Below are 61,707 nucleotides of genomic sequence, written 5' to 3' on the forward strand. Positions count from 1 at the left end.
TTCGAAGAAATATCCATCTCTAACTGCGCAGAATGTGGTACAACGACAATGAATCAGCAGAACGCGAAAGTAGTGTCAACTGGAGGACACAGTCACGATTTCACAATGCAATCAAGTTCCCCGAGAATATTTATAAATCGAAGACGCAGCTTTATGTGAAATCTTGACGTGCTCCCTCATGCATTTTATAAGATCCAGGCGAGAGTTTCTCAATAAATGAGAGCATTACAGCTCCAAAGAAAGACGAGAAAACGTAAATCCAAAGTAATCGCAATAAAAACACCAGCTTAGTTTTATATAATTGCGATTCTTCGATTTTTCATTAAGGATCATCCTCAGGAAATTATCTTGCGAAAGGTATGCAAATGATATTGTTTCAAAACTCCACCTCATCTATCTGAAGGTTAATTTAGGGTCATATCTTTTAAGATGTTAATCTGGACGAAGGTTTTAAACAGTCCCTAGCGCAAATATCTTTACATGATGTTTGCTAGTGACCTACCTACCTCTGGATGACGCATCATCCACCTAAATGCACAGATCCGGTTATAGTCAAACCAGTCCTGTACACATCCCTTCCTGATTAGAAAATACCATCGCATTGATTTTCTAACCAGAATGAAGCTCGTACCAAATATCGTCCATCCCCACACCGGGTGGAAAAGACCTACAGATTGAATTCTGTCAAGGACGCGAGGAATTTTTATGGACCTTTTTCACAATATAGCTGAGTTAGTCAGTCCCAAAAGACAGTAGCAGGTTTTTTCTCCTAGAAACTCGGGTTTGTCAACCAGCAATCGACAACAAGGCACACGCACATTACAGACATATTATATACGACGCGATACAGCCTAAGTTGCTGATGCACCCAAAGGCCTAATAACAACAGGATACTCAGAAAATATATGGTCCAAAGACATTTTGGATTCTAGCCAATACAAATGAATTTTCAAAACATTCAAAGTTACTTGAGCGTATAAACCTGTCAGTCTAGATTGTCTGTTAGCACTGCTTCAAACTGATATGTGATGTTACTAGAATAACACGAATCTGTTAGAAATTATCACTTAGAAGTGTACAATGTATACACACTAGCCAAAAAAATACGAACCTTTATTCAGTTTCGAATCAACAGCCTTTCTTTCGAATAACAACAAGTTTTCAGCGCGGCGTGGATTCCATAAGGTGTTTTAGTGCGTTTTGGTCTAATTGTAACCATCCTTCCAGCAAAATATCGCGCAGATGCGACAAAGTTTAAGGAAGAGGACTTCGTTGCCGAAAAGCTTTCTCCAGCATGTCCCACCCATTTATTATTGCATCGAGGCAACTGTTAAACGAAATTTCCATATTTTTTCCCATTTAGTAGAATACGGCCTATGCCTGTTACGTGGCAACTTAAGGTTGCAAACAGCATGTGCAACCTTAAGACCATCAATGACCACCAACCTTAAGACCATCAATGACCACCGACCAAAATACCATCAATGACCACCAACCTTAAGACCAAAAGACCATCAATGGTCTCTTGGGTTGCACATGCAAACAGCATGTGCAACCCAAGAGACCATTGATGATTTGGGATGGGATCTTTATTTTTTTTGTCTCTACTTCTTACACAAACAACACGTGTATAGAAAATGGGCAACTTTTTTCTAACAATGAGGAGTTTGAAAAATATTCATCACTATTATAGCAACCATCGTTTTAGGCAGCAACTTTCTGGACATCATCTGTAGTAGAAGTCTTGGGATTATCAGACTTCAACAGAGGTAGAAGTCCGACGATCTCAAGTAGAAGTCTGACAATCCCAAGCAGACTTCTACTTTTTTTCTGAGGTGGGTACCAAACCTTCTACAGCTTTTCAGCACTGGCACTAATCCTTCAAATGCCCAGCTTGGCAAAACTCGAATAACATAAGAGGATTTACTGTAGTTAAATGCTAGCAGGTATCAGACGACTCCAAATATCTGGGGCCAAGTGTTGCTTGCATTTCCATCCGCCCATCTTGGGGCTCCACAATATGAGAGATGCTTGATGGTGTGCATGGTTTAATTTAAAACTGTTTCTTGACTAAATACCTAAGAGTATGAAAAAGGTTGTTTATGCATGGGCAATACGAGATATAATCAAACGATGGATGTATACTACCTGGGTAGCAGAAATGATGGAAGTGCAGTACCCATGCATAAACAACCTTTTTCATACTCTTAGACATTTAGTCAAGAAATAGTTTCTAGATTAAACCATGCACGCCACAAGCATCTTTAAATTGTGGAGTTATACTTCATAACTGGGTTGTCACTATTGCAACATCAGGGTACCTGTCCACCCACCGAGGAGAAGAAAACAAGCTTCGAAACGGTGAGGTCTGGAGAGTTTGATAATCACGGAGTTTCCGAGAATAGGTAACAACAGTCTTCTCTACTTGAGAAGCGTTGCCTATTCGATGAGTTTTTGAGTGGTGTGAGTATGAGAAGTAACTGTCCGTTTCCTCTTTCGACGCCATTTCTTCTTCTTCTTCTTCCTCTCTTACTACTACAATCACTTTTCTACACCTTTTTTGCTTAGTTAAGTCTAATAGGGATAGAATGTGGATAACAGAGTATCTTATCCCATACCATTTTTCAAACGGTGCTGTCTAAGTGGTAGTATCCGCCGAGAATAGGTACCATTAGTCTTCTCCACTGGTGAAGCGTTACTTATTCAAAGCAGTGCAATACCTCGGCATCTCGTTCTGAAGGTACACACAATATGAGATATAATCAAACGATGTATGCATGCTACACGGGTAGTAGAAATGATGGAAGTTGTTTATACCCATGTATAAACAACCTTTTTTTAAATAAATATGTTTTCCACACTAATTTTGTTTCATTCTCAAGGATCATTGTTATGTATAGGTACTGTTTTTTTTAGAACCTATGGTACTTAGTACCATGCACAGGTTTAAGTTTGAAAAGATGAGAGGAAAAACTTGTTGACATTAGACTTGAACTTCTGTATATTGCAATTTTCAGGAAATACGTATGAAGAAAGGTTGTTCCAGAAAACAGTAGTTGAATGAATAAATGAAGAAAAAGAAAAGTTGATTCTGTGGGATTGAACTTGGACAGTAAAAGGATGTTGGTTGGTTGCAGCACGTGTTCGGACTGTTTTGAAAGAGAGAGCGGGAATTAGAGAAGCCAATTCAGAAGAACAGTGCCCATGGAAGTATCTGTAAAAAAAACATGCAACAGAAACAGTACGTCTATGAGACAGCGAGTGGAGACTGTTAGAGAGGAGTCATTAATTAACCTAACTGCCCTCTTCTGAATATAATAGAGAAGCCTGAGAGAGGTTTTGGGGGAACCGTCCCAGATGTGGGGACAATATTCCATGGTAGGGGCGGATTTGCGATTTCTACAGCGTCAACAACTGTTTGGTAGAAAAGTAACGCCGAAAGCGAAAGAGAACACCCATTTTTTTAGATGCATAGGAAGCAATATTTGTAATGTGCTTTATGCCAAGAGAGATTAGAAGTCAGGGTAATCCTCAAGATCTTGCTTAGAAATCGGAGCGTCATCGAAGATAAGCATAGCAGCAGAAGAATCCTTTTTGCGAGATATAAGACAGGACTGGGTTTTAGAAGGATTGAAATTAAGTTATCTTTGCCCCACTGGAGAATTACATGGAGATCAACATTTAAAGTTTTGACAGTGGATCTTGAGAAGTTGAAGCTGTTTAATCAGGGCAAGGTTTCTCAAACTGGAAGGTGGAAAGCAATGTGCTATCATCAGCAAAACTATAGATAGCATTTCGGTCAATGGAAGGTCATTAATATACAACAGAACAGAAAGAACTGAATCTTGGGGAACACCAGCATTAGTGGAGAAGTTAGAAGACAGAGAGCCGTCTACCATCACCCGCTGTGAGAGGTTAGAGAGAAAACTGGATACCCAATTACAAAGAACAGATGGTAAACCACAGGATGGAAGTTTATTTAAAAGACCTTTATGCCAAACACGACCAAAAGCCTTTGAAATGTCAGGAGCAATGGCTTGAGTTTCACCAAACGTTTCCATTGAATTTGTCCATAGATGGACAATATGAGCCAGGGTATTACCAGTGGAACGACACTAACGGAATCCATACTGGCGATCGTTGATCAGATGAAAGATTACAGATAGTTTAAGAGATGGCAGTTAATTGATTTCTTCATTACTTTGGAAAGAGTAGAAGTAATCGCAATGGGACGCTAATTGGATGGAAAGGATTTGTGATCCTTTTTAGGAAGTCGCTGGATATGAGCAAATTTCCAAGCAGAGAGAAAAGCACCTTTGGAATAAGAAAGTGAAACAAGACGACACAAAACAGGGATAAGTTCAAGGGCACAGGTTTTGAGAACAAGTATAGAAATACCATCAGAATTTGGAGCGTTCTTAGCATAAGATTCATCAAAATCCTTCTTTTTAACGGAAACCAAGATTGAATGGAGTGTACTGGGAACGCTCTGAGGTGATTTACCAGATTATCAAAACATGAGTTGGAAGAAAAAGGTTGGAAACCGCTGCTTTAGTCAATGGTCAATTTGCCTGTTTTGCTGGATGAAAAACCTTACTGCTCACAATAAGACCAACTAAAAGTTTCTCATAAAAGTTTCTCGAGTCATTGGCAGGATTTGGATCTGGGCCATTTCTACCGGTGTGGGGGAGGACAATGCTTATTGCTTATCTGCACTGTGATGCCGCGAGGACAGGGCATAGAAGATAAATATTTCCCAATTTTCACTGAACTACATGAATTTGTTTCAAATAAATAATATATTTATTATATTTCTAAGAGTGTACTCTTACAAGATGAATGAATATTTTGAGTGGCCCTAGTTTCACATTTATTTTATTTTAGTCTGGTGAAATAAAGGGGGCAACTTCCACAGTCAAAATGATCAATATCTTCTAGCCGTGGGACGCGATAAAGATTGTATTTTGATTTTTTTGATTAAAGAGTATAGTAATGAAAAGCTTTGATTCCTTGCATATTTTGATTTATGCTAATACTGATACTTAATGTTTTGGTAATTGTGTTGAAAACTAACACTATGGCCAGGTACGTGGGTAGCACAGTTGGTAGAATCGCTGTCCTCCCCACACCGGGTGGAAAAGGGCTCAGTTCAAATCCGTCGATGATGTAAGGATTCAGTGGACACAGCAGCTCAACGTTATTCGCAGGTCTAAAGCAGGTGGACATTGCACCTGCTAAGGTGTTTCACAAATAAGGTTAAATACAGAAGAAATTATAACCAATCCAAGGCCATATGGGTGGTCACATCTGTATAAACAAATATTACGACAGTTAGTTTTCTATACAAATGTAAGCATTCCATTACGTTTCAGGGTTGGGCAAAGCCCTCAGGACACTTGCACTAGTGTGGAAATGATTTATCAAATAAACTTCCCCATCTTTTACACGACAAGGAACTGACTGTGGCAAAATCCCCGGGTGATCAATTCGCAACGCATCCACTGGTGCGATGATCATTAACTACAGCTATTTAGGTTCCTCCTGTTAACTTTTAATGACTCGCCCGCTACCTACTCATATTTTCTAAAAGAGATTTCTAGGAAAAGGTTACTACCAGGACATATAAACTACAGTTCATCTCCTGAAGGAACTAAATTCATATTAAAATAAATAACTATATGTTAAAATTAACTGAGAGGTTTTATACAAGTGGCATACTTTGTGAGTACGATATTAAGAAACCTCAAGTTTAAATATTCAACTTTTAAAGAGTCTTGGAGAATAGAAGTAGACACAGATGCCATATTCAATTTTTTTTTCGCTGAAAGGTTTTTCCGTTCATTTATATTTCTGAATGGACTTTCTCGTTTTCAAATGACACGAGGTTGAAGTCATAACAGCCATAAATGACTTTTCTGACTCAATGATTTCTGATTTAATGATCTTCTCGTGGTAGGAACTGGTAACAATCTTTTTCTCTTTATCCTGTTCTGCCTCTATTTCTTCAAATCCCAAAATAAGCAACATTTTTGTCCTCTGAAGTAAAAAATGAGATGCAATTTCGTAAGATGCACTTACCAGTTTAATAACAGCCAAAGCAAGACGAGTTATTGCTGTAGAAGGTATAACCAAATGGTCGCCTGTTTTCTTTCGCTTTTAGTGGTCTGTGTCTAAGGCTTTGCAGCGTAGGTGTGCACCTTAAGTGAATATACATTTGGGACAATCAGGTACAGTGAACCACGTGGGTGCAGCCAGAAATTTTTTCAGGCTTGGGAAACATTGATCACATTAAGGAGAGAATTTAATTAAAAACGTCAATACGTCCTATATCGTTGTACAGTATTAGATGTTGCCTAAAATCTGTCCCTTCCGATGCCTGTAGTGACTAATATAATAGGTATACAGGGTGTCTCAAAAATACACGGCATAACTTCAGGAATGAGTTCCTCATATGTAGACAATAAAAATATTTTATATCAACATAGTTCCGGAAATGCTTGGTTCCCGAGTTATTAACCGGAATGTCTTATCTCCCGCAGGTGATTTCCTTCATCACAAGGTACTGACAGAATCAGGTGGTTTTCCATTCCGACCATGTACTCAAATCAGGAGCAAGTGGACATGCACTGTATGTACGGTGTGGCAGACAACATTTTTTTTTTTTTTTTTTATGATAACCCCACACACGAGAGGTGATAGAACCTATAGTATTTAGCACCGTGCTTGGGTTGGAGGTTGAGATGACGAAAGAAGATATTTGTTGACAATTGGACTTCAACTTCTGTAGACTGCAATTTTCAGGAAATACGTATGAAGGAAGGTTGTTCCAGAAAACGGAAGTTGAATGAATAAACGAGGAAGATGAAAAGTTGGTTCTGTGAGTTTGAAGTTGGACAGTAAATGAATGTTGGCTGGTCGAAGAACGTGTTCGGACTGTTTTGAAAGAGAGAGGGGGAATTATAGAAACTAATTCGGAAGAACAGTGCCCATGGAAGTATCTGTAGAAAAGGCATGGAGCAGAAACAGAACGTCTATGAGACAGCGAGTGGAGAAACTCTGTTAGAGATGAATCATTAATTAACCTAACTGCCCTCTTCTGAATGGAATCAAGAAGGCAGGCTGAGAGAGGTTTTGGGGGCACCACCCCAGATGTGGGAACAATATTCCATGGCAGGGCGGATTTGCGATTTATACAGAGTGAGCAGCAGTTTGGAAGAAAAGTAATGCCAAGAGCGAAAGAGAAAACCAAGTTTTTAGATGCAGAGGAAGCAATATTCGTAATGTGCTTGTGCCAAGAGAGATTAGAAGTCAGTGTAATCCCCAAAAGAGATATATCATTTTGCCTGGAAATCGGAGTATCACCAAAGATAAGCATAGGAGCAGAAGAATCCTTTTTGCGAGATATAAGACAAGACTGAGTTTTAGAATGGTTGAAATCAACTAAGTTGTCTTTACCCCACTGGAGAATTACCTGGAGATCGGCATTTAAGGAATTGGTAGCAGATTTTCGAGAAGTTGAAGCTGATTGAGCAGGGCAAGGTTTCTCAAAATGGAAAGTTGAATGCAATGTGCTATCAATGGAAGAAGGTCATTAATATACCAGAGGAAAAGAGTGTAGGAAAGAACTGAACCTTGGGGGACACCGCCATTAGTGGAGACGTTAGAAGACAGAGAGCCATCTACCATCACCCTCAGTGAGCGATCAGAGCGAAAACTTGATAACCAATTACAAACACAGTTGGAAAACCATAAGATCGAAGCTTGTTTAGAAGACCTTTATGCCAAACATGCTCGAAAGCCTTTGAGATGTCAAGAGCAACTACTTGTGTTTCACCGAACCTTCCCATTGAATTAGTCCATAAATGGGTAATTTAAGCCAGAATATAAAAAAATAAATTTTCTGTTTATACTCCGGCACCACAACAACCAAGTCAGTAGAGTTTACAATAAATCGTCAATACAAATATTTATCGTATTTAGTGGATTGACACTGACGGAATCCATACTGGCGATCATTGATCAGACGGAAGGTTTCTAGGTAGTTTAAGAGTTGGCGGTTAATTGATTTCTCCATTACTTTAGAAAGAGTAGAAGTAATTGCAATGGAACGATAATTGGATGGGAGAGATTTGTCACCCTTTTTAGGAACTGGCTGGATATGAGAAAATTTCCAAGCAGAAGGAAAAACACCTTTGGAATAAGAAAGTTAAAAAAAGGCGGCAAAGAATAGGAGTAAGTTCAGGAGCACAGGTTTTGAGAACAAGTGGAGAAATACCATCGGGACATGGAGATTTCTTAGCATCAAGATTCGTCAAAATCCTTCTGATATCCGTTTGACGGAAGACCACAGGAGGCATTAAATGGAGTGTGTTGGGAATGGTGGGAGGTGTTTTACTAAGATCATTAATACATGAGTTGGAAGAAAAATGGGATGCTAGCGGGTCAGCTTTATCCTTGGCTGAAGTGACAACAGAACCATCTGGTTTGGACAGAGGTGGGAGCAGAGATGGGCAAAAGTTGCGGCCAATAGCTTTGGCAAGAGACCAAAATGCTCGGCTATCATTAGGGCAAGAAGCAAGTTTTCTACTCTTAGCCTGTTCAAACTCTAGTTTGGACTGATTAATAACTGCTTTACAATTGTTGCGAATTTTGGTGTAGGCAGAAAACGAAACTGGAGAAATAGAAACAAACTAATTACGATATGCAAAATTCTTCTTTTGAACAGCCGTAGCACATTTATTGGAAAACCAAGGTTTAGATAAAGGTCGAGATTTTAAAGTGGAGTGTGGGATAAAGGATTCCATTCCTGCAAGAATAATTTCACTGACACGATCTGAGTAAACGTTAACATCAGAAGTTTTAAAACAGTAATCCGACCAAGGAAAAGAAGAAAAGAAGTCTCGCAGGTCATCCCATTTTGCATTCTTGTAATGCCAAACAAAACGAGGTTAGGAATAGCCGTGAGATAAAGGTTCCATTGGAGAAGAGACAATCACCAAGTTGTGATCTGAAGTGCCTAAAGGACCTCTCACTTCGACCGTGTACTTAGAAGGGTTGTTTGTGAGAAAAAGATCAAGCGTATTGGCTGTATGATTAGGATTGTCCGGTATTCTTGTAGGTAAATGAACAATCCGTGCAAGGTCATTAGTAATTGCAAACGCCTCAGCATCTCGACCAGCTGGTTCTGTGTGACTAGAAAACGGAAGCCAGCTGGAGTTGTGAACGTTAAAATCACTAGGGAAAATTACCACAGTGTTAGGAAAGTTTGACAGGAGAAAGTCAAGTTGCAAAGAGAGGAAGTCAAAGAGCTCCAAGTGATTAGTGGAATTGGGAGAACGGTAGAGACAACAGATGAATTTGACACAATGAGGTAGAGAGATTTTAAGCCAGAGAAGATCAAAGAGAGGAGATTCCAAATTGCCAAGTCTCTGACAGGGAATATCTGAACGGACATATGCACAAGTACCACCTATGAGGCGAAAGGAATCATACAGCAAATAATTTGGACATCTGAGATGAGCAGTAGTTGAATCAACCGATAACTGAGATTCTGTCAGAAAAAGTACACGAGGTTTGGCAGACTGTAAGTGGAAATGGACATCGTTGAGATTGGAATTAAGACCACGTATATTTATGAAATGAATTAGGAAGTGCTTGGGAGGTTTAGATCTTTTCACAGATAAGCTTGCTCTATTACTTTGACAATTCATGGTGTATTCAATAGTAAGAAAAAGTGGGTGGGACATACTGTATGAAGTAATGAAATTTTTGGATATGGCGTACATGTGGTAAGAATATACCCAGATCCTTGACATAACGTGGCCTCGACAATGCTCCCCGCATACACACTACTCGGACTCCCTCCAGTCACTATCTGGCAGAGTAGAGGTAGCAAGATTATACACTAGCTGATCCGGAAGCCTCTTAGAGAGTTACCAATAGGTTCGGTCCGGTGTACTAACTAGCGGCCGGCATGCAAACACCGTTTTAGAGCTGTACCCTTGAAATGTAAGGAATATTGGATCTCGCCACGATGTTCATCATAACCTCAAAATTCATCAATCATACTGCATGATGGAAGAGCTGACCGGAACTTAGCTCTAGAGAGTAAACATGGGTTGCACCACTTCAAGCCTCCAATATACAATGCTCTGGAGGCTCTCTGGCAATGCTCTGGAGGCTCGTTGTTTGTACCACGAAAGGTTCCCAGAACGATGATGTCCAGACAGGAAAACGTTTGAAGGTACCATCGCCGCCTTTGTGAACATGGGACCTTTACTCCTCGTGTTGCAGAAAGAGGACGACCAAGATCTACGACTCCTGAAATAGAGGAGGAGATTTTGGATGTTGTGCATGCTTGTTGTGGGGTCATTCTTCTTGTGGGGCCATTTAAAGTCATTGGTATATTCGACTCCTGTAGCTGATGTGGAAACTCTCTGCAATCGAACAATCGAATTGTGGCAGGTTGTGAGACAATACGAAACATGCCAGGAATTTGGCATCGTCTTCGCGAGTCCATGAGACGTCGATGTGAGGCCTGTATTCAGGCAGAAGGTGGACATTTTGAACAATTACTATAATGGTGATGTGAACAGTTTAGTGCCATAGACAGACCATCAAAACTCGGAAACCAAGCATTTCCGGAACTATGTTTATATAAAATATTTTTATTGTCTACATATGAGGAACTCATTCCTGAAGTTATGCCGTGTATTTTTGAGACACCCTGTATATGTAGATGGTTAAATTTAGAAACCGTTGCAAACAGGTGTTTCTAATATTGTGTGTGGGTCGATACAATATATCCTCAATTAAGTTCAACTTAAAACTACTTTTGTATCATCCAACTACTGGATCTACATGACACTTGATAAAATATAGCGATGCATTATATCTCTGCTTCCACATCGGATTTCAAAGCTCCACTTCTCAAACCAGATTTATAAGCTCATGTCTAGTGTTAACAGGATCTGTTTACGAAATGCGATTGCTTAAGCAATTCTCAGATAATTATCTTAATGGGTTTGACTTTCACTAGTTCATTACCAGAAACGATAACCCGCATTTAAATAACCGACATTGTAAACGAGTCCTTGCATTATAACACCATTACACACTCTGTCGGAAGTGCCCTTGTTCCATTTCGATTCTTGGCTTAGCTTTCATGAGAAGGGTGGCTCTATTTCATTTTCCTATTGCCACATCCTCGCTTAATTCCAAAGGCCCCAATGTTATATGTTTTATATTTAAAACTTTACATTTCGATCGTTTAGAAAGAGTTGAAAGGTATGTAAAATTTCATTAAAATCGGACCAATAGAAATTATTTTATAAAAATTAAAAATAAACATGGTGTAGTCAAAAATGAGATTTTTATGAAATTAAAACAATTATACCACGTCGAAGAGATGGTTGCAAATGCAACCAGTAATGCTAACGAAGTTCCAACAGGTCAGATCAGGATGAAGGTCAGATATTTGGGCATTACTCGACAAGACAAAATCGTATCAACATATTAGGTTTTGGTTGAATTTCATTTCCATGGTTTTATCAAGGAAAAGTAGGATCAACAACAAATTTTCAGCATGTGTATTGTTGGTCCTTGAGGAGATATGTTGAATATTCTTGGGATTCGTTGTACCAAATTTCGAGTCGATGGATTAATCCCTTTCCCTTCCCTTAAAAAAACATATATCACGCGAAGTTTTGGTCAACATTCTTGAGTACGCTTTTTTTAACCCATTTGGTACGTCAATTGAGAATCAAATGCTCCTGAAATGTGCGCGCATTACCTAACTTTTTATTACCTAACTTTTTATCTTGAATGAAATGCGGTTATCTTATTTCCTGAACAGATACACTCGCGCTATCTCAGCTACAATGTGGTCCTAACCTCATCTCCTCTTCAATTAACCCGTTGCTCTCAAAGCAATTAGGAGATTGTTGCATTGTATTGTATTCGATAAGTTTAATGTAATAAAGATTATTATTATCTGTGTAAACAGTTTGCAGTTTGTGTAAATCTTTATTGCACTAAAACAAGTGAAACATTTATCTACCACATCGGTATGTCTGCAGTTTGCATACACAGAAGAATAAAAGAAACTAGCACAGGAGCTTTTATTTAGGACAAAACCACAATAATTATTAAAATACAATGTCAACAGAAACGGATTTGGAGGGGGAAGCATTTGATCGTACAAACAGAATACAGTCCTAGAAACATCCGATATAATAAAAGTGTTCTCCAATGAAAACTACTGAAAAAAAGCTTTAAGTCTTTAGCCTTTTATGATCATCAAGCCATGCACTGCTGCGTACAACTATTTCATTTATCCCTTTTCTTTTGGGAATCATATATGCACTGAATTCTTTGTTCTTGGACCTACAAGATAACACTTTTATTTTGTGATACAGACAGTTCCATACTTGTTATATTTCTGAGTACCCCTTCGCAATATTTATTCATTCCATTACAGCTTTCTTTTCTGCCGCCAAGAGTTCATAAATTCATTGGTCGGCCATCGTCTTCAAGTACACTGGTTTCTGAAACTCAGAAAATGACAATCAGTAGGTTGAAATCATAGAGAACGACATATAGGTTAAAATGAAGTCGTGGGTGGAATGTCAATTACTGGTCGATAGAAGGATATGCACCTCCTGACTACAACACAGGGATGGTTGGTACGTTTTGTAAGGAAATACTTTAAGAAAATAAACTTATCTGAAAAGACTGTTCTCTTTCTGGATAACAATCCTTCGCATCTCAGTTATGAAAAACACAAAGAAGGCGACATAAAGGACATTTACCACCAAGAGAAATTACAATGTTTTCCAACAAATTGGCGACGATTTATTGGAAAACATTATTGAATCCATTGTTGTGTCTTCTTGCTGTAAATGTTTGGAACCTTCAATTTACCCGAAATCTGCTAATAAACTATGTTTTCAATATCTTCTTGTAGTCCAGAACTCATTAGCATTATTAACCTCGGGCTAAAGTTTAAGATTTAATAAAAGTCGAACTTGGAATTTCGTTCTATGGTAGTGGTATATTGTAAAGATGTCTCTGATGTTGATGAATATTAACGATCTATAAAACTTACATTCGTGTATTCTATTTTCATTAACAGAACGCAAAAGACTTTCTCCCATATAGTCTTTGGACATTGTAGAACCCCTTGATTAATAGGCTGGATCAATAACGTTACACTTGGCGATAAAAACATGTCCTTTATGTTCCCCTCTTTAAGTTCCTCACAAATGAAATGTGAAGGAATGTTATCCAGAAAGAGAATACCTTTCAGATAAGTTTATTTTTTTCAAGTGTTTCATTACAGAAGGTACAAATAATGCAGTCTGATCATACTGATTTTTGTGAATAGTAGTAAACTGGTAAAGACGAACAATTTATATTTTGAAAGAACTAGGATCAATTGACTTCCCATCAGCAAAAAGAAGAAATTTGTGAGTTTCAGTTGCATTTATGCAAGATTCAAGCAACTATCGTAACTCTCTCTCTCTCTCTCTCTCTTTGGATTTTTGGTACTCTAGTGTTGAGGGATCCGCTTCTTTTTGCCATTATATTATAATTTAGGTCTGTTTCGTCCATATCGAAGATTCGTTTTCTAATCAATTTTTCTCTGTTGATAAACAACCTTAATTCTTCTGTAAATTTTTGAGTAGCACGCTGATCAGCGAATAACCTCTCCCCGCCAGTGTTCAATACCACATAATGTTTTCTAACTTGAAAGCCATCTGTCACTAGCTGTAAAACTTTCTGCACCAATCTTTTTGACGTGTGGACTTTTCTTTTATGAGTTCGTTGAATGTAGTTCCGTGTTGTCCTTCTTGCATAAACCACAGCCATAATACATTGCCTACTACCTCCAATTTTGGTTTCTTTAAAGTGGAACTAGAAGTGACCAACACTTTGGAAACAGAGCGCAAAACTCATAAATTTTTAAGATTTTTCCAGGTTTATGGTTTTTATAGTTGTTTCGCGCGCATATCTTATTCAACAGCGATTTTTTGAGAGAATCACCTTTATTTAGTCTTTCAGAGGATTCAACTTAGTTTTTATAGAAATAAAAATTCTCTTTCTTTGCTTAATATTTAATTAAATTACGTACCGTAATCACAATAACAAATAATTTTACTGATGCAAACACACAACTGACCTCTCGGGAAGCAAAGAGGGACATACTGAACCAGTGCCCAAGGTGCAAAGAGGGAAGCAAAGAAGGACATACTGAACCAGTGCCCAAGGTGCAAAGAGCGAAGCAAAGAAGGACATACTGAACCAGTTCCCAAGGCACATTTCAGTGATCCGTAGCCATCAAAGAGTAGTAGTGAGAGGCTTGACATAGCCGAGTGGTCAGGAGCGAGGGTGTAGTAGCATTCTTGCTCTTCAATTGACTATGGTTCAAGCTCGCATGAGTGCTAAATACGATTAACGATGGTATTGGTTCATTTTTAATTAAATGATTCATTCGATTACGAAAAAAGAGAAGGGAACTGTTTATTGAGGAACCTGTGCACTTATAATCCCCAATTGTGCTTCTTAATGATCCTCAAATACGACAAGAATGCTTCTTAATGTTTGGAACGAAATCATCTATCACCTTAATGTTCTGCGTATCACTAATGGGACTCACGTGGCAGTTTACAGAATCCTGGTTTACTAACGTATTGACTGAACTCTCAATACGTTAAACACACTGATAGCTCCTAAAATAATGAATTTATTAAGGCTTATAAGGGGGCGAATAATTTATTCGCCCCCTGTACGTTGAGAGTGATGTTGAAAATGATGTGGTATTTTGCATTTCACTTCTTCCCTTTTCACTTCTTTCCATCCTATCCACAACTTTTGTGCAATAATTGTATTTTTTAAAGTACGATACATAACCATTAAAAAAAATATCAAATTGTATTTTTACCTGAGTCCGTCCCACTGACACCTTAACTAGCAACAAAGAGAGAGCCGAGGGAAAGGTTTTTGTAATTACCTCGATATTAATCTTTAATTCTTCTCTGAAACAGTTTTGGAGAAATATTCGTTACGGTATTCTAATATTTAATGAAGGAGTTAACTAAACAGTAGAATCTGAAGAAGTGGAAATTTTATATTAGAATAAATCTATTGCACACTCCAGCGTACGATTATCATTATCCAAATGCCATCGAAAAACCTGCACTACGACTCCCTCCCATCACTAAAGGAAATCGGGTATTGCAGTTAGTTATTAGAGTTAGCGCTCGTGTTTAGGGGAAATCCTGTTTCCCACTGGCAACAAACATTGCGAATATTACACGCAATGCTCTGAGCCTCACATTACGGAGAACAATCAGTCAGGCAAGGTAAGCAGAGGCTCTGCTGAACTATGACATCAACGTGGATATCAACCAATAGATAACGGCTGCAGAAACCACTTTCTTTTTCGCTTTTTAGAAACCCTCCCGTTGTGTACACACACACTAAAAGGGGGGGGAGGAAAGGTAGAAGATTCCTTTTATATTCCTCAGCCATGGAAAATTGCCTTCCAGTGTCCTTCCTGCGCTTACGACACACTATATAACCCTACAGGTTTCAGTTTACCGCCCATTAACGTAGTGGCAGAACAAACAACCGTTCCCTGCTTTTGTGTGTGAAACAGAAGTCCACAAACTAGGCTTTTTTTCCTACAGACTTCCAGTTATAATGTCTACTTTCGTTACAGCCGCGAACGAAGAATTAATTAAACGTTTTTCCACTGCAGACTATATCGTGTTTGTGGCGATGCTATTGGTGTCTGCGGCCATCGGGGTTTTTTATGCATGTAGTGGCAGCAAGCAGAACACCACCGCCGAGTTTCTTATGGGTGGGAGATCGATGAAGGCTTTTCCAGTATCGTTATCAGTCCTGGCAAGTTTTATGTCTGCCATTACTTTGTTAGGCACCCCTCGTGAAATGTACCAATACGGAACCCTCTATTGGATGATCATTATTGGATATTTAATACTCATCCCTGTTACTGCTCACGTCTACCTTCCCGTGTTTTATAATCTTCAAGTGACAAGTGCTTATGAGGTAGGTCCATAATTTCATTGCAAATCGTACATCCAATGTTTAAGGATTAGATATTAAATATATAGCGTTTTATTCAAATTCACATAATAAGTAAAGAAGAGCGAAGACTCGGGTTCACTCCTGGAATCCTTTCGCTATTCTGATCATCCTTTCGACGTGTAAACCAAAAAACGACACAGGAATGATACCAAAGTTGTCCAATTCCAAAAATGAGTTGCATTTCAGATAATAGAATATGTGGGGTGTGACCTCTTATAACACGGTTGTTTCAAACTCCAGCCTTCATAAAAGAGCAAAATGCAATATTTCCTAATCTTTTATTTTATAAATTATCCTGTTTTGCCTTTGAGACTTGCACGATGGTTACAATTTCCTGTCTCCCACAGCTTTTAGAAAAAGCCTAGATTTAATTCGCATCTGAAAGAACTTATGAACTGTTAACACCGTGGAGGGACTAGTCTACCTGCAACGAGGGTTGGATGATTTTACCAAAGAAAATCTAGGGTTTTATCATCCAAAACAGTAACTAAGCCGGCCATGGAATTCTTGAAATTTATAGACAGGATGTAGTAACCCCTGAAGACTTTATCAGCCTCAATGTTTAATGTAAAGCAATCAAACCCAATCCAATCAAGTACCAGAGGAAAAAATTTAAAAAAATAACTTGTTTCAACAGATTTAAGTATAAGCGAGATAACAGACCATTTGGACTCCCGAATTTAGGGACCCCTAATTAATATATATATCGCTCACTGGCTGCAATAGTGGCATAACTCAAAAATGGTAATTCTGAAATAATCGATGAGGAAAATTTTGCTTTTAAAATTAGTTTATTTACAATTGAATAAATGATGTGATTGTTGAAATATATTGTGATTCGTCTCATCATACCCAGTGGTACTCAAAATTAGGCTGGTTTGAACAACGTTCCCATAAGGGAACGTTGTTCAAACCAGCTTAATTTTGAACCAGAATACTCGAAAATGTTCGAACCAGAATACTCGAAAATGTAACCCCCCCCCCTTTTGAGTTTTGCCACTATTGCACCAAAAAACACTCAAAATTTGTGACCTTAGTCTCCTAAAGATGGAAGGTAATCAGGATGAAGAGCAAAAAAAAAACATTAAACAAAAGCTTTATTTATATTCATAAACTCAGTACCATGTATGAACTACATTTTAATCTTTGAGAACATAATTGTGGTAAAGCATAAATGAGAACAAGAAGTTAGTACGTAATTATTGGTGTACAAACAAGCAAAATGGAAGAATTTAAGTAATCTTTAGAAAAATATATTCCTTCCATAAATTAACTTTTAGGCTTTTATAAAAGCCTGCATGACATTTGGGAACCGTGTTATTGTTCAACAAACGATGGAGCTCACTGTGCTTCTTTTTCGAAATCGGAATGGAACTCTTGTAGCATGTTTTCAATTCGAAATCTACAAACGTCTCCAAAGGTTTTCTTGTTTTACTATCTTTAACATTAACTGATTTATAATTATCCTGTTTGTATGATGTTTTATATAATAAAAAGAGTCCAAATGCTGCTTTTCTGCTTTAAAGATAGCACTTCATCAGTATTTTCATTAAATTTTATAGAAGTGCGTCGGGCGAAATCTTTCAGGGTCTAAAAATTGCAATGACTCGTCTCTGTCACCTTGAAAAGGTTTCCTGTATTTCTGGCATTTCTAGCTAAAGTAACATATTGTGATGAGACGAATACAGGTCCAGACTGGGGCGATCTTTTAATATTTTTCTATAATAATGAGTTGCACAGTCACTCTCGTTTTGCATATGACCAACAACAAGAAATTTGCATTGCATTACACTCCAATACTGGCACAACTCAAAAAGGATCACTATTGGACACAAACCGCACTCTATTCAGTCCCAAGGTTGGGGGCACACTGAAGAAATGCTACTTTTGAGGCTTCTCGATGCAGTAAAAACTCAGATGGCATAACGACACTTATAGATCTCACACTGCACTGTTATTGCAGAAATGTCCCATAAATGTCCACTGTCCCAACCTCATCAGTTGTATTAACTCAAAATTTAAGAATTTTGAGTTGTGCCACTATTTCAGCCAGTGAGCGATATAACACACACACACACAATAAAGTTAGGTGTGTTAAAATGAACTTAGAATAATTATGCGACCTTTGCTGAATGCGGACTAACTCGTCCACATTTTGCACCAACTATTTGACACTACGTATTTTGAAGTTAATTAATCCATTAATGTTTATTATTGTGAATATTTATTAATTCCAATTAATCCAATTGTATTTCGTGCAGATATAAAATATAACTCACACTAAGCATTGAACGTAGATTACTTTCAGTTTTTCAAGGCCAAAATTTAGATTTTGGTTTTGAAGGAAAAATGTTTGTATAGCAGCATTCTTGAATCACCCAATGAAATCCCTTGAGTTAATTCCTAAATTCGTGCGATCCATAGTCGCCTCCAAAGAAAAATTATTTAGAGAATTATCTTATCACGAATACCTTTCAGCATCAACATTCTGAAACACGAATTCAATCCTTTTATGTCCTTTTCAGCAAATTGGAATATCCGGTCGCTATTTTGTCTCTATAGATGCCAACAAGAATGCTGTTGTCATCCTTATTCATTTTAATATTTTAATATAATTTTAATATTACGTGGCAAAGAATGATTTTCTGTTGGCATCACCAAGAAAGGCGTGACAATATGACGAAATCAGAAAATTCGGTGACCAATGACAGACAAAAAATTGTTCCTTTCTTTCAAATGACCATCAGACGTGAATTAATGAGGTGAGACGGAGGAAGAGGGCATATCATTCCCTACTGTTGTTCTTCCAGTCCGGCTGCATTCGTCTATTGTCTCGGACAACGTACATCTTACCCTGCCATTCTATTTCCGAACTTACTACGATTTCCAGTACCTTAACGTCATTATTTTCCAGAAGATTTAGAGAAGACCTCATCATGTCTGAAAACGTTGAAGAAATATCCGGAAATTTCACTCAACGTTTCTCGGTTCCCGATTACATCGTGTTTGCCGCGATGCTTGGGGTATCTGCCTCCATCGGAATTTTTTACGCATGCAGCGGAAGCAAGCAAAGTACCACCGATGATATTCTTCTGGGAGGTCGGAATATGAAGACGGTTCCTGTATCGTTGTCTGTCCTCGCAAGCTTCATGTCTGCCATTACACTGCTGGGTACCCCTGCTGAGGTTTATCGATATGGTTGCCAGTACTGGATTATTGTCGTGGGCTACTTCGTCCTCATACCTGTTACGGCGCATTTGTATTTACCGGTGTTTTACAATTTAGAGCTGACCAGTGCGTACGAGGTAGGTTGACGTTACGGGTAATGTAACATTACAGTAGATGCTATTTCGGAAATTTTTGAGCAGCGCTAATTTATTTATATATTTATTTAAATCTTCATTACATTAGATAGTATATAATTATGTGTTCCTGTCTCTTTTCTGCTGGATACTTGTAAATTCAATAAATGGTCCGTATCATATAGAAAATTTAAGCCGGAAAATAACTGATACCTAAATAACTACCCCAGTTCCTGGAAGGTGTACAATAGACTATAAGCGCACACACACCCCTAGCTTCAGGGACAGGACTCGAATCCGGCTTTTTCCATCCAGTGTGAGGACGATGGTGATTATAACCATTGGGCAACCTCTCAGACAGGTTGAGAGATCAATCTCGATTCACCCGAGAGACAGTAGTACAAGACTTCAAAGCCTAACATGTATTTCATACATGTTCCCCTCCAATGCCACCAATTTCTGCAACATCCTTGAAATAGACCCAAGGAAAATATGTTTTGAAAAGAAATACAGAAAACAAATCCAGGCTAAAACCTTCTTCGTGGTTCAATTTTGACGCAGCACGAACGATTCCATGGTTGATTAGCTCTACAAACCAGAAACCCAACGTCATCTGCTGCAAGGGCCAATTCGGAATGCTGTTTTCTTCCTGTGATGTGCCAATGGCCACTTTTTATGGTGGAGTTCAAAGTGGACCTCAGACTCTCTCTCCTACTAATCGCATTGATCAAATTCTGTTCATTTTTATCGAATTAATTTAATCTAATTTTCTAATGTTGTTATACGTTTATTGTTATTTTGTTTACTTTCACAAATATCCTATTTTATTATTGTTATACACTAATCGTTTATCTCTTGAGTCTTGTAATCATTATTGTAATTACTGACTTGTCACTAATGTAAACCCCACTAGCACTTTGCTGTCCAAGGGTGAGATCACGATTTCTAACTGAATAAATAAATAAATGAAAACTTCAGCAGGTTTGTAGCTTCCAAAATACTTATACCAGTGCGTCTGACACCACTTACCATAACGTATAAAGTGACTTATGTCTTTCTTCTTGCCCTTTCTCGTCCTGAATTCACTATACAGCATCCCTTCGTATTATCCACCTCATTTAAATCGTATGGTAATAACACGTGACGCTGTTAGTATTAACTTTAGTGGTGGAACATGATGCAAAAAAGCAATTTTAAAAGTATCAGCGGAAAAAAAATAATAAATTCCCACATCACCTGTCCATCCCACCCCCCAGTAATTTGTTTAGTTCTTCCTTCAATTTATTTAAGCTATACACTTCCAAAACAACAGATGGAACTTTGACCCAACTTTTTACCACCCGCTGGCTGAAGGGAAACCTCCGCACACATGTCCTGCAACCATCCTTCCTCAGTTTGAATTTATGTCCCCTCATGTGAATAGTCTGAGCAAGAGGAAGAATATCATCAGCTTGCTCAATCCATTCAAAGCCTTAAACACCTCAATCTGATCACCTCGCAGGTACCCAGAACTGAAGCCTTTCTTAGTAATAGCACCCCCTTTGTTCCCCTCACCAATCTCTCTGCCCTTCTCTGCATCGTTCCAGCAATTCTACATCCTTCCTAAAATGAGGCCTCCAGACCTGTACGTAGTACTCAAGGTGTAGCCTAAACATTGCCTTATACTACGGGATAACCACTTCCTTGTCCCTCCTAGCAAAGTTCCTGTATATCATAGACAAATTTTCCTAGATCCTGTTACTGAAGGAACTCTCCAATTCATGAAAAGTGTAGACGTACCATCATCAATTACACATACTCTTTCCATGAAACCTAACCCTTAGCAACTATTAAAGACAGGATGGATCGTAGAATATTTGAAATACATGAAAAGCTGTACTCTTGTTGTTGTTGTTGTAGGATTATAGGAGAATCCGCGACTAAGGCCATATTGCTCCGTGTTTAATGTCTGTAAATTGTGTGTTCTGTGATATATTTTCTGTTTGCTGGACGAAAATCCCGAGTTTCCGGAGGAAAAACCATGCTACCGTCGCCTGAGACCGACTAACTCAGCCACGTCGTGAAAACGGCCCATAAAAATTCCTCCTGTCATCGAGAACTCAAACTCAGGCCTTTTCCACTGTGTGCGGGGAGGACGGCAATTCTACCAACTGTGAGAGCAATCTGTAACGTTCCTCACTCAGTGAATCTAACCTATTGCTCAAATTTAGTGGTGTATGCGTCCTGTGGATTCCAAACGTTAAAAACACTATTGTCAGAAAGTTAAGTTTCAAACAAATATCTGAAACATCAAGGAAAAACCTGGTTTAATTTTCTCTATTCTTTTGTGGAGGAGTCAACAGAACAATTACGCCAGATTTAAAAACGTAAACAACAACATAAACGGAAGCAAATCACGAATAACCTTTGGAAACCAAAAACAGATGATTTTTAATCTTTCAAAATTTTCAAAAAAGAAAAAAAAACTTGGGCAAATTGGGGAGGACGACATTCGCCAAGTAAAGTCGTAGATGGAATGCCAACTGCTGCAAAAAGGGGTGTGTATCCTTTTCCTCAAGTGCAAATCAAAACTCACAACGATATTCCAATCTATTGATAAAGCTTTCAATATGTCCAGGTGGCCATGATATTCACTTCTAAGCTCCTGGATGGACTATGGAAGTGGTGGGAAGGAAGAATCAGTTCTACATTTATGAGATGAACAGAGCTGATTCTTCCCTTTAATGATTCTAGTTCCGTTTCAAATTATAAAAATATATACCATGTGGAATTTATATTATCTTTAGATGTACCTGGGTGCGTTGTGGAGTTCTTTAATACAGTATATCGAAGTATCATGCCTGTTATTTTTTTATTCTCTGCCTGCACCTTCTGTTTTATCAGGGTGTTCCTTTGCCTCCTACGAAAACGCACACGTCCCCCCCCCCCGACAAAACAGAAACATCTGGGATATATGGGAGTATATAACTCTTACAACCGTTCAAGTTATTGGGTTACCATTGTGAAATTCCGAAAGATTTTAATTGAAGGCTATGACTGTTTCCTTTTATTTTTTTCAGTTTGATAGACAACGAACCAGACAACTCTCGCCAAAGATCTCTGATACGCAGTGAAAGTCCACGAGAGTTCCTCCCATCTCGACAGGGAGTAGCTTGGCACTTGGTCAACGGCGCGAATCGAATCTAGGCCATTTCAATACGGGAGGAGGGAGCCTGGAATTTGATTTTGAAGAGCTTAAAGCTATCCAACTCACTCTGTGCGAATTTTTCATGATATCCGACTTCTATTGTGCAGAAATACTTAAATACATCTTGCGAATGATAAAACATCCAAGCAGAGTGCCCTGGTAGGGATATCTAATTTCGTGACTTCCTGTTCATACTCTACGTTAGTAATGACTCGCTGTTATATTACCAAACTTATATCAATGAAGTGAGTACGTTACTTAAGCCTGTGATCTAATTTAACGATAAATTAGTGGTAACGTACTGCTAATGGCATAACTAGTTTCCTGTAAGTCATTTGCTGGCCACAACCATTATTTCTTCATTTTGGTACTCTTACTCTGTATTAATTCAGATTTCTACATTTACAATAGCTAATACATAAAATTAATTATATATACACGCAATTACGTAAACATATCGAGAAACTAGAATTTCCTGTCCAAATACTGGGCTGGCAGAATCTCTCATGACCCCATTTGACTCTATTAACATTAGTTGTGTTTTTCATGGGTGGTTTGTCACCTGTAAAATAATAAAATGAGCCACCCGAGAACGAATGCATCCACCTATGTGTGATGTGTCCATAAATTGCGTGTTTTTTATTCGGTTTTCCTGTTTTTCGACAGGAAAAACTATGCAGTCCTCAGCTCAGACCGACTAACTCAGCCATGTTGTGAAAAAAAAGCCTATAAAAATTCCTCACATCATTTACAGGATTCGAATACGAACCATTTCCGCTGGATGTGGGGTAATGGTGTTTATGTGCACTGTGCTACCAATATGGCTTTGGGGGTTATGGCTTTAAGCGCATTATAATAGTAGATGCCAGAGCAGAAAACTCACAGCTCATGGCAGTTGTGTAGCTGGAGACAGGTTGTTGATGTAAATGGCCGATGGTGGGTGAAAACCATCGTGCAGGCTGACGACCACAATCAGTTTATGAAAGTATGGTACCAGGGTGGTGAATCAAGCGGTAAATCGGAAAGCATATTGTATCAGACCCTGTCACGGATGGGGTATACAGCAGCATACGACTCCAACTGCTTCCACTTCCTTCAGCTGTAACAAGGAGTTATGGATATAACGGACACAAACATTGGACATTTTAGGGGAGGTAAACAGCCACCTGCTCCGATGAATTCCAGTTCCAGTTGTTCCAGGCCAACGGAAATGTCAGGAAGAATTTGGCAACAGTATCATGAATCAATGTATCCATCGTACCAGGGTCAACAATGCAAGCTAGTGGTGAACATATGATGGTGAATGTTTTCGTGGCATACATTATTAGGTTCCGTGATGCTAGCAGATCAACTTCTTCTGAATGGCACGTGCCTTCTTGGGTATAATTACTATCCTTTCACATCGGAAAGAAAAGGCTTCGGTTCGAATCCCGTCAATGACGCAAAAAAATTTTATGGTCTTTTTTTTTTCAGAACGTGGTTGAATTATTCGGTATTAGGCGTGGACTGCATGAATTTTTTTCTCCCGAAGACGCGATTTTTTTCGTCAAACAAACATTCGACCTCAATTGCCTCGATGCTTCATGGCCTGAGTTACTTTTCTACTTAAGCCACATGCAATAATGTACATGTCTCAAAAATGCAATAGTTAATTTATAAGATGAAATTATTAGAGGGTGTTAAGAGTCCATTGCTACTCAGGGGATATTCATGTGTTGTTGAGGCGGATCGCAGGGTTCCCCACATCAGCCGCCGTTGTACATCTTGTGCAGAAACTTACGCCAAAACCGGCCATTTTTATGTAGCGTGTTGGATGTGTAGGTGTAGTGATATGGTGTGTTGTTAAGTTTTCGACCGCTACCTGGCTCTTAGCAGATGGGAAGTAGCAAACACCTGGTCACAACGTCCCACCCCCATCACAGTCAAGTGGAGGCGGCTAGGGTCTATCACCCGCTGGACTAGCCCAGGGCAAAATACCCGAGAGAGCCCAAATTAGGATGAAATGAAAAGGTTACAGAAGGAGAAGTTTGGGAGCTGGAGAGGTAGGAAAGAATAGAAGAGGGGAGGATAAAACAGGGGGACCCTCCAATAGTTAGGAGGTAGAAGAAATAAAGCAAGACTAAAGGAAAGAGAGGTGGAGAAGTGGACTGACTTCAACAACAATTAAGCATTCACCATAAAACTGGCGAGATTACCATAGGGCCAGATCCTGCCACCGCAGAGAGACGGACGAAGAGTCGGGTACCCGACTGCTAGTTTGATGTGGCTGCTAAGGATCACGTGGAGGCTGTTCAGAAATCTGGCAGAGGAGCATAATTTATAGTTTTACTTCTGCGCAGATGATGGGCAAACTTTCTTGCTGCAGCAGTCCGTCTATTCATGTTTTGCCCAACGCCACACCACGAAAAGTTGACCCACCCCTATACTCCACACTTGGTTTAGCGCTCCTGTTCACGTTAAAATTCACTAACATCTCTAGAGGTTTTACCATTTCATTTAAAACCATGGAAGTATTGTGGAAAGTGTGCTGCCAAACTGTTTTCTCCAATATTTGCATAAATAATAATAATTTACATAAACGCGCATATGCATTAGAGTTCCCATACTTTTGGTAAGACAGTGCAAGTGCGAAGGTAAAAGCCTGGGTGTTTTATGTAAAATATTTAAGCTACAGTTGGCTAGTTAAGGTAACCTAAACGTGGAAAAATATCTTTAATATTTTAACCAGTAAATTTCGCCAAAAAAAATTAAAAGGGCAGGAAAACTTTCGAATATGAGTGGTTTATCTGCTCATTCTACCATAAAAAGAAGTATCTGTTTATCCATAATTATCTCGCATCTCTGACATGGTTTTGTATCCTCATCAGCGAGCAGATAGAGCGGTTTTTATTAGCAAATTTATTATTTGTTATTTCCATGGCCCCTTTTCATGTTCCTGACTTACTGTTCCACTAATTTCTAGTCGTCCTTCGACAATGGCGCTATTACGAAGCTATTTTGACTTTCATCAGTGTCGGCAACGCAATACATTCAAAGTAGAGGTCTTGATCGATGACGTTAACAAAACGACGATTTCATATCCAGCCAATGAAATATAACAGATATGTTCTTTTGTCACCGTTACTACTAACGACAAACTCTTCAAACGGGTGACAGAGGAACAGCTGTCCTCCACTCTTACCTTCCAGCAAATGCGCAAACACAACCCTGCCTCCATTTACAAGTGTTGAAGTAGTACAGATGCGCGTATTGTCCGAGAGAATTCATCGAATGTGATTTTGTGCTCCAAACTTCCCAAAGAGTGTTAATTGAGATTTTAGAGGAGAAATTTTCCAGTCATGTCTTCAGATGAAGTGACCATCCAAGAACAGTTAGTGTTAAGATTCACCGTTGTCGATTATATAGTATTCGCGGCGACCCTTGCGGTATCGGCAGTTATAGGGATCTACTATGCATGCACTGGGAATAAACAGAGCACCACTTCGGAGTTTTTGATGGGAGGAAGATCGATGAAGACGCTCCCAGTTTCTTTGTCGATCCTAGCCAGCTTTATGTCTGCAGTCACACTATTAGGCACCCCTGCAGAGGTGTACCAGTATGGAACCTTATATTGGATGATTATTATTGGCTACTTGGTACTAATTCCAGTCACTGCCTACGTGTATATGCCAGTTTTCTATCATCTTCAACTCACTAGCGCATATGAGGTAAGTTAGAACCAAATAAGATTAGTTTCTATAGAAAAACAAACCGGAAATCTGTTACCTAACTTGATTCTATTAACTTGTATTTAAAAAACGATAGTTGTGATTTTTAAAATAACTGACTACATACATGCGTTGGAACCAGCTGCCTTTGTTGATCAGTACTCCTGTTTATAAAATAATAATAAATGAAAACGTTTTAGAACACACCTCTTAGAGGATGGAATGTTTATCCAAGATAAGGTCAGAGCACCATAAAACTTTATAGGTTGATGTTAGCCACATTACTGGCAAGTATTAAGTAGCGAAACAGTTGCTTTGAAATGATAAGTCGTTATTAATATTCCATGGTAATGCCATGAATACAATACCACCAATTATCGTATAATATATTCGTGTCTGCAACTCAATCACTGTCGAATTCATTTCCGTTTATGGGATCTCACTGATTTTGATTACTGAACACTAACAGGAGTGCAGGTGAAACTTCTCGAGGCCAGACTCGTTGTTTTTATCAACACGTTTGACAATAAATGCACGATTATAATAGTGCTGTCAACAAATAATGTTGTTCTGATGTTTACCCCGAAAGTTAAATATTTACTATACTTTCAGGATATGTTTCATATCCTGAAAACACAATTATATATAACGTGTCCGCTATTACAAATGGCTGCTTCCGGGATTAGTGAATGTGGAAATGAACTTTTTATTCTCCGAAATAAATTTCCAAATGCTATTTGCATGTTGTGAGGACTAAAATATCCAGAATTACTAACTTGAGGGGAGAGAAAATCCCACTCCCTTCACCTGATATCGGTTACTTACACTTTAGATAATGAATGTGGCAAAGGGAGAGTAGGTAGTCTAACAAAACTGGAGGTCAAAATAATGGAATAATACAAAGGTACCTGTAAAATAAAAAGTAATATGTTAAATGTGCTTAATGCTGCAAATTCGATTAATTTAACGTCTTCTTCAAGAGTCAGCCGTCAAAACCAAGGAAAATACAACAAGAAGTAAGGCCTCTGTTTCTAACATGAAATATACGTAGCATGTGGTACATTATAATAGTAATAGATATTCATAAAGGATTATAGACCTGGGGTACTAATATGTATATAGTAGAAAGATCCCAACGACCATAAAGAAATGTAGTTAAGTAGGTAATGAATGTGGCAAAGGGAGAGTAGGCAGTCTAACAAAACTGGAGGTCGAAATCATGGAAAAAAAACACAAAGGTACCTGTTAAATGAAAATAAAAAGTAATATATTAAATGTATTTAATGCTGCAAATATATTTCATATTAGAAACAGAGGCCTTACTTCGTGCTGTATTTCCCTTGGTTTTGACGGCTGACTCTTGAAGAAGACGTTAAAATCATAGAACTTTCAGCATTAAGTACATTTTAATATATTACTTTTTATTTTACAGGTACCCTTTTGTTTTATCCTCGATTTAGATCTCCAGTTTTGAAGGATTATAGACCTGGGGTACTAATGTATATAGTAGGGAGACTACTATATATAGTAGTACACCAGGTCCATAATCTTTCAGGAATATCTATTCTAAATATATCTATTACTATTATAATATATATGTATATATAAATATATAATCCAATTAATATAAAAATTAAATAGAGATAAAAATATATTAAAAATAAATAAGAAAAATAATAGTAGAAAATAGTAATAGTAGGAAAAAAAATATATATATATGTTATATATACAAGGTGTTTCAAAGGTATGTGCAAAATATTCTGTGACCTATTGTAGTGGGGGAAAGTTATATAAACATGGATCTGATTCGGAACAGTCACGAAGCTGTGTATGGCTGCTTAAATTTAGAAAAGTGGCTGTGAAGTTTTCAATAACAAAAAGTATTAAATTTAAGAATAAAATAGCATTCTTTTTATTATTTTACGTCACTTCCTAAATAATGCTAATGACACTAACTCAGTCACTAACGTTGATTCGGTAGAGTAAGTAGCGGGCGTGCATAAAAACGTTACATTCTTCATACCTTCGGTTCTAGCTATTAGATTTTAAACGGTTTTGATTTTCGTCAAAGATGTTTTCACCTAAAATAGAACATCGTTCGTGCGTACAGGGTATGCAAGGATAATAATTGCCGGATTTCTATTATTATGATTTTAATGAAATTTGGGATGGTTCGACAAATTGTTCTGGGGGAAGCCAAATATAAAATTTTATGAAAATACGTTTAGCGACAGCCAAGTTGTTACATGCAATCGGACGGACGGACGGTCATGGTGAACAGGCGCATTATTTTTAAGCATTCAAAACTGCGTATACATCTTTTTTAATTCAAACAACCATAGATAGCTTTTTATCATTCAGAAACACGACTATTTAGATGCGTTAGCATAATACATAATGCGCCTATTGTCTTCACTATGACCGTCCGTCCGGTTGCATGTAACAACTCGACTTTCGGTAACATTAAGCATAAAAGAGATTGGGCAGGCAAATATCTTCACGAAGTATCACCCCCTGTTTCATTTTGCATTATTTTATTCTTAAATGACTTTTCTGTAACATATTCTGCAACGAAAAATATTAGGTCACGTGAATGTGCTGGCAATATAATTAAACCGTTAGCATCCTTCTTCCCGCATGGCTGTGCCTTAATATAGACACACTTACAATCAGTCAAGTCACGCCGTTTGGAAACTGCTGACGTTTTAAAGACCTGCACTATTACAGTTTTCTGAAGTTCTGCCAGCACCAGTGAAACGCCTCTTGACATTCTAGCAATGACAGGCGGTTTTATAGCGTTCGCTGCTTCACTAAAGAGGATATAATTAACAAGATCATAATTATCGTAAAGTAAAGCATATACGCTACAAAAAAGGACAATCTAACATGTTATTATGCTTTATTGTGTAGAGTTTTACGTCATGTTTTGATATTGTACTATAAAATTATCTTTTGTAAATGGCACGTCGATTTTTTTAAATTCCAGATCATCTCATTATATCCACTTTCCTTTCCAGTACTCCCTTTTTATATAAAAATGCTGATTTATTGCTGATTTATCAGTAAAACAGAACCAAATATTCCTCATTAAGGTACCTCAAAAAGCGTGTACAACCTGTTAATAACAAGTTTGGTCCTAGGGGTGCAAAACATTAATACTGGAGCCCTTTGTTCTTGCCAGCTGTAACCCCTTCCCTAAGGACCGGTCTTACCTTTGAAAACATACGGATCAACTAACCAAATAACAACTAATTTCAGAACCTCTGTATTCTACCGATCACACTATCCATTTATATACACCGTAATCTTGAAAATGTTACAAAGCAAAGCACCGCTTGGATGATTCTTTGAGGCGAAGAATAATGTGAAGAATGGAGGCAGCACAAAGTCAATCCGAAGTGGTCAGATGGCTAAATGTGACTCAAAGCAGTTTACGCAAACTGGCTGTTGAAGACCTGTCCTTTATGAAGGAGAAATTGCACCAAATTTTCTTTAAATGGGCCATAATGCATGTCCATTAAAAGAAAGTCCTCACAGAAGTCGTGTAGTCGTGTATAACCCGCATGAAATATCCAACAAGATCTCCTAGATTTCCATTATTTGAGAATGCCTGGGATGCTCTAAATTTTTGTCCCACAGATGCCAGTTAATATGTCATACCTACGTTGATACTCACGAATGTCACACGTCATATGATGGTATGTTTAGGTGGATTACTCCCTTTTTCTCTTCACTCAGTAATTCGGGGTTTTCGTCCCTGGAAACTGACCGCTGAATACGCAAAATTTACAAACACAGTGCAATGAGGTTTTTTAAAACAGTCAACTGTAATAAATTGCATCTGTTACAGCGAAATCTTTGAAAATTTAAACTTCCCTCCGAAGAATAGAGTCCTCCAATGATAAATTTTGACAGCACGCAGAGGAATAACGCTTATAGAGCGTGTGGAAAGCATGGCAAAATGTTTTTGTCATACTTTTCACAACCTTTTCACTTCAACATCAGAAAACTTCTCAACTTATCCACACGGCGTTGTGGATAAGTGGATAAGTTGAAACGTAATTCGCTAGTTTTTGATTGTTGACCATTTACTCCATCATTGTAATCTATTCTAATATAAACTACGATACTGGCATTCCATACTAAACATAAGGCCTCTATTTTCTTAAATCCGTCACTGTCTCCAACCCATTGTTTTTATCAGTTAGGTTTCATGAGAATCCATCTTCAAGAACGATTGTGCGTTCACGCACAAAATAAATGGTCCTCACACTTTCAGTTGTAGGTCATTGGTACGCTAATCATATTCTAATTAGGCACCTTTCCGCCTTCTTTTTTTCCCTCAGCTGAGTGTTAGCAACCAGGAAAGCCTGGCCTATTTCTTCATACTTCAATTAAGCGCTCCAAACCACATTGATAACATTCATTATGGTGATAAATAATGTTCCCACTGCAATCTGCTATACTCGAAGACCAAAAAACTTGTCCCTTTGTAGATTTGAATGATCGTTCTGGGAAAAAACGAAGTTCATTGATCAGTGTGGACAGTCCTTCCATATTTCAAGAACTTCCAAAACCTGAATGAAATACACGATTCTCAGCTAATAAATAATCCAAATAGTATGAATGCGTTTTAAAGAAAATAAAAAAGGAATTATAAAAGAACAGGCGTTTGATTATTCAGTTTTTAATGATGATATAACTTTGGCTCCTTGAAATACTTGGAAGCAAACTGCTCCTCCGGGTCATTAGCAATAGACTTATTTTGAAATCATGTCTAGTATTTCCAAAGGCGCACGCATAGACATTCAATGTTTTTGAATAATGATTGTAAGAATTAAAAAAAAGTGCCATTACTAATTCTTAGAATTAACAATAAGTAGCTGCCAAGATGAAACCACATTCAAGGGCGCACCATGCATTTTATTTTAAAAAAAATACTCAATAGCAAAAATTATTATATACACGCAATTTATGGATATCATACACGTGGCCAGATAGGATAGCAGATGGCCCTAACACGACAGTTTTTCTGTACAGGAGTACTGTGAAGTGGATACAATTGCTGTTCAAATATGTCTTTATTTCCCAGAGAGAGAAAACATTACTATTGTATCCACTTCGCAGTACGCCTGTACAGAAAAACTGTCGTGTTAGGGCCATCAGCTATCCTATCTGGCCACGTGTATTATATCCATTTGCCTGCTTTGCTGAACAAAAACCATGCGTTTCTGGAGTAATAGACCTTGCCTTCTCCTGAGACCAACTCAGCGATGATGGTGATTATAACCACTGTGCTACACGTCCAGGCTCAGCACCTAAATAGGAAATATTACCACAAGGTATAAACAACCACAGAAATTCTTGTCTGTGGCTCATTTTACAAGTACACGTAATCCTCAATTTCATGTTCTGGTTTCAGATGAATTATGTTTTTCAACAAATGAAATTGTCAACTCTTAACGCTCATAATTGGGCCGAAGAAAATCCACATACAAATTGTCAGTACTAATTTTCAACATACCTTTTTCTTTAATGTTTGGTGTGGTCTGTTTTGGAGACAAACTTATTGGTCCTTATTTTGTATCAGCAAAGTTTTCAGGTACGGCATAGCTATATTTTCTGCGGAACGATTATTCTTGGTAACTGTTGAGAGACAGACCCCTTGAAAATCAGAAGAGAATATGGTTTAGGCAACATGTTGTACCAATCCGATATGATGCAATTTTCCATTGACGTTTCTGAATTATTTTTAAATGTAATAACTAGTATACTGCTTGCAAAAATCCTGTACAATGGTCATTACGGTTACTCAATTTCTTTTTTTCTCACATCCTTAGATTACTTTATGTGGGTTTCTTTCTTTTGGTTTAATGCTAACAGAAACCTTATTACGTTTCGTAATTCATGATTAATATTTAATATCTCAGAAATAAATACTTTCGAGACGTATGTTTATACACACACTGGCCAAAAAAATACTAACCTTTATTCAGTATCGAATCCGGTCTCCTTTATTTCGAATAAGAGCAAGTGTGCGGCACGGCATGGATTCGATAAGGTGTTTTAGAGCGTTTTGGTCTAATTGTAACCATCCTTCCACAACGTTGAAGGAAGAGGACTAAGTTGTCGAATAGCTCTCTCCAGCATATTCTACATTCTCAGCAGAACTGAGATCAAGTGAATGTGGGGGCTAAGGAATATGGGAAATTCGTGTCGTGTTCTCCGAACCATTCTTGCATTATTCTAGCAAGATGTGTTGCTGCATTGTGATCTATAAAATAGCCATCACCTTCGGGATAAAAGGGACATTGCAGGGTGCAATAGATCTGATACAAAATTCAGGTACTCCCCGGATAATATTCGACCTTTCATCTGTATCCACGGGACCAGTCCGTGTCAACAAAATATTCCACATACCACGATACCACCTTCATATGTTTGGTTTGGCTTAACGAGGCAAGCAGAGTCCATCGCGCCACACTCTCTGCCTACAATGCAAAACAAAGTGTATCGTAATTCGTCTGACTACATGACTTTCATCCACTGTTCCACTGTCCAATCACAACGTTCTCGGCACCACTGCAAGTGGAGTTTTTTCTGTTTTTCTCTGAAACAAGTTGCTTCAAATAAGCAGGCTACTGCCAGTACCCAATTTCTTAAATTTCTTTCACAGGTACAGGTTTAAACAGGGAAGTTCTGGGAGCGCTTGAATTCATGCTAATTGTTCCATACCGGATATCGTATTTTTCTGCACAGTATACGACAGATTCCTTAGAATATACGACAGCTTTGCTCGTGAAGTTTTGTTTTTCGGCCACATTTACGCCTTTGCAATGTGGAAGAACCGCTTGCTTTCCAGTCATTAGAAACCTCTACCTCTGAGATGGATGCGTTTGAGAAACCAGTTATGTCTTTTCATATCTTGAATGATGACTCCTGCTAAACGTGAACCCACGATAAGGTCTTTTCCAGTCTGATAGATAAAGGTAATAATAAGGTCTTAGGAGCATCAGCGACTAAGACCATAATGCTCCGCATATATTGTCTGTAAATTCCGTGAGTTCTGTGGTCGATTTTCCGGGAGGAAAAACCATTCTACCCTCGCCTGAGACCGACTAACTCAGCCAAATCGTGAAAAAAAGGTCCATAAAACTCCTCACGTCATTAATGGGACCCGAACTCAGATCTTTTCCACCCGGTGTGGGGAGGGGGAGGACGACGATTCTACCAACTGTGCTACCCACGAGAACTTTATACAATGGTTCGTATTTTTTTGGCCAGTGTGTATAGTAACTTCTCTTATTTTTAGATGTCGAATATATTTCAACACTCCTTCCGTAAAATTTTTAAAATCCCTGTAGTTATCTGTACAATCAGGATCCTGAAACATTTAAATACGTTGGAAAATTATATTGTATTCTACATCTTGCAATACATGTAGTAGGTGTTTTACGTTTTCTTTCCGCTCAAGAGAAATTTTTTGTAACACTATGATATTGAACTGTTATTAACTAGAAGAACTGTGATAGAATTGCCCCACTCATAGAACCAGTGCTATTATGTTTTACGTATCATGTTTCCCAAATCAAATTGTTTCAAGATTTGGCTACATTACATGGCCTCCAAGTTTCCTCCGATTTCAACGCAAAGAACTTTTTCTGTGGAGATATCTGGAAAATATTGCTTAGTTAAAAGTGAAATTTTCACATGAAATAGGCTGATTGATGAAAACTTTTGCGGTGAAATTTTTCAGTATACATTAGAGAGCTGAGTAATTAAGGAAGGAATATACTTATCCAATTTAGTTTTCAAGAACCAAAACTACATTACTTATAGTGTTAAAATTTCTATCACCTCGTGGGTAGCACAGTGGTTATAATCACCGTCTCCCACACCGGTTGATAAAAGGCGCAATCTAAATCCTGTCAATGATGCAAGGATTTTTATGGACTGTTTTCACAATGTGGCCGAGTTAGTTGATCTCAGGTTGTATGGTTTCCCCTCCCGGGAACTAGGGTTTCGTTTTTCGTCTAGCAAACCGACCGAAGGATACACGAAATTACAAACAAAGTATAGAGACGCCGCATAGCTTTAGTTGCTTTGGTAAACTAGAAAGTGTATTGGCTGTTCCAGAAGAACAGCATGAATTGTTTTGGGTGTGACAATTCGTTTTTTTTTAAGATGATCGGGCTTGCGTATTTATTTACACTGATATACCTTGACGTACAGTGGCTACACAGAGAAATATCTAATGGTGATGAAAAGTTCACTGGTCTCTACCTCCAAATCCAACGTCGAGGGCAACTCTTCATCCAGCCATTCTCTATATACACTTCTTCTATCATAGTGTTTTAAAAGAAGAATGGGCAAATTATTCCGTCTATCCAGAGAACTAACCATACCATAATATGGATACCATCTTGCTCTTTGGACACGATTACTTCTGGCTCGTGTGTTTTGACAATTACCCTCACCCGACACAAAAATTAGCCTCATCACCGAAAAGTATAATGGTTGAAACCAAGATTGTCTTCCTCTAAACGCAGTTCCTATTCACAAAGTTCCTGGGTCCATCCAAGTCATATTCACTAGGTGTCTGGTGAATTTGTAGTTTGTAAAGATAACAGTGGTTTCTCTTCAAGATGCAGAGAACTCGAGTGACACCCCAATTTCCACAGTCATGTGGTTCAGAAAATTGTTCGGGCTGAGTGAAACCTTCTCAGCACTGAGGTCATTATTGCTTCATAAGAAACTATCCATGAAGGTCCACTGCGTTATTTATTCACGCTGACCTCGTCTCCTTGAATTGCGCTAGTAATTTGCATGCATAAGAATGGGTCATTACCCATTCCTATGCATGCAAATCCTATTCGTAATTCGCTATGACCTCCGCACAACAGAGTACAAATGTACTTCCACGCGCTCCTCCTATTCAGTGCCACCAGCCACCAATGCAACAAATGTTACTGCCTAAGATTCCAGACATATTTTTTACCTAAGAAATTATACAAGATGTCTATCGTTGGTTTAAATATACATTTTTACACCCAGTAATTTTTTCTCTGGAAGAATACTACAATTGGAGTTAATACCAACTTAATTCGCGACCATGAAAATAGCGCATGATCTAGAATAATTTTATAGCACAATCACTAATGCTTTTAAATTCAATGTTTCTTCCATTTACAGTACTTGGAGAGAAGATTTAATCGCTTGGTTCGTACAATGGGGTCGATGACTTTCTCCCTTCAAATGGTGAGTTCCTGGATATTAGAAATTTCTAATAATTTTCACTTAAAAAATAATCAAAAAAATATTATTATAAATAACTCGCGCGCACATATAAGAAACCGGTAAGGTGTAAGAACGAATGTAGTGCCCTCTAATGGCAGCATTTTAACTTCGTGAAGAAGGAAGTTACAGTTTTCATCATCCATCAAAGCTTGCTTAATTTCTGTGAATATTTCAGGCCTGCGTACTTACTGTCACCATTTAAGCTGTCCTGCAGTTGTAATTATAAGAAGTTTATGACCTTTGTAAGCTAAACTAATGGCGTTTTATGCCTAGAAAGCGCTACTTTCATACCATTCCCGCAGTATAATAGTAATAATCATGATTTATAAGAAAAAAAAACAGCAAAACGCAAAGACTTAGCGCGAACCGAGAAAATTTCGTTTCTATGCATCAGTGAAAGATTGGTTTGTTTATAATTAGATATAATCACAGTTCTATTTCGTGTTACCTCTTTAACTAAACATCATCCCTCTTTTATTTAGATTTTATACATGGCCATAGTCCTCTACGCTCCTGCTTTGGCATTATCGCAAGGTAAGAACTGATTCCATCCCATTGTATATAATATTGTCTTTGAAAAGTCTAAAATTAAAATCGATTGAAGTAATATCGGTTACAATGTCTTTTATGAAGTTGGATACAATGAGGTGTTCTTCAATTTATTTTCTTTATTTCAGTAACTGGACTTCACGTATGGCTGTCTGTTGCATCGATTGGAATAGTATGCACCTTCTACACAACCATTGTAAGATTTAAATTATTATATTTTTCTTTTATTTCTTTTCTCTTATGCGCGGTTCTACAAAAAAGGTTCTTCGACCAATGCATTCAGCCATGTTCTCTGAAGAGTAGCGAACCGTGAATTGGGTGGTAACCTTGCACGTATCATCCCACTGTGTCACCTTTATTAAGTCGTCTGTTACACGGCCCTAAATAGTACAAGGGCGAGTGTAAGCTGGTGTTCCAATTTCCAAACAACGTCTGTGCGTGTTAAGCTTTGCGTTAAACGTGGAAAAACAACTTTGAGTACACATGAAATGTAGCAAACAGCATTTGGAAATAAAGCGTTAATCCTTACAAGAATGTTGAGTTCGATTTCAAAGTTTCACCACAGAAAGTTGCACGGCAAATGCAGATAGTTTAGCGCGCATGCGTAATTCATTATAAAGACACAACAACTTTAGAAAATCGCACCTGGCTCTTTATAATGCACATCTCACTGCTGCCTTGTTATAGTTGAATATTTGACGAAGCACAACGTTCCATCTTGTGGTTCATTCACCTTCTCAACCGATTTTACTTCCTCTCTTTCCTTCTCTTCCCAAAACTGAAGGCTCAACTTCTGACAAAAGATCTGACAAAAGGAAGGATATTAAACAACATTGTAAGAATCGGTTGCTTATACTGTACAAGGTTATCCATTCATTGCACAACCAGCCAACAGTGTGTACTGAAGTAACTATGGAAACAGCACATGATATCATCGGATATGGAGTGTGATGTTTTAATAAAAGGCGGTTTCATTGTGATAGCAGTGACATTAGAGAAACAGCACAGCATCGATTAGTGCGGTGCATAAGATGGATTTTTCCTTAGAAGAGCATGTTTATTTTTGTTGCCTACGAATTCTTATCTGTGGGGCACTCGAGAATAAGGCTTACGCAACCAACCTAAACACCATGGATAAAGTGTAGCAAAACATTGAACCTGAACCTGCATAAAAGCATCGCTTGAACAACGCTATTTGATTCTAGTTAGTGAATGATCCATCTCAGAACTTTTTGATAGGTTCTCGTAGTTTTAAAAATGTATGTATAAATTATTTTTGATCATTAAATTACAATAAAAAATTATACTCACTAGCCAAAAAAATTGCGATTGACATCAACACCAGTACTGGACTGTATAACAGTAAAAAAGATCTTGTGGTCTGACTGACCAGTCTCGATTTAAACTTTTTTTTGCACCTAATGGTAGGGTGGAAGTGTGGCGTGAACCTCACAAAGCCAAGCATCCAGACTGTCTCATATCCACCACTAAAGCGGCTAGAGATGGAATCGTGCTATGGGGCATGTTTCGTGGTTCCGGACAGGGTCCGATCATACCGTTAGAAGGTCGTGTTACCTCCAATGAATATCTTTCTGTCATGTTGAACCAACTTCACCCTGAAATGTATCTGAGTAGTTTGAGGAACATTTACAAGATTTACAATGTCTAACATCTACCCTAGCCACCCAATTCTCCAGATCTTAATCTAACTGAGAATGTCTGGGATATACTGGAAACGGCAGTTAGGCTTCGCAATTCTCTGCCGACCACAAAACTGCAGTGGACAAATGTGAGAGAATGGCCAAATCTGGAAGTAGACGCCCTCAGATTCCAAGTGGAATCCATGCCATGACGTGTACAGACTATAATTCAGGAAAAGTGTAGTCCTCCTAGATATTGAATAAAGGTTTCCAATTTTTTGGACACTGAGTGTGTAACGATTCTGTTAATTATTATTGGGAGCCTCTTTCTAAGCATTAGTTTCATCTGAATACTTATAATGAAATTTGATTGGTTTACTACAAATCCAACATTTAGATCGTAGATATAGCTTAGCTTAATTTTTCAGCACTCACCTCATGAGGTGAGTGCTGAAAAATACAATCCATGCCTCAATAGCTTCAGGATTGACCGCACAAAAAATAATTAAAGATATTCTTTGGCGTTTTCCCAGACATGTATAGAGGGACTGTCATGTTTAGGCTTGAAAACAGTCTAGTTTTCTGCATGATATACTGTTTCTAGCGTTGCTGAATGTCATTAACGCAAACCTAGAAAGTTATTCAATCAGGCATCGATATTCAACGGCTTGAATATCGATTACCCTTCACTGCTTGCTCTTCTTGTGAGATTCCTAACTTACCACCGAGTCGACACTGAACAGGTAAGCCTGATCTCCAAGCTCAAAAAGAATTTCACTTCAACAAGAAATATTTTAAGGAGAACTCGTGTTTATATTTAATGTGAGTTTAGTACGATGGTTCTCAAACTTTATCAGCTGATGATTTGCCGCTATGATTCGCCCCTAAATTTATGAATGCAAATTTGTTACAGTAGACCCGGGTCTATCTACTGTAAAAGAACCGGCGTTCTTTTGCAGCAGAACGCCGGTTAACCTCATGACCGGTTATCCGAACAGCAGGCGGATGAATTCCATGAATTTTTCTCTTAAGTCAGGCAACTTTTTCAGACCGAAATTTATATACACATTTCTCTCAACTAAATGTAAATAATTTTATACATTTATTGAATACATAAATTTCAGAAATATTTTTTCCTGACTGCTTTACTGAAGGCCAAAATTGCAAAACTGTTAATGTGCATCATTCAAGCAAACTTCCTATTTTGGATAGTTTCATAAGTTGTAATTCAATTGTTAAAAGACATCTGGTTAAGTCTTTCTGGCCAAAGTGTTGCCTCTTAAATAAATCATCTCTCTTTATGATGAAATACAACTGAAACGTAATCGAGGGGGGGAATTTTACATTGTATATTTTAATGGTTGGATAATTTTAAATCACGTTTAGCCGAACATACTTCCTGTATATTGTCTGCTTGCAAGATAACTGCCCGATGTTTAACATCTACCATATAATGATGTATTTGAGTTCAGTGGAACTAACTATAGTCGACAATCACCATTGCGATTTGCTATTGCCTAAGGACAGAAAAGATTCAAGCTGTCCTCTTTTTTGTAACTACATAAAAGAACTGTCGTCAAAGTGACATATGTAAAAATTATATTAAAAAATCTTAAATAGAGTAAGTAGTTATAATAAACATTTTGCATGTCTTAAACTCTGATCCATTTGCAGGGAGGAATAAAGGCTGTTGTGTGGACCGATGTTTTCCAAGTTTTGATGATGTTTGCTGCCATGCTTGCTGTAGTCATTAAAGGGACCATCGACGTGGGAGGGATCGAGTATGTTTGGCAGAAAAATGTCGAAGGACAAAGGATTGAATTTTTCAAGTGAGTTCGTCAACTGAAATATTTCAATGTTTTCTTCTTTTTTTTTTTTTTAAATTTCGTAATTTTGTAAACATCGTGAAACTGCAACTAGATTTTTGTTTTTAGCTTCGATCCCAACCCAATTACGCGCCATTCCTTTTGGAGTCTTGTTATTGGTGGATACTTCACATGGCTGGCAATTTATGGAGTAAATCAAGCAATGGTGCAAAGATATCTTAGCATACCGACCATCAGAGGAGCTCAGACGTAAGTGAAATTTATACTTAATTTCCCAACACAGTTAAATAGAATCTTTGCAAAATACACTGATCTAGATCACCTCATCGTTAACGCAGTGTGCAATACACAAATCTAAACAAAGTGCAATAATTTATTATAAGTAAATTAAAAGGACAATTATATTCGGTAATTTCAGAAGCCGAAAAAGAGTATATACCACATATATATTTTGTCATAAAACAAAAAATCAAGTACTGTTTTTTTTCATTTAAAGAAACGACAAAGGAATCAAAAAGAAGTTCCAGCGTGTTCTCCCACAAAAAATAACCTCCACTATAAGTGAATATTTAATATTTTAGACCTGTTTATTTCGAAAATATCTTTGAAATGTGAAATCGGTTTTTCAGTTATTTGTCATTAAAAATAAATATCGAACCACAATGAAACTCAAGCCTGACTTGCACTTAATTAAAATTAATCAACCAAGATTACTCCGAATCCAATATAGTTCTGCTCAATGAGGCAAACAAGCTCCTCATTAGGCTTTTAATTTTTGAGAGACATAATTAAAACTCTACTGTTGTTAAAAACGTTTATAGCTCACCACACTGGTAGTGTGCGAACTTCTGGTGGTAGAAAACACAGTTCCATCTTCAAATAAAACTTATGATACAATATAAATTCTCTGATCCGCATTTCTCAAAAAAGACAGTTGATATTTCAACTGTCTTCTAATTATTGAACTTTTCCAGTACAACTTTTCATAACTCGATTCTGAATCGATCCACTAGTCTTTGGGCTAAATCTGCTTGTGAAGAACTATTGAATACTTCGATGTTAGGAATGTTTCTCAGCATTAAACCACCGTGATACCAGAAAACTGCGCCAAAAGAGACAGAACTTTTAAATCTCGAAAGGGTTGGTGTGTCCACTATTACAAATAAAATGTTTGTCGTCCCTTCTGGCACATTGACGTCCCGGGAAATTAGCATTAGCATTAGCATTAGTAGAGGCATTTGATGCAAGAAAGCAAGCTTATGCAGCATCAGCCAAAAAAAAAAAAAAAAAAAAAGTAACATAAATAAATAAAAATAACCACTTCCACTTCACCCCTCTGTTCGTTCGAAATACCTGTCCAGCTGAGCCTTAAACTTATTTAGGCTATCAACTTCCACGACAAGGGATGGAAGTCTGTTCCACCCACCAACCACCCGCTGGCTAAAGGCAAATTTCCGCACATCTATCCTACATCTGTCTTTCCTCAATTTGAATTTATGCCCTCTCAGGTGATTTTTCTGAGCTAGAGGAAGAATCCCATCAGCATTGAGCATGCTCAAACCATTCAAGGCTTTGTACACCTCTATCAGATCACCCCGCTGGTGCCTAGTTTCCAGACACTGTAATTTGCAAAACTTAAGCCTTTCTTCGTAAGAGAACCCCTTTGTCCCATTCACCAATCTAGTTGCCCTTCTCTGTACTCGTTCCAGCAGCTCTACATCCTTCCTGAAATGAGGCCTCCAGGCCTGCATACAGTACTCTAGGTGTGGCCTGACCATTGCCTTATACAAGGGAATAATCACCTCCTTATCCCTGCTAGAAAAATTCCTATATATCATTGACAATACACCATGAGCTACTCTTGCAGCTCGTCTGCACTGCTCAGAGAACTTCATATCTGCCTGCACCACCACCCCCAGGTCCCTTTCATTCTCTACCACTGTCAGTGTAGTACCACAGAGTTGATACGTTGCTCTGGGGTTGCTGTTTCCCATATGTAGTACTTTACATTTGTCAATGTTAAACTTCATTTGCCACCTCGAAGCCCATCTGCTCAACCTTTCCAAATCCTGTTGCAGCAGCATAGTGTCAGTAGTGTCCTTGACAACCCTGCCAACCTTCGTATCGTCTGCAAACTTGGACATTAAGCCTGATATACCATCATCAATATCATTTATAAATACAGAAAACAATAAAGGCCCCAATACTGAACCCTGAGGGACTCCACTAATAACATTAGTCCACGATGAGCAGTGTCCATTGATTACCACTCTCTGTCTTCTCCCCCTCAACCACCCCTTTATCCATAGCAGCAACTTGCCTCCAATGCCACACTGCTCCAATTTGTGCAGCAGTCTTCCATGTGCAACAGTATCAAAAGCCTTTCTAAGATCCAAGTATATAATATCAAAGTTATTCCCTGCATCCAGTTCTTTTGTGACTGCATCATAGTATCCAATCAAATTGGTCAGGCAAGACTTCCCCTTAACAAAACCATGCTGTGTCCTAGCTATAACTGAAGTCTTGTCTAGATGATCCTGCAGTGCTTCTTTCACCAGTGCCTCCATTAATTTTCCGGGAACAGAAGTTAAACTCACAGGTCTATAATTACTTGTGTCAGCCTTTGATCCTCCTTTTTGAATTGGGGTCACATTTGCACATCTCCAGTCAATGGGTACCTCCCCTGAGTCCAAGGAAGCTCTCATAATTATGGCTAAGGGTTTGATTACCTCCTTTGCTGCCTCCTTTAATATAACTGGATAGATCCCATCCACCCCAGGTGCCTTTCTTGTGTTTATCTTCAACAATTTCTCCTCCACTTTGCTCTCAGTTATTACAAGATTCTCTAGCTTACTGCTAGAGTTGAATACACCTCTGGCATTCCCCTCGCTGAATAACTCCTCATGTGTGAATGTCGATGCAAAATATTCATTTAGTTTGTTAGCTACCCGAGCAGGGTCATCAACAGTTGACCCATCGATCTCAAGTGGACCAATCTGATTCATCCCCTTCCTTCTAGAGTTTACATAAGTAAAGAACTCTTTGCTGTTTTTCTTCGCATCCCTTGCCAAGGATCTCTCGTAATCTGCCTTCGCCTGCCTAACCTCCTTTGTAACTTGGTTACAGATCAACTTGTATCTATCATAGGCATCCGTGTCACGTGTTAATTTGTATGTATCCCATGCATTTTTCTTCTCTGCCATATGCCTAATTAACTCATCTAACTCTTCGGATAATCGAAGTGCTATGACGTGGGTGATTAGCAACAAATTTTAATATTCTTTCTAAGTGCTAAATATAAACGTTAACTAAATCATAAACTGTTAATAACGAATTAACAATTATTTGATTTTTGAAGAGATAATCATATCTGCCACTAGGGTGCGTGCATAGTAGTGAAGGGAAATCAAGTGGCGCCATCTATTGACATATTCTAATATAAACATGATTTTTGCCAATTTTCAATTTCCATCGTTGTTAAAGTTTTTCTTTTTTCATTAGTAAAGAAATGTGCTTTTCTCTCTCTCTTTCTCTTCTTTGTTATGGAGAGTTTTATGATGAATTTTATGTTTTCAGCGCCATCTGGCTTAACCTGCCTGGACTTTCGTTTCTTCTGACTATCACTAGTTTAGCAGGGCTAGTCATCTACGCTAAATATGCTGGTTGCGACCCGATGAAATCGAAACAGGTTTCTGCACCTGATCAGGTAAGCAAACTGCATGGCTCTTATCCCTAGAAATTGTCTTTTAATTCGAGGAATTTGCTGCCTGCAGTTAGTAGGGCAAGTAGAAAAAACAACTGATTGTTCGATAAACTTTTTCTACGTTTTTATGAATGCGTGTTGTGCAATTAAAATTCTTAATTGTCGCGTCATTTCGATTTCAGCTTATTAATTTTTTTTTCCTCTTTCATTTAACAGCTGTTTCCTCTATTCGTGATGGACATCCTTGGATTTCTCCCTGGAATTCCTGGTCTGTTCGTAGCTGGTATTTTCAGTGGTGCCCTCAGGTGGGTCATTTTGATTAATAATAATAAAAAAACCAGCTAAGAATTACAGGGACTAATTTAACATCTGCACTATTTGTTTTTAAATCAACGATATACAAAATACAGGCCTTACCGTCTGTTTGTTTATTTTCACAGTACCGTATCCTCAGGAGTAAACTCCCTAGCAGCTGTAACTCTAGAAGATCTTATCAAAGCCTATATCAAACCCGACCTATCTGAATTGTGGGCCACTCGAATAACAAAAATACTAGGTGAGTACAGTTCGTGTTTCCTCTGGAAAATCATTATTTTGTTATAAATGATACGAAATATACATTTTAGAAAATATATCATCAGATTGTATCAAACAGAACCCAGAAAGTACAATATGCAGAGATTATCATACAATGGCTGCCAGAGCAGCTCATGAGATCTTGTCAATGATATACAGGAATTTTTCTAGCAGGGATAAGGAGGTGATTATCCCTTTGTATAAGGCAATGGTCAGGCCATTACAAAGGGATAATCCCTTTGATCATACAGGTCTGAAAGCTTCATTTTAGGAAGGCTGTAGAGCTACTGGAACGAGTACAGAGAAGGGCAACTAGATTGATGAGGGGAACGAAGGGTTTCTCTTACCAAGAAAGACTTAAGTTCTGCAAGTTGTAGCGTCTGCAGACTAGTCACCTGCCAGATGATTCCATTGAGGTGTATAAGGCCTTTAAGTGGTTTGGGCAAGCTTAATGCTGATGGGATTCTTCCTCTTGCTCAGAATACACACCTAAGGGGCATAAATTCAAATTGGGGAAAGATAGTTGTAGAATATATGTGCGGAAGTTTGCCTTTAGCCAGCGGGTTGATGATTGCTGAAACAAACTTCCATTTTTCGTTCTGGAAATTGATAGCTTAAATAAATTCAAGGAAGAACTGGACAAACTTCTGGAGCAAATGGATGGGCGAAGTGGGAAGTGGTTTTTTTTTTTTTTTTGCCTAATGCTATATAAGCTTACTTTCTTGCATCATATGCCTCTGCTAATGCTATTGCTTCAAACTATTCATCATACTCGACCAATTCTTCTAAATGAAGACGTCAGTGAAAATTAGAAGGCGGCAAAAAATTTGTTAATACCAGGGAATGAAGTGAAGGATCGTTTCAATGACAAAGCAATATTGATCATCCATTTCTGCAAAGTTTGAATAATCGAAATCTTTCTGCGAATTAACAGAAGGTGACATAAAGATAATCTTGTCTTGTCTAAACTTGAACTTTGATCGTCTGTGGAAGGACATTCGTTCTTTTAAATATGTACCAAAAACAGAAGACCCATTCAACAATAATCATATACATTCAATTTTGGAATCAAATACTGGATATGGTGAGTTGAAGACATTAGGTACCAGGATATGCTATATTCCTTTTCCAGGATAGCTTGTACAACTGCTAGCGCTGAACATTCTTTCAGCACAATGAATCGACTGATGTCAAAATTAAGAAACTGAATGGGAACAGGAAGCGTTGTAGGATTGCATGAAAATAAGATTAGAAGGCCCGAATGAGTTATCAGAAAAATTAAATACATGAAGTGATCGATACATATGTAAATAAAAAGCAAACAAGAATAAGATAATTATAATACTTAAACATTTGATTATAATTTGTATGCATTAATTTGCTTTTTGTGAACTGATTGTTTACTATTAATATTTAAAGTTAAATAATTTCCTTTTGTTTCCAGTTTGGTTTTCTCTTATTATAATATTCATAAATACAGAATTGTTTTCAACATATGTATATGTTGAAAATATTAAATAATAATAAAAAATATACGTACGCTACCCCAGAAGTTTACATCCCTCCTCTCCCTGGCATAAATACTCTAGATTCAACATTGATGAAAAATACGGACACTTTGGACTTTATATGATTTTATTGTACAAATAAAATAAATATGGGTAAAATAAAATCGCCTGATAGCAATAACCCTAAAATATTAAATATTTAGAGTACTTAAACACTTAAAAAGGTTGTAAATTATGTCTGTTAAACTGAAGATGTAAAATATTTAATTATTTTTCCCATAGATGGCGATATGGAGTTACTGTTAAATTTATTTTAAAAAGCAGCAATGATTCTCTGCAATGTTCAGCTTTCTCACCAAAGTTTAGCGTCTGATGGTCCTGTTGGGTGAAAAGTTGTAAATAAATATAACTATGACCAAATAACTTTACGTTCTACTGATTTGCATCTAAAATCAGAAGAACACAATGTCCTTGACCATATAAATGAACTTCCATTGACTTCTTGTGCTCTTGGTACCAAATTACAGCGTTCACTTATGCTTTCCATATGGAATCGATAAGTGGTATAACACAGAGTTCCTGTACTTTTGCTGGTTGGCAGTCTGAAAGGATTTCGTAATATTACTGCTCTCTGTGTTGGTAATGACATCAGTATGGATTGAGAAACGGCATCCGGTTTTTCAACTTCGACAGATATACGTATGTCGGAAGGATACTTTGCAATGGAAACTTAACTAGAAGCCAGTTATTCGTTGGGAAATCGGGAATGAAACTACAAATTAGAGTATTAAAAATTTTAAAAGAAAAATTTATAAACTGTTAAAATAAAATATTAATGTAGAATTTATTTTTTATTTGATCTTATTAATAAATTTAAGATATATTTTTCCTACTTTGCAGCTTTCTGTTATGGAGTGCTGTGCATCGCTCTGGTGGCAGTTGCTCAACAACTAGGAAACGTGTTGCAGGTAACTTCTTATTTTGTTTAGTTTATAGAAAATAATTTTGCATTCTAATCGCGAGAGGCACGCATACTTAAATCCAAGCAGTATAAACTTAACATACTATGCTACCCACGCGGGTACAGCCATGTAAAAGTGTAAACGTTTTCTCTTCATGATTAGTTATTGGCTGCTTTAAAAATACAGTACCATAAAAAATGTCAGGTCTCAGGCGAGGAAGGATCAGGGATTTTTCTCCCGGAACACCGAGTTTTTCATCCAGCAGAACAAGCAAACCGACCAGTACGCAATTTACGAATATGAGTTTTGTTTTTTTTCTCTCGGGTAACTCTAATGAATTAAATATGAAATATATTTAATTCATTAAAAGAGTGGTTTAGCTCACTTTGTTACCAACACAGTTAATTTAGATGCATCCAAGTGTTTACTTGTTGAATTTCTTTGAGACTTTTCACCCAGGCCACGAGACATCAGTATATCGTATCTGTAAAGTTAAATCGAACTTACCAAATATTTTCTGTTGTCTCTTTCAAAGTAGCCTTCCTGGCCGTTCTACATGCAGCTGTCTAATGAGTCCCCTCCCTTAATTCTAAGAAACGCACATCTTATTTCTTTTCTCAATCCTCGCAAAACAAATATTCAACCTACGATTATAGGATTAAAAACTGAGACCACGTTTAAGGAATTAACACTTTTTTTTTTCATATTCCTGTTATTAAGTTGGATTTGAAATCCAATTTTAAATTGAGATTTTTGCCAATTTTTGGAAAGTATTGCTTCACTGTAAAGTAAGATTTTATTGTAATTTCTACATGTTAATTTAGAATTTTTAAAATATACTTTAAAATAAGTTAGTAATGAGCACATTGAAAGATTTCTTGTAATTGGCATGACACCGAAGAGAATCGCCTCCGATGTCTTTGCGATTTCTTCTGACAAATGGAAACGTTTTCCTTGTAGTGGTCCAGAGCTTTGTTGTTTGCGCTCTGGGTCGAAATAATGCAGCCATATCTCATCCGCCATTATCACCTTGTGCAGAACCAGTGGGCGGAAGACCGGGTGTTCGCCGTCTCTAGCTGCTAAGTGTCCAATTGCCGGCCTACAACACTCCACCACAACTTTCACAAACCCGCACTCCAACTTCGCGGCTGGCGTTGTGCTTTTGCCAAGCACAGGTAACTCAGCAGCATATGGTGGAAATCCTGGAGACCGCAAACAAATACATATGATACGCCATGACTATGTACAGAACCTAATTATCTTCGGTTACCATCCTTTGCAGCTCCTGACAAACTTACATGCGAACTTTCTTTTGCTCAAGTGTGAGTACTCTTGGAACCCGGCGTGCACAAACATGTGTCATATGCAAATGGTAATGCAGAATACTGTGCGTGCGTCCTACTGATACTCTCAACATCTCTGCCAGTTGCCTTATGGTTATACGGCGATCTTCTCTCACGATTACAGAAGCAGTATTTATGGTTTCTGTAGTGACAGCAGTGGACGGAGCTCCAGGACCGCCGATTTTTTTTGATTGAATCATGGTTTTCTCCCATCTTAACAACATCATTTGTATATACTTACTGGGCACGGCTCCATCAACTCCAAATTATTTCAATTTGGCTTGTCCGACACCAATCTCTGCTTGTGTGGTGCTGAGGAAACCTGGACGCACATTTTATATCGCTGCAGCCTGTACCACGACGACAGATCTACACTACAAGCTGCTGTCAGCAACTTCTCTGAAGGAAATGAAGTGGCACTGACTGAAAATTCTCAATCGTTCTCAGCTCTAAAACAATTCTGCTCTGCTGTTTTCACCAAAAGAAAGCAACTCTTTTCAAGTCTATCAACAACAAGGAACCAACCCAACACCTGCAATGTCTATCGATATCTCTTAAAACTGATATCACCTGCCATCTCTTTTTTTTTTTTTTTTTTTTTTTTTAGCTGGTACCCCAGTTTGGGCAGCTGTGTGTACAGGATTAGCTAGCACCCACTGGTATAGCACTGCCACCAGTGGGTGCGGTTTTCGTTCTCCCTAGGGCAGAAAAAGGGTACTGCCTTGTGGTTTCTGTGCCACAATACTTACGACAGTGTAATTAACATGATCATTGTATATCTATGTATGTCATAATGATTGAATCATGGTCTGCGTGGTAGCACAGTGGTATCGCCACCGTCCTCCCCACACCGGGGGAAAAAGGCCCGGTTCGAATCCCATCAATGACGCGAGGAACTTTAATGGGCTTTTTTCACTACGTGGCTGAGTAAGTCAGTCTCAGGCGTAGATAGCAAGTTTTTCATCCAGCAACTTGAGTTTTTCATCCAACAAAATAGGCAAATCGGCTATAGAACACACGCAATTTACGGACATAATACACAGTGCACGGCAGATGAATTTAATTATTCGGGTGGCCTAAAAATAATAGTTTGGTTTGATTTGATTTTTTTTTTATTGAATTATATCCATCTTTAAACATTCTAAACCACCTGCGAGCTATGCTACATGGAAGCGTAGATTCACCACAAGCTTCTTCTAATACTTCATACGCTTCAGCTGATGTTTTCTTGAGAGGGAAACAAAATTTGAGAGCAGCATATTGTTTCTCGCGTGTCAGGTCCATTTTTCTGTAGCCAAAACTGAATAGGCATAAACTTAACTGCCCGCCAAGGTCACAGCGTGCGCACGAGTCAACGACGCAGTTGCTATGTAATGCGGCTTGGTTTGGTCTTAAATTCAGTAGCTCAGCTAGAAATAGCAAACAGTACGGTTGTTCATGAAAAATTATGATCATTATTTATTGAGCACCTCTCGTAATTCTTCTTTAAGTCGAGATTTTTTTCCTGTAAGATAACTAAGGTAAAAAATAATTACATAAATAAATACGAGAAAACATTTCTCGATCTGGTTCCCTGACATCAATTTTAGCACTATAAAAGTGTTCCTTTCAAAGAATTTTTATACTTTGGAATAGAAAGAAGTCAGATGAAGCTAAATACGGATGTAGGGAGGATGTTCTGTTTGAAGGATCCGTTTTTCCGTCAAAAATTGCTTCAGCTATAACCATCTGAATTCTTCATGGAATCCACATTCGTCATCACTACTCCCCCGATTTTGCTTGATCCGGTGGCTTTCTTTTTTCATGTACCAAAACTTCACTGAAATGAGCGCATTTTGAATCTCAGCAGAAAGTCCAATACCTCGAAGGCACTAAAATCGATATCAGTTGGCCACTTTGCTGATATGATTCAGACAGAGTAGGATTCAAGGAATGCAAGGTTTCATTTGCCCTGGCCGCTCCAAAATAAAGCACAAATTGTATTTTTCTGTTAAAGTATTTTCCCCTCGAATTTTCACATACATTTCTCAGAAATTCCCTATACTCCACTCCCTCTGTTTCCTGCCTTGAAATTGCAATAATCTACACATCGACACGAACTGACCTTTATCGAAAAATTTAAGGCTAATTCAAATACTTCTAAAATTTAAATTGACCGGTGAGAAAGATAGCAAATACTATTATCTGTCCTTATTTTAAATATCACATTATCTTTTATAGGCCGCACTAAGTTTGTTTGGAATGATCGGTGGACCTCTCCTTGGGTTGTTTTCTCTTGGCATGTTTATTCCATGGGCAAATGCTGTGGTAAGTTTAAATCGTGAATATTATTAAGATTAAATTAAGAAGAGATACGCTTATATAAATAATTTATAGTTAAAGGAGCAGTTAAATAGTGTCAATAATGTTTATATTAGCGCCATCCGGTTGTATTAATCTTCTCTTTAATTGTAACTTACAGGGAGCTGCCGTGGGTCTTCTCACTGGACTCGCAATATCTCTGTGGATTGGATTTGGAGCCTTTATTTACAAGCCACAATATCCCAGACCCCCGATTAGTGTGGCAGATTGCTTTTACTCTAACCTGACTATGCAATTCAATTTGACAGACATTATTACGAACACAACTGATGCACCTGTGGTACAAGAGTAAGTCTATTCGTAGTTATAAATACTCATAAATGTCCACACCACCTCCTTCCCCGTGAATCTTTTGAGTTCATTAATTTGAGGTCTGTTTTAAAACAAATATATATAAAAAGAAAAACATACAAATGCTAATTATTCTAACTTTCTAGAATATTTTCGAAATTAAAATTAAATCGATAAACTATTTTCATATTTCATAAAAATTTTCATTCTCTTTCAGGCAAGACATATTTCCATTGTACAAACTTTCGTACATGTGGTACAGTGCTACAGGGTGTGCTGTGGTTGTGCTAGTTGGAATCATCTTCAGTTTCATGACAGGTATGTAAATAATTATTTTAATATTAATTATTAGCCGATCTATTTTTTATTAGACGAATATTTATTTAATCCGTATTAAGGAAACCAGGTTTGCACTGCATCATTTCTTTATGCAGTTAAACCGAAGGGAATCAGCACATTGTGAATCCTTCACAACTTATTGCCTATCTCCTGTACTTTGAATAAGTAACTTCCCCAATAAAGAAGTGTGCTGTTAATTATTCTCAGTGGGTACCATCACCCAGACAGCTGGTTCCATGCTAATCGATCCCTCCAACTAATCCACAACCCTGAGAATAAGTACCAATAGACTTCCTATTGGAGAAGTATCATTTTTTTCGAAGTGCAGGAGATAAGAAACTCGTTATGAAGGATTTCACAATGATGTCCTTCATACAATTTCGGTTGGTTTAACTGCGTACGGAAATTATGCAATGCTCTGACTTGTATCTCAGTTGAATTCTTCTCGTGGTTTGTGACTTATTTCCCTTAAAATTTATGGGAAATCGATTCTAAATTGAGGGAAGATGTACCATAAGGTGAGTTGGAGCATGTGGTCTAGAAATTTGAAATCAATTCGAACATATCAAGTTTTTTAATAGCGAGGCTGATTCTTTTTAAAACAAACAAAATGAAGATCTTTTCGAGTTTCTAGAAGCAACATGTTGCATCTTTGTAAAATCCAAGATAATTACGTCTATGAAAGTTAATTCAATATCTGATGGAAGTACATTTTACTAATATAATTTGAATGGTTTAACTTCTCTAAATAAGATTCATTTAGATGAAGTACTAGTTTAATATTGGGGGAATTTCTGACTGTATTGAGTGAAAAGAACTTTGTCACAGGTGTAAGGATTTTATGGAATCTTTTGATCATACGATGAATCATTGAGGAACAATACACCATACTGTTAACATCCAAGGAAGTAAAATGAAACCAGTGAGGTCTTGATCGGTAATGTTTTCTGACACGTGGAGCTCCGCTAGACTATGAACATAGCAAAAAAAGTTACTAATGTTAGAACTGTCAAAGCTACAAAGGAAAATTATATGTTGTTAGTGATTGCATCGAGTGAATTTTGCAGATGCAAACAGTCAATAATAGAAAAAATTTGATATGAACAGTTTTTTGCCATGGGCAAATGGAATTAGCTTGGCATTAAACTAAAACAGGGTGGAAGGTCACTGATGTTCAAATTTTAAAAATATGTCGCACAGTACATCATATAAGAAAAAATTGCTCAATGTTTCATACATTTGTTTTATCTGAAATAAATAGACACTCGTACACCAAAAAAAATTGGGTTATGTGTCTAATTCGTTTCGATAAAGATAGGCCAGTTAATAAATAAAGTGTCCCTTACAGTCGTCAAGAACAACTTATACTTCGTATGCAATAAGATAACTTTACTAGCATATCGAGAAAAAAATACAACTAACTGTTTATTTATATATATGACTACTTTACAATAAAGTTTGAAGTATGACAATTTACTACGTACTTAATCTCCTGTAACAATTTCCTTATCAGGATATACAAAACCATCCACGATAGACAGCCGACTACTGTGCCCTCTGGTTAAGTACTTCTTCCCAAAAAATTATAAGTTCGGCGAGGATACCACGGTAAGTACTGTTCCAGTAGTACTGAAATTTCGTTTTTTATAACATATTGCACCTAAAATAATTAGATTATAAGTTTAATCACGCCCCCCCCACTAAGATCGGTTAACTCAGCCCCGATTGAAGAAGTCTCAGAACTCCTGCAATCTAAGAATCCGAACCTAAGTGAAACTACTATACTGCCATGGAGAATGAATGTTGGGGTTGAATGCTGTGAATTGGGTTAATTTTTCTATAATTCTCGTTAATTTTCACTGATTTAAAATGTGTATTGGTTTACTGCTAGTGCGTTGCTTTTCAAGAAGTTGTGCTGGATAAATGAGTTCAATTACAGCTAGCAGATTTATGTATTTTGGGATCTTCAGGTGGAGAGAGATTTTTAGCAGTTACACCATTCTATAGACGGCTATAACTGCTAGCAATTCTACTCAACGTAGCAGTTGTAGCTGCCAATGCTTATTGCTGGGAAAATTCACAGTTGATGCTTCTTCTACAATCAGCTTGAGCCTCTGTGCATAATCATTATAAAAGTTTTGGTTGGAAAATTACATGAAAGAAGAGCTTTTAAAGCATGGTCTTGTTGTGTCGGGAGCACAAGTGGTTTGCTTTTTACATATTTTTAATTGAAATTGAAAGTTAAATTATTAAAACACATTCGACCATCCGCAATGCTACCTCACTGAATTTACTGAAATTAGCACTTCAATTTGAGGTGCTATTAAAACCTAACAAGCCAATAGTTGAATATCCTCTAAATTATCACTTGTGATTGAGGATATTATAGTCTAAAAATGTTAAAAGACCTGTTTTCCAGTGGGATCCAATTGTTAAATTATCGATATTAAAGAAAATATTGCAGAGTCGAGTTTCTCAATGAAATACAATGTGGAAGCCATCTTGGAGAAACAAACATATTGTCACCTTCAGCAGCATTATCAACTTCAGTTGGTTACAGCCCCATCTTTTTTTTTTTTTTTTTTTTTTTTGCTCAATAAAGCTTCAAACTTAATTTCTTTCAGGCACAACATAGTGATGTTCGTCTGTCTGCAAACAGAACATTAAGACACGTTATTAAAGATAAACTGCGATATGCTTAAATATGGATATTGGAAATCATCTCCTCCTTTGCAAGCGAGATGTACCGTCTTAGATGGTACATCTCGCTTGCAAAGGAGGAGTACAGAGATAGTACTTCAAAGATAGTACAGAAGTTAAAAAGTGTTGCTATTAAAGAACTACATCGTTCCTAGAAAACAATGAAAGTTAAAAGCTTGCGCAATAAAGGTGTAATCATCGAGGTTAATAGTCATACAGACCAAGAAATGATAAAGAACTAAAAGGTTCGGGAATAAAAATGGTTAGTCCAAAGCTCATTGCGCAGAAAAATATACAATATGAAAAGTTCAATGATTAAGGAAGAATTTCTTGATGAACTTTACAATAAAAATGTAAAGGAAATTAATATCGCCGAAAGAATTTAATTCCGAAGTGGTAGTGCAATTCTGTTGTTTGAGCCATCGAAAAAGCAGGTAACAGATGATAAAGCAGGTAACAGATGATAAATTGGGTTCTCTGAGAGAATAACACTGTTCCTCTTAAAACCTGTTAAGTTTATGGGGGGGGGGGGATTCTGGTTACCATGTATGGTTCAAATGCTTGGGATTTGGCCATAATATCCAAACTTGTCGTAAATTTCATCCGATATGTGGACATTGTAATTATTGGTCGCAGTTAAATTAGTTGCTCTAGTAAAAATTATCATGAGAATTATCGAGTAGTACAAATCAATGCACAGAGATGTAGGGCCCTGTTTGATGGATTAAAGAACTGAGAGTATAAAAGAGAATATTGACATAGTCTATATCCAACGGCAGTATTTCTATAATGGAAGTGTAGTTGGTTATCCTTTACACGCGAAAATAATTTATCATGGAAACGAATCTACGAGCTTCCATTGTGATATTGAACAGGAGGTTTGCAGTAACTTCAATTAAATTTCTTTGTAAACTGCACGCTGTGTGCGTAAATATTAATTGTGATACAGGCGCATTCTTCGTTTACTTCCAGGGATCTACTGATTTGAAAGTATACTTTTGGGATATGGACGACTTAGGAGGGAGGATTGTGAAATTCCTGATTCTGTTTGCTCTAGATTCTAATTCAAAGTGCTGGTATGTGCTACTGAATTAATGATTGGAAGATTGGAATAATAGTCTATTAGTAACCAACGGGCTACAGAGTATACTCTATCTAGAAATAGAACAGTACTTACTAGAAATAGAACAATATGCCCGTTTGCAATTCGGAGAATAAAGTGGGCGTAATTTGATGGAAGGACAGTAAGCCTCGGACCGGATGAATTGGGAATGAATTCACTGGAGACGGCTGGATTTGCCCCGTGAGTCCTTTGGAAAGCTTCAAACGTGCCTGTGAGAAAAATCTCTCAAGCAGGCGTCTGTTAAATGGTGGTCAGCTGAGCTAACCAACGTGAGGTGTGTTTTACGCATCGTAAAAATGAGATTTTAGCGAAGATGGCGTTTTTATACAGCAGCAAAACTGCAGGAGTTGAAGAAAAATTACAAAAATGCAAGTGGTATACACAGACAATTGTCTAGGCCAAGCTGGACAGTTGGCAAACGAGATTATAGGCAGTAAGAAATATCGGTAGGGTCTAGTTTACAGGATAACCATTTGTATAGTTAAATTGTACTAGATTTGTGCAATTCAACTATACAAATATATTCCATTAGATGACAGTGGTATAGAGTCAATCACGTGTGTTCAATAGACACAGTAACTGACAATATCTTTGATTACTCAAGCAATATGGTACTTGATATAATGAGCAGCAACAGCAAATTAAACTGCAGAATTCGAATTGCCTTAGCCGTAACTACGAACCCCTATTTACGGATCAGCTGGCTTCGGTAGTAGTTGCTAGGATTCGTAATTCATCATCAGGGATTCATCACATCCCGATTAGCTTTAGCTCCTATTTAATAAGTGCTTAGATGAAGAAATCTTTCACGATGAGTGGAGGAAAGTGCTTCCTAAGATACTGCTTAAGATGTAGGAGGTTAAAACAGATCCATCCTCATTGGAGGGATCTGTTTTAACCCGTCGCCTTATTGTCTCTGCTTGGTAAAGTCTACGAGAGGCTTTTGGAAGGACCGATTTTGGCGTATTTGGATAATAATAATCTTCAGATATCTGAAAGAGACAATCCAGTTTTTTCACAACTGTTTTTATAGAGTATAAACGATGCCATTTTGTACCTGCTGACCAAATAGCGGTGTATTTGATTCAATGTGGTGGGGATAGCGTGTTGTTAAGACTACACTGTTAATGCTGGTTGCTCGAACAAGGTTTATCATGTTATTAGGAATTATTTTGAGTAAATGACTACAATAGTGATGAAAACGTTCAGCTCTCTGACGCGTATCATCACTAGAAAATGTCTGCAGGGATCTGCGTTTTGTTCGCTCTTTTTGAATATTGTTTTGGATGAATGATTACATGAGCAGAACGAAAACGAAATGGTAACGTATGACGGTAATTTAGTTCTTGTTATGGGCGATATATGGATGCAGCTGGAGGGAAATTCAGAGGTAGTTAAAGCTAATCTCGCTACGTGGCGTAGGCTACATCTTCTCACTGCCTCTAAGACTAAAACCTAAAGGAGTATTAATTAAACTCGATTAATGTTATTAATTATATGAATATAAAAAACATGTTATCAACATAACTTAGATAAATATAATACATACTCAATCTGAATATCACAATAATGAAATATATATTCATTTTTTATTTCTTTTTTCTTCTAACAGAATATCACTAAAAACGGAACAAGTTCAACGCCTTCTTTAAACTTCAGAGATGGTGTGGCAAACATAGCTTACGCCTCTAGTGGTTCGGAACTGGCACTGAACAATCTTCGTAACAAAGAAATGAATGAAAAAGAAAAGGAAGCGAATTCGACTGTCATTGGCATGGACTATCTAAATCACAACGCGAATAAAGAGGGAAATACATAAACAGTAGTATAATTTTCACGTGCAGGTATACCAGTCAACAAGGATTCAACTTATGGATTCTCGAACACAGTCACTTAATGAAATGAAATACTGTACTACGGGTAATTCTTTATTCAGGGGATCTCATAGTAGAGAGCAGTTTTGAAGAATATCCAGCTTTTTACGCAATGTCTTAATAAGTTCATTTTAACATTAAGATCACTTCACGATCATGTAGCCACCTTTATGTACAGTTAAGTCTTTATCACCAATAACCACGCCTTAAAAAGTGGGGGAGGATACTGAATATGAAGTTTTACCTATCGTTTGTTTTCCTTTTTTAAAAGCAAAATGTCTTGTCTTCTGAAACTTGAAACACAAATAGCTTTTCACTGGAATTGCGAATCTTCAACCATTAACTTAAAAAGAGAGCAATTTCAGTGGCGTGCTCAAATTTTAGTAGCGGCTTTTTATCTTCGAACTATCACTCCACTAATTTGAATTTGTATATAGGTATGAGAAAGGATCTTCGAACAAGTTTACCCACCAAAATGAAATCCACTTTTAACCTTACCAATTTCTTCCACGTTCCTGACAGTGTGTTTGTCCTAAAATGTTTATTCATTGGTAATATTACCTTGTACTGCCGAACATTCTGTGATGAAGATGGCCAGAACGGTCTCCGGGATCTTCGATTAATGTCAGATAATTTGGATATCGCATTCCAAACATTCCAGCTGCCATTCGAACAAACCGTTATTTCACGTTATTTAAAATGTCCTTTGAGAACCTGGTTTCTACTGTGATAACCAGGTTATGTTTCAACAGTAATCTATTAGAACAATGCTTAATTAATATTTCTTTATTAACATCGAGGTACAGTATGGGCATGTGAGCCGAAGTTTTTTTCTAGTCACCAAATCGAGAGGGGGGAAAAAAACCTGGATGCAATTTTTTGTTCATTTTATTCGTGAAAAACAGAATTCTTACATTGTCATTAATTATATCGTTTCCACTTTTACACTGGACTCATAATAAATAAATACGAAAATATATTTAACTACAAAGGGTTTGTGTGAATCTTGCCTTCATGTAGCTGTGCATTATATTCAAGGAGAATCATTAATTACCTGATTTCATTTCATGTTTATTTATGTAAATTTGGCCATTAAACGAAGTATTTTTACTGAAATTCTATCTCGTTATTTTATCAGACAGTTCACGAAATAATTTTCAGTCTTGGAGATTTGATCATGAAAACTCAACTGCACAATGGACACAAAACCGCTCTACACTCTTGTTATTTATTATTCGAACCCTCCCCCATAAGATCAGAATGGAAAGAAAATTCCCCAGCCAAGAAAAGAAAACATATTTTGTACGATCTGCAAGTGTAGTGAGAGTCACAGAAATCAAAATTGTATTTTATTGTATACCAGCGGTTGGCTTAACTTGTGTTTATTGAAACAATCATCCACATCACAGTGAATATATTAACATAAATTACAATAAGTCATTAAATATAAAAGATATCCATAAACATATAGTATATAATGTAAATTAAAGCCCTTTAAATTAAGACCAAGCTAGCAGAATGGCAAAGCCAAACATGCAAGAATAAAATAAACTAGTAGCATACATACAGAAATACATTATTAAAAAAACACAAAGTTTGTAAAATACTGACAGGGGCACCTGGAAATACTTTACTAACATGGAATTATAAATTATAATAGAAATGTAATTATAATGGAGCACGCAATGGCAGGTGCTCCCAACGAGGCGCTCTACCAAATGAGCACACAGTTACTGTGAGCTCATTTGTTTTCTTTTTTGCTAATTTCTATTTATTTTGAAAGGATAAACGAAGAGAGGGAAAAGTTAGTTGAAATTTAGGAGATGAAAAATTCATCTCCAGACTCAGTGAGTCTGGAGATGAATAGTGAATGGATGATGACTGGTTTTGGCACATTTTTGGACTTGTTGGGAAGGGAGCGATAGAATTAGAGAGGTTAATTCAGAAGAAGGAGAACAGTGCCCATGGAAGTATCGACAGAATAGGGAAGTAGGAGGAACTAAACGTCTATGAGATAGAGAAGGGAGACACTTCTTAAGAGACGGTCGTTAATTAATCTGACTGCCATCCTTTAAATATGGTCTACAAACTTAAGAAAACCATACAGGGCATTACCCGAGATCTAGGAATCATATTCCATGGTAGAGCGGATTTTAATTATTATTATTATTAAAATCAGTTTGTTACCACAAGAAATCTTGGGTCACCCTGTGACGGCATTATGCCAGAAGGGTGTGAATATTTACAGACTAAGGTGCGAGGAACATATGTGCAACATGCATGCTCGACCCGAGAAATTTGAAGGATTAAACATACAATTGCATGGAGACAAAACCAAAATCTTTGTCATATACAAATAGGCAAGTAAAAAAAGCAGTTAGTCATGTTCAGGAGCAGGTGAACATCATAGATTATCTGGTAGCAGTTCTTGAGGAGTTCGTTTCTGTACAGCTTACCTTCACAGAACCTATCAGGGTGTATCCTAAATTTCTTGAGATCCGAAGACATGTCCCTCAGGGAATCAATGCTTGATAGCGTAAGACGCAGAGGAAGACAGGAGTCGGGGTGCTCCCCTCTTTTCCTTCTTCGGGCCAGAGATTAATGTGGATATCGATGGAGCATCAATTCGCCCCGTTATAACCCGTGCAAGCGTGAGGTCTCCAGGAAGTGGTGCCCAGATTTGCTTGTAGGACTTGTTGTACAGAGTAAGTAGTTGTTAAGAAGAAAAGTATCGCCAACAACGAAAAAAAACAACACTTTGTTGATATAGAAGAAGCAATACATATTTGTGATGTGGTTATGCGAAGAGAGATTAGAAGTCAGGGTAATCCGTAATCCCAACAGAGATATGTGATCTTGTATGGAAATATAGAATTACATCGAGACCGACATTTAAGCCGATCTCGATGTAATTCCTAATTCCCCTGTGTACACGGCTAGACATTCTCAAACTGGAAGGTGGAATGCAATGTGCTATCATCAACAAAACTATGGATAAGATTTCCACCCGGTGGAAAAGGTCATTAATATGCAAGAGGAAAAGAGTATGAGAAAGAAGTGAACCTGAACCTGAACATACCAGCATTAGTGGAGAAGTTAGACAGAGAGCCGTCTACCAACACCTGCAGTGGACAATCAGAAAGAAAACTGGATATCCAATTACAAAGATCAAAAGAATTATAAATATCAAGAGCAGCTGCTTGAGTTTCGCCAAACATTGCGATCGAATTTATTCAAAGATGAGCATCATAAGCAAATATACCACCAGTGCTATATACGGAATCCATATTGGCAACCATTGATCAAATGGAAGATTTCGAGATAGTTTTTCCGAGATTTTGGTTGGTGGTTTACGGATTCTTATATTACTTTCGAAAGAACAAAGGTAAGGAAAATTGGACTAAAACTGGCTGGGAGGGATCTGTCACCCCACCCTTCTTAGTAACTTGCTAGATATGAGAAAATTTCCAAGAGATACAATAAACGCCAGTGGAATAAAAAAATTTAAAAATATCTCACGGCACAAGTGCAAACTTGGTAGCATAGGTTTTCAGAACAAGTGGAGAAATTCTATCACGACCTGAAGCTTTCTTGACATAAAGATGCTCAGAATTTTTCTAACATTCTTCCGTTTCAAGTCCGTGGGAGGCATTGAGTGAAGTGTAGTGGGTGTGACAGGAGGTGATTTATCAATATTTTCGATGCATAAGTTAGAAGAAAAGTAGGATGCTAGTAAGTCAGCTTTATCTTTAACTGAGGATGCAATAGAACCAACAGATTGTAATAGAGATGGAAGTATAGATAGGCAGAAGTTTCGGTCAATAGCTTTGACCAGAATGCTCAACTGCCATTCTAATTCAGCCACGTTGTGAAATAAGCCCATAAAAATTCCTCGCTTTATTGACCGGATTCGAACACGGAATTTTTCCACTCGATGTGAATTATTACCACTGTACTACATACGAGTGGGCAGAAATGGCAGTATTACTCTTAGTACTTTGACTCTTCTTCGTTAAAATAGTTTCTATTAGGTCCATGGTGTTAGACTCAAAGCATTCATCCCTGAATAATATGCCTCCTTGTAAACTGAAACCAGTTCGTTTTTGCGATGATTTCATTTCAGTTAAGACACTTTCCAGTACCAAAAAAATCAGCCTGGAATACTAGGTAGGCTGAATAGGGTTGTCGGAATGCCCTTTACAATTTCAAAATCCATACTGTATACAAACTTAAACGTAGCTCCGTGGATTCAGATGGTCACACTACGTAACACCTGCACTCTAGCACAACTTCTGACTGGGAGTTTAGATGCCCCTCAAATTGAAAATCTTGTGGTCAGGTCCCTCCCGGGAGCTCAGCTCCACTACCCTCATTCTCTCCATAGCGCTCTCCGCCACATGGAGGAATTAAGGCCGCTGTTTCCTGCCAATACTCTGGAGCTCTTTGGAGACTTCAAACTCGACCAGAACAGGTACTGCCATGACAGAACCTAGAGAAAACTCATTGCAGCGGATTTGTACACTAAACTACATATATAATGAAAAAATGCATTTCAAGAAAGAAGAGTTTTCATAGCAAAAGACTTCAAGAGCCCATGAACTCATAAAAACCTATAACGAACGCTTTATAGTGTATTCAAAAGACTCTTATAGGGCTGAGGATATTCTGTTCAACAAAATGACTGTAGTTATTCCTCTTTATTTACTTATTAATTTATTTATGTATTTTTTACAGACATCCGATTTCGTATTTTGAAAATCCAGGACATCTCATTGTAATTAGATAGCCTTATAACGAAATATCCATATCAAAATATTATCTAAATTTCTCAAAATGCTATGCTATGTAGTAATAAAACAGAACTATCTCATTAACGTATCAATAACTTCAGAGGCTATCATGGACTCTAGCAGATTAGATTAAAAGTGTACAAATGTGCCTGCGTACATTGGACAAAATTAACATATGATGGTGACCATGAGAGACAACTACAGTTGTAGTTGTCTCTCATGGTCTTTGAAGAGATTTGTTGACAGTTGTCAACAAATCTCTTCAAAGACAGTCAAAATGCTACCACTACTACAACTGTAGCTTATGTATTACTCAAAATTCATTTCAAAATAAAAAACCTTTGAACAAAAATGTCGATTAACTTAACAAGTTTTCTTCCTGATAACGTGTTTTATATTTTACAAGTTTATTAAAATTAATCGTAATATTGGATTTCTAAAAACTGGAATATGATTTATTTATTCTTTCCATATTTTAATAAAGTTATTATACACACTAACTAGTCTTAACCCTTAATA

At 37.6% G+C, this 61,707-nt stretch overlaps 1 protein-coding gene across 2 annotated transcripts; it reads left to right on the forward strand.

Annotated features, from left to right (window-relative positions):
* Positions 1-15,664: 15,664 nt before the first annotated feature.
* LOC150079573 (sodium-coupled monocarboxylate transporter 1-like) lies at positions 15,665-57,320 on the forward strand. 2 transcript variants are annotated; one of them, XM_090383749.1, is made up of 15 exons: positions 15,665-16,071; positions 35,499-35,564; positions 36,086-36,137; positions 36,281-36,348; positions 39,467-39,621; positions 39,727-39,867; positions 43,195-43,324; positions 43,538-43,626; positions 43,762-43,877; positions 46,306-46,373; positions 49,931-50,017; positions 50,172-50,359; positions 50,580-50,680; positions 52,215-52,309; positions 56,137-57,320. In XM_090383749.1, exons 1-15 carry the CDS (start codon positions 15,703-15,705, stop codon positions 56,341-56,343), a joined length of 1,932 nt encoding a protein of 643 aa, XP_090239875.1. In that variant the 5' UTR covers positions 15,665-15,702; the 3' UTR covers positions 56,344-57,320. The 2 variants fall into 2 exon arrangements, with proteins under 2 accessions (XP_090239875.1, XP_090239874.1); XM_090383748.1 differs by lacking the exon at positions 15,665-16,071 and adding an exon at positions 25,846-26,306.
* Positions 57,321-61,707: the final 4,387 nt, after the last annotated feature.

This window comes from Mastigoproctus giganteus, chromosome 10 (genome assembly GCF_048544385.1).
Source record: "Mastigoproctus giganteus isolate SK-2022 chromosome 10, ASM4854438v1, whole genome shotgun sequence".
Lineage (NCBI taxonomy): Eukaryota > Metazoa > Arthropoda > Arachnida > Uropygi > Thelyphonidae > Mastigoproctus > Mastigoproctus giganteus.

Excerpts from the sequence above, each read along its gene's own strand:
- LOC150079573 (XM_090383749.1), top strand. The coding sequence starts at position 15,703 with ATGTCTACTTTCGTTACAGCCGCGAACGAAGAATTAATTAAACGTTTT. Across the intron at positions 36,349-39,466 it reads GCACCTTCTACACAACCATT|GGAGGAATAAAGGCTGTTGT; the intron begins GTAAGATTTAAA and ends ATCCATTTGCAG. Across the intron at positions 50,681-52,214 it reads CATCTTCAGTTTCATGACAG|GATATACAAAACCATCCACG; the intron begins GTATGTAAATAA and ends TTTCCTTATCAG.